Source organism: Loxodonta africana, chromosome 10 (assembly GCF_030014295.1).
Source record: "Loxodonta africana isolate mLoxAfr1 chromosome 10, mLoxAfr1.hap2, whole genome shotgun sequence".
In the NCBI taxonomy this organism is placed as follows: Eukaryota; Metazoa; Chordata; class Mammalia; order Proboscidea; family Elephantidae; genus Loxodonta; species Loxodonta africana.
Window position 1 is genome coordinate 65,873,386 of NC_087351.1, and position 72,089 is coordinate 65,945,474.

General features: G+C 42.1%; 1 protein-coding gene across 2 annotated transcripts; it reads right to left on the reverse strand.

Annotated features, from left to right (window-relative positions):
• Nucleotides 1-21,537: 21,537 nt before the first annotated feature.
• Nucleotides 21,538-28,356, reverse strand: BMP4 (bone morphogenetic protein 4). Of its 2 annotated transcripts, none has more exons than XM_064292495.1 (4): nucleotides 28,229-28,356; nucleotides 24,935-25,059; nucleotides 23,456-23,782; nucleotides 21,538-22,500 (listed from the first exon to the last, which is right to left on the reverse strand). In XM_064292495.1, exons 3-4 carry the CDS (start codon nucleotides 23,637-23,639, stop codon nucleotides 21,644-21,646), a joined length of 1,041 nt encoding a protein of 346 aa, XP_064148565.1. In that variant the 5' UTR covers nucleotides 23,640-23,782; nucleotides 24,935-25,059; nucleotides 28,229-28,356; the 3' UTR covers nucleotides 21,538-21,643. The 2 variants fall into 2 exon arrangements, with proteins under 2 accessions (XP_064148565.1, XP_003408681.1); XM_003408633.4 differs by lacking the exon at nucleotides 28,229-28,356 and adding an exon at nucleotides 25,964-26,509 and having other exon boundaries at nucleotides 23,456-23,835.
• Between the last annotated feature and the right edge of the window lie 43,733 nt (nucleotides 28,357-72,089).

Sequence of the window (72,089 nt, forward strand, 5' to 3'; positions counted from 1 at the left end):
TCTGAGTCCACCCAGAAATGCCTAGGAGGAAAGGCTTGGAGATCTACTTCTGAAAAATCGGCCGCTGAAAACCCCATGGAGCACAGTTCTACTCTGACACACAAGAGGTCATCAGGAGTCAGAATCGAATCCAAGAATAAAATTAGAGGACATCGGAAGACAACCAGGAGCGATGCCCACTCACTACTTTTCAAGAAAGAAAACGCAGAGGTATAAGAGACTTAGGACTTTTGAATGACGGTAGAAAAGAAACTGAGTGAAAGATGCTTTGGTCATCTCTGGGGAATTCACTACTCCAGGGCATAGTTTGATTTCAGAGGCATTTGGAGTTAAGTCCCTTGCTTTATAAATGAGATCCAGGCAAATCTAAGTGCTTATTTTAAAAACATCCTTTCCTAGCTGTTCAAAAGAGAACAAACTTAGGCCCTGTCATAAAATGTGCCTGGAAACTATTAATGTATCAATGGTCTTAAATGGAAACATTTCCTGTAAATACACAGGATCCAACACATGTTAACTGAAAGTAACTTCTTTTTTTTTTTTTTTTTTTCCCCAGAGGATTTCATAGTTTATAACTATCAAGTGGCTACTTTACCTTTGGTAAAATTAAACTCTTTATTTACCAATATGCCTTTACATTCCAAAAACGTCAAAGCTTTATCTAGAATCTTTAGATATTGCTAAATAAAAATTACTATAAGGGCTTCATTTCTCATTACAAGTTTTAAAAGACCCACCAATTTAAGAGTATTTTAGGTGCATTTATCTTCACCCCGTTTTTTTTAATTATCTGGCTTGTGAATTTTTTCCCTCGATGAAAAATCATGTCGCACAAAAGCAATAAATGGGACAAAACAGTAAGTTCTTCAATTTTATAAGAGATAGCCCCGATTAAAGTTTTTTGTTTTTATACTTCTTAAGACTTTTTAATTGAAATTGCAGAAGAATTCCACACCTGTGTGTTTAAATGTTTGCTAAATCCAGCCCAAAATACGGTTGATACAATCCCATTTCTTTGGTGTTACATTTAGGTTTTCCATCTTTGATGATTTTTGCAGGTGTAAGATTTTAAAGCTGGTGGTTACTATGTATGTTTTTTGCTAACTTGGGTAGCTTAATAGAATTTATTTAAGAACATCCATGTAAAGTGTATTTAATTGGCTTTGAAATGTTACAGAACAAAGTCAAGACTCTCACCAGGAATTACAGACGAAGTAGGTTTACTTGGCTTCAGTGAATGTGTCATATTTCTAACTTGATTGGCCACTATTAGAATACTTTATAGTTATTAAAGGGGAAGTTCAAGATACACTACAAACCTTTTTTTGTAATATTCTACATGCAAGAATTATGCCTATAAATAATACAAAGATATTTGAACAAGCTGACAGTTTGTAGAGTCAAATATTAAAATGAAATAGTTTTAATTATTAAACAGGAAAATGTTTCTCTCCCTGTTTACAAATTTAACCAGAAATTACAAACTCAAATACCGCTAAAGGCTAAATTAAAAAAAAACAAACCCAGTGCCATCGAACCGATTCCGACTCATAGCGACCCTATAGGACAGGGTAGAACTGCCTTCATAGAGTTTCCAAGAAGCGCCTGGTGGATTCGAACTGCTGACCCTTTGGTTGGCAGCTGAAAGGCTACATAGATATTGTAAATATGGAGAAGAGGCAAGCGTTTGTCCCACCTTAAAGATGTTCAGATTTTGAATTTTTTAAACATGACGCTGACCAAATAGATCATGTCCATACGCCAAATTTCATCTATGAATTGTCATAATGGCATCTGTTTTAGACTCTAGTAATATTGAGAACTGATGTTTGTCCTGATCCCAAGACACCTTCTGAACTCACATAAAACTTGTCCATACCACTGTTAACGCTCATATCACCATTTTGCCATTATGTATGTGCATGTCAATGTCTTCAAATAGACTGTATATTCCTCTAGAGCAAAGGCAAATTTTATTAGTATACCCACTGCCTAGCATAATGCCAGCACATGGTAGTTACTTAACAATTGTCGAGTGAATGGGTGAGTAAGTGAGTGAGTGAATTTTATGTAAGTTGGATAGAATTTCCAAATTGGCAACTGTTATAGTCTTATGTGTCAATTTGGCTGGCTATAGTACCCAGTTATTGAATCAAACATGAATCTAAGTCTTGCAGTGCAGCTATTTTGTAAATGTGGTCAACATCTAGGAGTCTCCAGGTAGCACAAATGGTTAAATGATCAACTACTGGCTGAAATTTTGGCACTCCAAATCCACCCAGAGGCACCTCAGAAGACAGGCCTGGTGATTTGCTTCTGAAAGATCACAGCCTTGAAAACCCAATGAATCAGTTCTATTCTGCATACGTGGGGTCGCCATGAATCAAAATTGACTCGATGGCAACTAACAACAATGACAGTTAACATCTATGATCACTTGACTTTAAGTAAAGAAGATTACTCTAAGTAATGTGGGTGGGCCTTGTCCAATCAGTTGAAGGCCTTAAGAGCAAAAACTTAGGTTTCCTGGAGAAGAAGGGATTATGCCTCAAGACTGCAGCAACCAATTCTGCCTAAGTTTCAAGGCTGCTAGTCTGCCTTACAGGTTTTAGACTTACCAGCCTCCACAATTGCTTGAGTCAATTCCTTAAAATCTATCTATCTATCTACCTACCTACCTAACTACCTATCTCCAGTTGGTTCTGGTTCTCTGAACAACACTGACTAATGCAGATTTTAGCACTAGGAGTGGAATTGCATGTACTAGTTGCATGTGGAATGGATAGTGGCCCCCACCCCCATAGTTCATGTCTTTCCCAGAACCTCAGATTATGACTTTAATTGAAAATAGTATCTTTGCAGATGTAATTAGTTTTGATGAGATCATAGCAAAGTAGAAATCAAAACCAAACCAGTTGCTGTCAAGTCGATTCTGACTCATAGCGACCATATGGGACAGAGTAGAACTGGCCCATAAGGCTTCCAGTAAGCAGCTGGTGGATTCAAACTGCTGACTTTTTGGTTAGCAGCAGAGCTTTTAAACACTGCATCACCAGGATCAAGAGCAGGGGTGGGTAATCTATGGGATGGGCCCTAAATCCAATATGACTGGTGTCCTTATAAGAATAGAAGAGACACAGACACAGAGACCCCCAGGGAAGAGCCCCATGTGATGACGAAGACAGAGATTTAAATGATGTGTCCTCAAACCAAGGAATACCAAGGATTGCTGGCAACACCAAAAAAAAAAGAAGCTAAGAAAAAGGCCTGGAACAGATCCTCCCCTAAAGCCTTCAGAGATGGCCCTGCCAAGACCTTGATTTCAAACTTCTAGCCTTCAGAACTGCGAGACAATAAATTTCTCTGTTTTAAGCTACCGGTTTGTGGTACTTTGTCACAGCAGCCCTAGGAAATGAATACAGCAGCCATCTAGGTTTTTAGTCTATTCCCCTTTGTGACTAAGAGAGGGATAAAGAAGCAATTTACTAGTTGAACAGTGTAGGACACTTCAGGAAGATTTCCACTGGAGCCAACAATAACCATCAGCCAAATGAAGGGTACAAAGGGAAACCAGGTCCTTTTTTCTGCTCCAAGAGACCAGCTGCTAGGAGAAATGCTACAGTAAAGTCACACTGCTTGTATTAGACATCTAGTTTTGCTATAACAGAAATACTACCAGTGGATGCCCCAACAAGTTTATTCTATCACAAACTAGTAGGCTGGAAGTCTGAATTCAGGGCATCAACTCCAGGAGAAGGGTTTCTCTCTCTGTCTACTCTGGAGGAAGGTCCTTGTTATCAATGTTCCCTTGGTCTTGGAGCTTCTGCACACAGGAACCTTGGGACCAAAGAATGTGCTCTGCTCCCAGTGCTGCTTCCTTGGTGGTATGAGGTCACCAAGTCTCTCTGCTTGCTTCTCTTTTTTATATCTCAAAAGAGATTGTCTTAAAACACAATCTAATTTTGTAGGTTAAGTCCTGCCTCTTAAACATAACTGCCACTAAATCAAACCTATTAATATCGTAGAGATAGGATTTACAACTCATAGGAAAATCATATCAGATGATAAAATGTGGACAATAACACAATATAGGAGTCACGGCCTAGCCAAATTGACACATATCTTGGGGGGACCCAATTTAATCCATGACACTTCTCATGTCGGCCCTGACCCAACGCACCCGGAGCGATGTTTCCTTCAAAAAGGGGTAGGAAGCCATGTCCTCTCCCGCAAAAAAGTCAGCATCCTCTCTGGGCTAATAGGATGGAACGGCCTGGGGCTTAAAGGCCCCACTGTTCCCTACAGATGATGAAGCTGTTCAAGTACACCAAAGCATAAAACTGATGCTACATACCCCAGCCATTGATCTGCAGTTGTTCAATTACCTAGACTCTAGGCCATATTTTCCCAATTTGTTGAGAACTCTATCATGTGGGAAAGAATTAAAAGGTTTACTAAGGTCAATACAAACATAATTTATTGCTTCCCCTCCGTCAACCAAGCTCATCTACTTAGGTCTGTGACTAGTTAGCTAAGTTGGTTATAGCATTGTCCGCTCAGGGGCAAGGTCAAGGTAGCAATTTACAAAATCGGTTACTTTCCATCTGTGGCACAGTCACAGACTACAGCCATAATAAGTCAGTATTATTTTGGTCACAGGAGAAACCCAGAAAAAGAGTCTTAGGGAAAAGAAATGCAGGTCTACAACACTGGTGGGAAACAGCCTCAAAGACCATGCTGATTACAGCAGGTCAGGAATACCTAAGGGACCCAGTTCTCAACCTTTAAGGACTAGCTCAAATATCACTTGCTTTGGAGAGCTTATACGTAGGGCAATTTGTAAGAAATTTAAATATTTCTACATATTAATATTAAATTAGCTGGCTGGTTAGTTCTGTTTTTAAAAAATACATTTATCATTTCACTTAGGCATCTTACCCTGAACTTGGAATGTTTGCATCTCAGGCTGTGGTGACTTCGCCTAATTTCTTCTTTCACCCAGGGGTGTTAATTGTCAGAACCTGTAGGTTTGAACAGCGCTAATTATATAATCCTTCACATGTTCTCCTTCGTGCTGGTTTGGTTTTCTTCCCTCCCCTCATATATATTATCTGTTCTGGTTTTCAGTTCAAGCTTGACTGAATTTAAAAACGAAGATTAAAAAATATACACATATATAGAGTTTTTTTCCTACTACAAATTAGCTCTCTTCATCAAATTAAAGGCAACACTACCGTGTCTCTTCTGGATCTGATCTTTTCCTTCCTTGGGCTATTTTCATTTCACATCTGACACACCCACACTGTCTTCATACACTGCCTTGGTAACCTGGCTTAATTCCCCATCTTGAGGCATTTCAGTAACAGTGTTCAAGAGCATCCTTAAATTTTTACAATCATTAATATTCTAGATTAATTATGTCTGTGCAATACAAAATTTTGCAATAAAATAGTTTCCAAGTAAAGAACTCACTGCCTGTCCCCAGATCAGTTACTTTGTAAGCAGATGACACAAGGCCCTTGTTGAACTATGTCTTTCTATTTCCCTAGTTTAACAGACAAGCTGACATTTTATATTGGAAATGCAATTTAAGGAAGAAAATAATTTGTACACCGAAGAAAGAAGAACAAAGAGCTATCAAGTAATTCAAATAAAATCTGAGCAGAACTGGAAATCAACAATGAATGTTGATGGCTATCATCTCCAGGACCTGAGTAAGTCTCCTTATTTTACAGGTCTGCTACCAAATGTGTTCAGTCTAATGAAACACTTATGAGTGAATGAACTGCTGAGTTCAGCATCTGTTACAAGAAAATTACAGTGTAATATTAAGGATATTCTAAACATCTCCTTTAATTACAAAGACGGATCATTCTCGAAAGTTAAAAAACAATTATTCTAAATTAAATAGGATGATGCTGCCTTGTGCGCTTGATAATGTTCATTAGAACTCTGGAAATGCTGTTCGATGGCTAAGAATTGTGTTAATCCTATGTTCCACACAGCACCTAGAACACAGGTTGATAAGCTAAAAAATGTACGATTATATCAGTTAATAATTTATTCTCATGCTATGTTATATTTTAAAATTACAGGTAATCTTCTAAATTAAAAAACAATGTTTCCACGCTATATGTCATGTACAAACATTGGGTGCAATTTATTTTAACTTTGCAACTTTATATTAACCATATTTCTTTTCTGCCTTTAGTGTTCAAATAATCTTTAAAAAAAAAAAAGCACACAGAGAAGAATCTAACTAGCTAGATACATTAAAACTGTAAACAACTGATAGGCAAGCAGATTTTTGATATCACGATTTAATTATTTTAAGCCAAAATGAGAAATGAGGCTTGAGTAATTCAAATATACGCTTTGAACCCCTGTGTTCCTTTACACCTTGGTAAAAATTATTCCTGGATTGTAAACTACTATACTTGATGGAGCTGTATTTGCTTACTATGTATGCTATAAACAAGTGATATAATTGCATCTATGAACCGAACAATTGATTGTATTCATTAATTGATGAGAATGATGATATTTTACCTACATTAAAACCAGTCGAATCCCAATTTAAGTTTGTATGCTGGCAAAACATCCACCACGTCCCATGTAGACCTGACTCATAGAATGAGAAAGAATTTGCCTGAAACTTTCAAAAGAAATAAAATGAAGGTTTACCTTGAAATGTCAATTATTTCTTCCCAACCAATTCTGACTCTTAGTTTTCTTAAAAAAATAAAAGACCTCATCTTCCAGGACACTGTGCTTTTCTCCCATGAATCTGGACAAGTCTTTGTAAACATTAATTAATTCTCACTGTCCTTGTGACACCCACTTCCCAGTGCAAACTACTAGACTAGGCTGGGTGAGGCATCGGACGCTATGGATGCTGTAATTACATAACAGTTCTCCTTTGCCAGTGTGCCTCCACAGAGCTCACGTGCACACCAATGGACCCTCGTACTGCAGATCAAACAGTGCTAGTCTGCAAAACACTAAGATGAGCATTTTGGCATTCATTCCTTACTGGACCGAGACCGCAGGGCTCTCTCTAAATACGTGACCAGTTTCTTGAACCTTAGCTAATCTTAGCCTGGCCAGTCATGGGAAAGTTTTTGTATTTGAATGTTTTAAACAGCAGGTGCTTGTTACAATTTAAGCCAATAGAACAAAGCTAATAAATTCAAGGTGTAGGAACTAGGTTCTTCCATGTAATTTATGTCAAAGCATCCTATTTAATGCAATTTAATGCAATTACATCATAAGACTCAGTAACCTCTGCTTCTCAAAGAACTTAGGGGACAACTAAGTGAGTTAGTTTAGAAATAAATGTGTCTGTGGGACCACAAGGAAACCGTGGTGGCATGGTGGTTAAGTGCTATGGCTGCTAACCAAAAGGTCGTCAGTTCAAATCCACCAGGCGCTCCTTGGAAACTCTATGGGACAGTTCTACTCTGTCCTCTAGGGTCGCTGTGAGTTGCAATCGACTTGATGGCGGTGGGTTTGGTTTTAGTTTGGTATGGGACCACAGGCTCAGACTTACCTTGAAGGCTGAATGAGACAAGTTTTGTCACCTTGAATTCAGGACATTTAAGTCTTCTCTGTTGGACCTCAGACAAATGAAATCATGTACAGAAACAGTTTGCTCTCCTCAGTGCAGAAACCTCCAATCTCTTTCCTTTGGTCAACTTTTTAACTTTACAGAGAAAGAAGATTGCAGCAAACTTAAAAGTTAATTCACATGATTGCAATTTTTTGTCCAGCTGTGTTTAGTGGGTTATGCACATTTTGCATTGATGTAATTGGAGGGCACATATCCTGTGTTCTGCTCTTTTCATTTAATATTGCCTAATAATAAAAAAAAAAATGTTTTTTTTTTTTTTAATAAACACAAAGGAGCCCTGGTGACGCAGTGGTTAAGAGTTTGGCTTCTAACCAAAAAGGTTGGCAGTTCAAATCCACCAGCCGCTCCTTGGAAACCCTATGGGGCAGTTCTACTCTGACCTATAGGGTCCCTTTGAGTTGGAACCAACTTGACGGCACCTAACAACAACAACAATAACATAAGTCCATGTGTTGTTGTTATTCAGACTATCGCTATTAGAAAGATTGTTTCCAATCTTTTACTATTATAACTAGCTTTGATATTAATTTATTGAAAAAAATACATTTTCCTTCTTTGGATTACCTCTATGAAGTGTAGTCCTTAAAATGTCTAAGGACATAAGCCTACAATAGTTCTTATTAGAAGTTATTTGTATGCGCCAGAAAAAAAAAAATGAGTACATTTTCAACAACATCAGCAACTGATAGGTGTAATTGGATGAGATATTTAGAGTAACCTTTGAGTGGCCTTGTCACCTTTGTGTTGTATTAGTTTGCACTGTAACTGCTAGTAAAACTGTGTAGTTTTTCAAGTGACGATTTAGCATTTGTACTTTCTTTCGCATAAAATAGTATTTCCCAAAATGTGAACCTGTGAAATGCTATGGGTCTCTCTCCTTCTCTTCGAATAAATTTGTACTGCTTGTCTTTTATATACCAGATGCTTCTTATAGGAACAGGATGATCTAACAAGACTGGTAAGGCTCCTGCTCTCATGGAGTCTTCGTTGCAGTGAGGGGATAATACAGAGAGAGAGAGACAGAGAATTTCAGATAACAGTCTATAAAGAAAACAGAACCAAATTTATGGTTGAAAGGAGCGGAAGGAGGGAGCTATTTTAGATTAGCACGTTGGAGAAAGCCTCACTGAGGAGAAGACAGCTGAGCTGAAAACTGAGTAACAGGAAGGCCAGCCTTTTGAAGATCTTGCAGAAAAACCCTTTAGGCAGAAGGGTCAGCAAACATAAAAGCTCTGAGGCAGGAATAAACTTACATGGTGGTTAAAGTTCAGAAAGAAGGCCTATGCAGCTAGAATCTTACCAAGGCAAAAAAGAGGCAGGAAGTCCAGTCAGAGAAACAAGCAAAGGCCAAGTTGTGTAAAGACCTTGTAGGGCTGAAGATCTGTGGGACAAAAGGGGGTGGTGTGGTTCAATAAGTTGAGACATCACTGGATTGACCTAAGTCAAACAGGTTTCTTTATAAACATCCTTTATAAATGTACGTTTATTGTATTAGGCATTTCCCCATTTAAAATTCACAGTTATTTATATTTAATTATGGACATACACCCTGAAATCATTTTCATTGTGAACTATTCTAGGGAAAATAGAAGACTCTTCTTGACTGTCTCCCACCCTGTGAACACTCCCCTCCCCAGAACCATGCTTCTCTTGGAGAAGCCTAGAAACTTGGTAAGTGAGCTGAACTGTGAACTTCGCGACATCTTCAAGTGTTCGAAATGTAAATGTGCACTGTCGATCTCCAAGAGGATAATACAGTTTTCAGTGTTTCCCAGTATATTTGGTCACAGAATTTTTATTTCATAAAGGAGCTCTTGAAACTACTGTTTCAAGGAAAATGCTTTGGGAACCCTTGTCAAGAGCCAGACCCAGACCCTCTGCCGTAGAGTCAATTCCAACTCATAGCGCCCTATAGGATATAGCAGAACTGCCCCATAGGGTTCCCAAGGAGCGGCTGGAGGATTGAAACTGCTGAACTTTTGGTTAACAGCCAAGCTTTTAATCACTGTGCCACCAGGTTCCAGAGCAGATGTGGGTAGTCTATGGCCTGTGGACCAAATCCAGCCCTCCTCCTCTTTTTATAAAACCTGCAGACTAAAGAATAGTTTTTACATTTTTAAATGGTTTTTAAAAATCAAAAGAAGAATAATATTTCAAAACATGTAAAAATTATATGGAATTCAAATTTCAGTGTCCATAAAGTTTTATTGGAACACAGCCACGCCCAGTTGTTTACTATTGTCTATGGCTGCTTTTGAGCTACAATGAAAAAGTTGAGTAGATGTGACAGAGACAGTATGGCCATAAAGCCTAAAATATTTACTATCTGCCCCTTTATGAAAAAAGTTTGCCAATCTCTGTTCTAAAACACCTGTTCAACTGATTTGACTATAAATCTTTATATGGACCTTGCATTCTATCCATAATTTATATATTTTATAAAACCCATTGCCATTGAGTTGATTCCAACTCATAGGGACCCTATAGGACAGGGTAGAACTCCCCGATAACGTTTCCAAGGCTGTAATCTTACAGAAGTAGACTGCCGCATCTTTTTCCTGAGGAGCAGCTGGTGGGTTCAAACTGCTAATCTTCAGGTTAGCAGCCAAGTGCTTAATCACTGTGCCACCAGGGCTCTTCGTACATATTTTATAGTAAATCTTTTTTAAGTACTTGTCACATTTCATGTTCTGCTTTTTTACCTTTTTTGTTCATTTTATTACATTTTGTTATATACTTTTTTAGTTTTCTATCTATTAAACTTATTTACTTTTAGTATTCTCTATTTCTTAAGTAGTTTGAAATGTGTGTTTTCTACAATAGATTGGCTAATAGGCGATTTAATACATAGAAAAAAGAATATGTCATCGTTAACGCTTTAGTATGTTTGGACATTTCTGCAGTTTGAGGTTATGTGTCCATCTAAATTAAATCACTTTTGCATAATATCGTTTCAATCCAGTAACATTTCTCAGTAATTCCTGTACCTGCTCCTGTATTGCCCCTGGCTTGTCAGATGTTAAGTTCTTACAGTTTAAATCTATTTCTGAGCTATCTGCTTATTCTACGCATCTCTATCTCTCTCTCTCTTTTTTTTTTCCTGTCTGTTGATAACCTAATAACCAAGACCATTTTTATACTTTTTATAATATATTGTCATTTTTATAATATATTTTTACATCTGCTAATGTCAGTCTACTATCATTATCTTAAATTCCAGGGATGTTTTCCTTCTTTATTGACCCACCTAAAAATCTTTCAAGTTGTTATTACTATTGTTGTTATTATTGCATTCAATTAATCTAGGGAGCGTTTCCGTTTTTATCATAATTTTCTCACCAAAAGCAAGGCTCATATCTATCCACATATCCATGTCTTTTTTAAAAAAGTAACATCTCCACATTGCAACACAGAGATGCAATCAATTCTTTATAAATGTGTGTTTAAATTTCCATTTAAAATCCTGGGTTATTTATATTCAATTAAGACATACAATCTGAAATCATTTTCATTGTAAACTGTTCTAGGAGCCTCTTCCTGACTGTCTCCCGCCCTGTGAATACGCCCCTCCCTAGAACCATGCTTCTCTTGCAGAAGCCTTGAAACTTGGTAAATGGACTGAACTGCACAGAATAGACCACTGTCCATTGTTCTGCTTGTCATTCTCTGCCTCTGTTTTCCTAAATTTACTTTTTTCTTCAGTTCACCCCGACTTGTCACACAACATCATTAATCTTAGGGAGCTATAGCTAGAATTAGAAATTAGATTCCCCTACAAATGCTCAAAATGTTAACAGTTTTCAAATCAAAATCGGTTTAGTTTCTAGCAGCAAAACTTTTATATTTTTGCAATTGCCTCTTCTTATTGACAGCTTATTAAAGGCCTGTGTCCTTCCCTCAGATCCCTGTGACTGACTAATCTCACAATTTGGAAATAATGGACATGTTAAAAGAACTACCAGTAGGTCCCATGCTAATTAGAACTCCAGAGTGTTCAATCTTCTAAAATGCTGAGAAGTCCCCTTTATTTATGGTGGTGGTCTCTAAGGCGGGTCATATTTGATTAAAATAAACTATAAGAAAGCCCAGGAGAATTGTTAAATGACAACCAAATAAGCAATAACCTACATATAGTGTAAGCCCTCAGAGACCATGATTTAAGTACGTAAATGAGTTTGCGTAGAACAGGACAACCAAGTGGCAAACGTAATATCAAGATAAATTTGTATAACTCCCATGCAGATTCATCAATGTATTAAAAATGTCCCCTTCAGCCAAAGATTGGACAGGCTCATAAAACAAAATGAGACTAAAGGAGCACACCAACCCAGGGGCAAGGACAAGGAGGCAGGAGGGGACAGGAAAGCCAGCAACAGGGAACCCAAGGTCGAGAAGGGAGAGTGTTGACAAGTCGTGGGGTTGTAAACCAATGTCATAAAACAATATGTGTACTGTTTAATGAGAAACTAGTTTGTTCTGTAAACCTTCCTCTAAAGAAATATAAAAAAATTTAAAAATATATATATTAAAAAATATCGTCCCTGATTCATGTGGGTTTTTTATAAATAATAAAGAGCAAGGTCTATAAAGAAAGGAGGAGAAATGTTGGTGGAGTTTGCTGTTTGTTTTTCTTGAAGTTTTCACCTGCATATCTACACCAACTGGTCAAAACATACAAAGAGCTAAACCCTACAACTCTTTGATCCGGAAAAGCTCGTCAATCTCAAGACAGATAATGAGCAAAATAGTCTTAAGTTTTGGGGTTTAGGGGAAAGGGAAGGGTGATTGAACCCACTTAATCACACTTCGGAGTTTTCAGAAACTGTGGGAAAGGGGAATTTCCTTGTTAATGGTCCCCACTCCCTCATTTCCAGCAAAATGGATTGCTTTGCTATGCAAATAACCAGTCTGATCTCAGAGGAAATCAAGACTCAGGATAGTAAAGAAACTCACCTTTTGGAGGTAAATTAATTCTTTTAAGGTACCTTTGAACAAATTACTTCTCCATGCTGTAAAAGTTCTCTTAGTGCCCTAAAATCTCAAAATATCCTGAGATTAGTTTGCTTCTTCCAGGGTCAGGCCTCATAAAGCGTGAGTCCCATTGGAAAAGCATCTTTTGTCTGTTTTTTTTAGTTAAGGTACACAAAAGAAGCATGTAGAAATCACTCAGCAACTGGACATTTGTGTTTGACCCTAACCAACTGGAACCTGAAGGTTGAAAGTGTCAAGGTCAGTTCTGAGCCTAGTAACCTGTTTGAATAGGTTTCAATTTGGTAATGACTGTATTGAGTTTTTTTTTTTTTTTTAGGTATTGAGATAATTCTGCCTCCCTTTCCTACCATCTTCAATTTCCAAAAAAACAGTGCGACAAAACAGGGCAAGAAAATCAGGGACACATACTGAATCCAGTAGGAGATGACTCAACCAGTGGCTTCTGAGTGTATGAGACAGATTCTCTAGCATGTCTCTCCCTCTCCAGGTCACAAAGGACTTTTTTCGGGAAAGAAACATATTCCCATGGTGACCAAATCATGCAGAGCTAAGTCCTTCAATATAAAATGTCAGAGCCTAGTACGCAGGTAATCCACTTTTCAACTTGTACATACAAAGCAGCATTCCGTTTAGAACTGGGACCATGACACTTAAGTCATGCCTTAAGAAATCAGTAAGAATCTTAATTGGAAAATGATGCCCACAGCCTTGATATTAAGCCCAGATTACCTATAAGTGCCGGATGATAGCAATTTCAGTTTTATACCCAGCCTACTTCCACAAAGAAGAGGTGGTAATCCATATTACATATGTACAAACCACACATTTATGGTTTTAAGTATGTTGTTGTTGTTGCTAGCTGCCATCCAGTCAACCCGCTATGCATGGTGACCCCGTGCACAACTAAAGAAAGTGCTGCCTGGTCCTGAGCCATCCCCATGATCGACTGCTGATCAAAGGATTGTGATCCACAGGGTTTTCATTGGCTGATTTTCAGAAGTAGATCGCCAGGCCTTTCTTCCTAGGCTGGCTTAATGTGAAGGGTCCTCTGCAACTTGTCCAGGATTATAGCAACGCACAAGCCTCCACCAACAGACAGAGGGTGGCTATGCATGAGGTGCGTTGGCTGGGAATTGAACCCAGGTCTCCGGCATGGAAGGAGAGAATACCACTGAGTCACCGCTGTCCCCTCTAAACTATGTTATGGTTATAATATTTATCTGAACGTAAAGAAAAACAGAACGCAAAATTAAAAACTACAGGTAAATACATGGACAAAGACTGGAAAGGAACATAGAAAAACTGTTGTCTTAGGATGATGAGATTATAAGCAAGTTTGCTTTTCCATAAAATTTTTTCTTTAATATTGTTTTAACAAAAGGGAGAAACAACAGAAAGATGCACGAGACAGTTGCACCTAAGGAGCTAGAATGAGTTCTTGCAATTTCTCCTTAAATACTTGGGTCTGAGGCTTCTGGAGGTCAGGTTAACACATAGCTCTCACTGACCAATTAAAGAAAGTGAGTTTTCTAATGACACATTTTTCTACTTCTAAATCGTAGTGGAACTAAAGGGAAATTAGGTATAATCTTAACTATATCTGTTGTTCTCCTTGAAATAAAGCAATTCATGAATTTTTTTTGCATAATAATCAAAAGAAGACTAAGGAAAGTTGCAGTACAATTGGAAATTCTCTCTCTGTGTCTCTCATAATGTGTGTATCTTTGGGCTCTTCCCCTGGGCCCTACCTCAAAAACAAACTGCTTAGAAAACCAAATGACAAGGATTAAAAGATTAAATCTGCATGAAACTTGAGGTGAACACAGTCCTACATTTTCTCAACTATGCACAGGAAGAAGTTAGTTGCTGGTAGTTTAGGGACAAAGAAATAAATCTAGGAGTAAGTAATAAAGTTAAACCAGCCTGCTTTGAGCCCTTTAGAACATTCTCTGCTGGCCACAGCTTTGGTTAATAAAACTGAACAAAAAAAGTAATAGCAGTGAAACTAGGTCCTACTTGAACATTGACTACAGCATTCAAGAATTTAGGGTGAGGGGTTTGTTGTTAGTTTTCAGTATGCTTGCTAGAAATCAAGTTGTAAAAAGTCAAGAAAGATCAATGCGATCTTTCCTTCAGAAAATGACAAACCTGAAAGCTGGACTTAAGAAATTCTCATTAGTAACAAAACTCAGCAAATTATTGTTCCATCTTGTCTTCTTTTCCTCAAATTTCACATTTATGAGGTAAACATTATGAATACTATAGTGCTATATTTTCCTACTAGTTTAGAAATTATGATACCAATAATGTAATTTATAACTCCTAAAGCTGCAACAGCATAATATACAGCACTTATATTTTCACTCTGGAGTTTTAAAGAATATTTTGAAGAGAGAGAAAAAGCAGAGACAACTGGAACTTTCTTCGGTTAATACCTGAAGTGACTTATGAATGGTAATTTCAAATGACATTCTCAGCGAAAAAATATTTTAATTTCTTTTTCTGGTTTTGACTTAAAATTGTTGCACACCTTAAGCTTTGGATTTCTTTTTCAAATCAGCTGTTTTCTTTATTTTTGTGTTTTTACGATACAGCAACCCAAAATGTTTCCTAAAACCTGGCCACTTTCCTCTGCTGGTGAGCATTGCAACTCTGAACTGTTTATTTATTCTGCCATCGGTTGCTGGATGCGTAGGGAAATGGGACCCGTGCATTTCCACAGAGGCCACGTTTCTAACCACTCTGAATTTACTTCCAGTTGTAGTTTTCAGAACTGTGCTGGTTTATCTCACACGACAGAAAAAAAAAAAAAAAAACTTTTTTTTTTTTTTTTTTTTTTGGTACTCCTCAATAATTCTGCATCAATTCTAATTTGGCAGTTGACCAGTTATCCCAAATTCCTCTCTTGTTAGGTGCCACTGAGTTGTTTCTGACTTACAGTGACCCTACAAACAACAGAACCAACATTGTCTGGTCGTGCCGTACTCACAATCCTTGCTATGTTTGAGCCCGTTGTTGCAGCCACTGTGTCAGTCCATCTCATTGGGGGTCTTCCTTTTCTTCCCCTCTACTTTACCAAACATGATGTCCTTCTCCAGGGACTGATCGCTCCTGACATGTCCAAAGTATGTGAGACATAGTCTCACCATCTTTGCTTCTAAGGAGCATTCTGGTTGTACTTCTTCCAAGACACATTTGTTCATTCTTTTGGCAGTCCATGGTGTATTCAATATTCTTCTCCAACACCACAATTCAAAGGCATCTATTTTTCTTCAGTCTTCCTTATTCATCATCCAGCTTTCACATGCATATGAGGTGATTAAAAATACCCTGGCTTGGGTCAGGCATACCTTAGTCTTCAAGGTGACATCTTTGCTTTTTAACACTTTAAAAAGGTCTTTTGCAGAGCCCTGGTGACATGGTGGTTAAGCGATACAGCTGCTAACCAAAATGTTGGCAGTTCAAATCCACCAGCCGCTCCTTGAAAACCCTGTGGGGCAGTTCTACTGTGTCCTTTAGAGTCGCTGTGAGTTGGACTTGACTCGATGGCAACGGGTTTTTGCAGCAGATTTGCCCAATGCAATAAATATATCATTTGATTACTTGACTGCTGCTTCCATGGGCTTTGATTGTAGATCCAAGTAAAATGAAATCCTTGACAATTTCAATCTTTTCTCCACTTATCACGGTGTTGCTCATTGGTCCAGTTGTGAGGATTTTTTGTTTTCTTTACGTTGAGGTGTAATCCATACTGAAAGCTGTAGTCTTTGATCTTCATCAGCAAGTGCTTCAAGTCCTCTTCACTTTTAGCAAGCAACATTGTGTCATCTGCATATCGCATGAATCCTGATGCCGCGTTCTTCTTCATATAGTCCAGCTTCTCAGATTATTTCCTCAGCATACAGATTGAATAAGTATGGTGAAAGGATACAACCCTGACGCACACATTTTCTGATATTAAACCACTCAATATCACCTTGTTCTGTTGGAACAACTGCCTCTTGGTCTATGTACAGGTTTCACATGAGCAAAATGAAGTGTTCTGGAATTCCCATACTCTGACATGTCATCCATAGTTTGCTATGACCCACACAGTTGAATGGCTTTGCATAGTCAATAGAACACAGGTAAACATCTTTTTTATATTCTCTGCTTTCAGCAAAGACATGAACAATGATATCCTTCGTTCCACATCTTCTTCTGAATCCAGCTTGGATTTCTGGCAGTCCCTTGCAGATGAACTGCTGCAACCATTTTTGAATTATCTGCAGCAAAATTTTAATTGTGTGTGTTATTAATGACATTGTTCCATAATTTCCACATTCAGTTTGATCCCCTTTCTTTGGGATGGGCACAAATATGGATCTCTTCCAGTCTGTTGACCAGGTAGTTGTCTTCCAAATTTCTTGGCATAGATGAGTGAACACTTCCAGCATTGTATCTGTTTGTTGAAACACCTCAGTTGGTATTCTGTCAATTCCTGGAACCTAGTTTTTCGCAGCGTGGGCTTCTTGCTTCAATACCATAGGTTCTTTGTCATATGCTACCTCCTGAAATAGTTGAATGTCAACCAGTTCTTTTTGGTACACTGACTCTGTGTGTTCCTTTCATCTTCTTTTGATGTTTCCAGTATTTTAGCCATAGAATCTTTCAATATTGCAACTTGAGGCTTGAATATTTTCTTCAGTTCTTTCAGCTTGAGAAATGCCAAACGTGTTCTTCCCTTCTGGTTTTCTAACTCAAGGTCTTTGCACATTTCATTGTAATACTTTGTCTTCTCGAGCCGCCCTTTGAAATTTTCTGTTCAGCTCTCCTACATGATCATTTCTTCCTTTTGTTTTAGCTACTCTCCATTCAAAAGCAAGTTTCAGCGTCTCTTCTGACATTCATTTTGGTCTTTTCTTTCTTTCTTGACTTTTTAAGGACCTTTTGCATTCTTCATGTATGATGTCTTGATGTCATCCCACAACACGCCTGGTCTTCAATCATTAGTGTTCAATGCATCAAATCTGTTCTTGAGATGGCCTCTAAATTCAGGTGAGATACAAATAACATTGATTCTCAGGTAATGTGTAAGGTTACCAAAGCTGCTAGCATTATTCTTTTCCATTTTAAAAAGTGAAAGTGTGAATATTTTATGCAATTTTCTGTATTGAAGCAAGAGCATCACTGGGATCAAACAGTTTGGTGTTCTGAGCCTCAAATAAGTTTTATTCTTCTAGATTCATTTTAGGGATCATCATTTTGAGCTCCTAGCTTTGGAGGAGTGCAACACTGTGTGCCCCTGGGCGGGAGGGCCGAGATCAGCTGAGGTGCTGTCGCTGTGTATTATGGCCTTGGCCTCTCATTTCTGAAAGAAATCTGTCCACTTCACACTGGAACCCACTCGTCCTCATGGCTCCAAAACTTCCCACCCCACCCCCTGCGGTTGCTGAGAGCAGGCGTGGCAGCTCAGCTGAGGCGGAGAGAGTGGGGGGACTCTGAGGTAGCGGCTTGTCGTTCCCGGCCTGTGTGTATGCCCAACGCTCGGGCCAGTGGGTCTGTTCCCCACTCGGTCCCGCCGTTCATTCAATCTCTCCAGTATGCGGGCCCACTCCGGGCTCCGTGAAAGAAGATCCTAGTTCCCTAATTCCCGCTCTCCACCCCCCACAGAAAACCCCAAAGGTCTCGACCCCTCTTACACCCTCCACCCTGGTGAACTTTCTCCCCAGACTGCACGATTCTTCGCAGCCATTTGACCCCATTTCACGTTAAATATGCCGAGTCACAACCCTAGGGACCAGCGTGCGCTAATCACATCCGTCTGTCTTTGCAGGGCTTCACCTGAGCTCTGGGTCCTCAAGGACGCAGGAGCTGGGCGAGTCGTCAGCTCGGGTGGAGGGGTCTGAAATCTGGCATCTGGCTGGGGAAGGGACTGAGGGGAGGCTGCCCGCGGTGCAGCTCCAGCGCGCGGCCGCCAGGTGCACTGTCCCCAGCAGTCCCCGGCGGGGAGAACGCCCTCTGGTGCCCCCGCCGCCGCGGGGCCTCGGCGCTCCGGGAGCGCGCGGGGGCGGAGCCTGTCAGGCAGGATCTTGACGCGGGTCCAAGGCCGGGTGATTATTGGGGTCTGCCAGCGCCGCCGCTGCCCTGAGCCCTCTCAGCGTGGCGCTGCCCGGCGGCAAGGGGGTGCTGGAATGAAGTTACGGGCAAGACAGAAAACAAAGTCAGCAGGTCACCTGGCAGGTTCTGGGCGAATTATGCAACGAAAGCAGGGGAATGTTTGATGCTTCCCTCCCCCCTCTCCCCCGCCCCCCTTTTTTCTTTCTCTTAAGCTCCTAGGAAGCCGGTTCCAGTTTAAGGGTTGGGCAGGGATCGACAAAGCTGCTCCTCTGATGTGGTTACGACTTTACTGAACTCCTCAAGGGCGATTCTCCCTCCCCATCTTTCTTTAAGTAATGGGAACATTACTCTGAAAATATATACATATATATATATTAAGGGAAAAAAGCAGGTTTGATCCAAAAGCAAAGCTAAGAATCGACCTACAGTTTCCATAAAGCACTGGGCTGAGCATTAGGCGAAAATAGAAACTTCTGAAACCTAAGTTAAATAATCTCCATACGCGTTCAATTTTTTATCTCCCCAGGCCTCAGGACTATGCCTTCAATTGGAATTTAAAGAGTTAAAGCTGGCCATAGCTGGTTGTTTTTTATGCTAACATTTGTGGCATTGGGACTATTCTGTTAACTAGGTATATGCAATTCACAGAATTTCACGGTAAATTCCCCAGACCAAATATTTGGCTGAACAAATAAACAACATTATCCATCCCTGAAAATAAGCCAGTAGAAGGAGGGGGAGGGGAGAGCGGTTGCTAGAAAGTGACCTGAGCTAGGCAGCCACCGGGCTGAGGACTGGGCCCTTGCTGTGTGATTTCCCCCAAGTGCTAGAGATGTTAGGGTTCCCTTTTAGTGACTAGGACATTTCAGAAAGTTGATGGAGATCGGACAAAACAAAACAAGGCCGCCTGAGGGGGACCCATAATGGGCTCCCCCTAAATGATTTATTCGAGCTCCATACCATTAATCAAAGGGGCAGCAACCTGGGGGGCTGGGGGCGGGGGGAAGGAACCTTCTTTGCAGGGAGTTTTTGGAGAACTGTGGAGTCTTGCTGCCTTTGCCTGGGGCTCTGATCTCCTCTCTCCACCTGCGCTCTCCGGGGAGCTGGGGCTTTGGCAACCTCCCCACTTCTATTTTTATTGGTTTCCACTAAGCTGCTCCTTTTGGAGGATTGTAGGACTTCAGTAATTAAAAACAAAAATGAATCTTGCTTCACCCATTCCTTCCCCACCCCACCCCCAGCAACACATGCAAGAGTGTCTGTACACAAATGCAGGGTGTGTGCACACATCATACACAGAAAAACAAATGCCAGGAATGTGTACCAGTCATATTCTTTGGGTGCACACACACATACACATACACACACACCACCACCACCACTCAGGTCTATACCTTCATGACGGAGAAATACACTCCTATCAGCTCTCCCTACACAGACTGCATAAAGACACCGCTTTTGCCCTAAACCCATCCAAGAAGAAGCAGGGGGAAGAAAATGCACTCAAAAGAAATGAGCCTGAGCAGACTAAGATTCCAGGGCTTAATTTGGTTGCTGGTGGTGGATAAGAAAAAGCAAAGGCCTCTCCTTTGGTCCTCTCAATTCCTACATTCATCTCATTCCAGAAGGCCATCTCTCTGCCTTGCTGGCAGCCCTTAGCTGAGGGAGACACCCAAGGACATCAGCATCATCCTTTTCACTCTGGCCAAAAAATGAGCTTTTTCCTTGAAGTAACACTGGCTCAGGACATCAGATCCACCAGGTGTATCACTTTCTGCCCAGCTATAGGGAAGGTGGGGGGCTAGGGGAGTGCAACACAGAAAGGCCAAGACTGTGGCCATTTGACTCAAGGCATTCTGTATAGAACTTTTACAGTACCTACTTAGAAATTCTAACCCCGCAAAGCTAACCCCATTGCTCCCCACCATCCACACTCAGCCTAATCTGTTGGAATTTTGAACCTGATGAAAGCTTTCATGTGGGGAAAGGCGGACAAAGGGAAAAAAAATCAAGAAAAGCTAGAGAAGAATTCTATCATGTGACATATTAAAATAATGGTCACCAAACTTTTTGAAGGTTGGGCACATTATTTGTCTCACTGGGTAAAACCCACTTACCAAAAAACTCCTGTTTATAAAAAACATGCATGTTAGTTTGTGAGTGTATAAATTATTTTCTTTTGAAAAGACGACACAGATGCCTGTAATGACTGGAGACATCCTGGGGTGTCATAAAGGTAGAAGGGGGGACCATTTCCTTGAGTTATTTCTCCATCACACTTGGCTACTACATACCTCTAACAGGTGAGCAAAAACAAAGGATGTACAAGGAGCCCCAAACTGAGTCTTTAATCTGACCTACTCCTTTTATCCCGCTGTTTCTCCAAGGCATGTGTCATCCAGATGGGAGAAGATGCTGCATCCTTGTTAATATTAAATAGAAATGGAAAACAATTCATGCTTGGCAATTACCATCTCTCTCTGCCATCAGTTTACTTCCTGTTCCTCCAATTTAACCACCTCAAGTTACCACCCTCTGACTTCCATCCAGCCCCCAAGCCCAGCTCAAAATAAAATCTCAATCAAAAGAGATGAGGCAGAAGGAAAAGAGAAAGGACCAAAGAGAAAAAGAACATAGTTTACCTTTAAAATAATGACTCATTTTATTTTTTTTCTTTTAATACGTAGTTATAAATATATTTTGTCAAAATATATGATCAATATGGTCAAAACATTTGCACGTAAAGTCATAAATAAGGTCAAGGTGAATGTTTAGGTCTTTTTTTTTTTTTTTTTTTTTAAAGATAAAAGTCCAGCTATAAGGAAGCAGTCTGTGTAGTGTGTGTCAGTGGATGGGAATGTCTGTGTGTGTGTGTGTGTGTGCGTGCGCACGCACGCATGTGTCCCCAAGGACTGCCTGATCTCAGCGGCACCCACATCCCTCTACCACCATCTCCTGATAATTTTTCAGTACCACCTTGTCATACTCATCCAGGTACAGCATGGAGATGGCACTCAATTCGGTGGGCACACAACAGGCTTTGGGGATGCTGGAATTGACAGAGTTGACCAGGGTCTGCACAATGGCGTGGTTGGTTGAGTTGAGGTGGTCAGCCAGTGGAAAGGGACAGTCCCCATGGCAGTAGAAGGCTTGGTAGCCTGGTGGGGCCACAATCCAATCATTCCAGCCCACGTCACTGAAGTCCACATAGAGCGAATGGCGCCGGCAGTTCTTATTCTTCTTCCGGGCCCGCTGTGGGTGATGCTTAGGGCTCCGCTTGACCCTCCTGCGACGGGTCAAGGCATGGCCCCGGCCATCATGGCCAAAGGTGACTAGGAGGGGCCGGAGTTGGGCCCAATTCCCACTCCCTTGAGGTAACGATCGGCTAATCCTGACATGCTGGCCCTGGTGGGTCCGTGTCTGATAGAGGTGAGTCACCTCGATGGCCAGCCCATAGTTTGGCTGCTTCTCCCGGGTCCAGCGAAGGACCGCAGGGCTCACATCAAAGGTTTCCCACCGTGTCACATTGTGGTGGACCAGTCTTGTGTCCAGTAGTCGTGTGATGAGGTGCCCAGGCACCACTTCTGCCGGGGGCTTCATAACCTCATAAATGTTTATACGGTGGAAGCCCTGCTCCCAGTCAGGGCCCTGGTCCACCTGCTCCCGGAAGAGCCGAAGCTCTGCAGAGGAGATCACCTCGTTCTCTGGGATGCTGCTGAGGTTAAAGAGAAAACGAAAAGCAGAGTTTTCGCTGTTCCCTGGGATGTTCTCCAGATGTTCTAGACACAGTTAGGGAGGGAAAGAAAAAGAAAGGAGCATATGAACTTTTCTGCAAAGATGGAAAACTCAAGAAATAGCTAAGAGTTGGATGATGAGTGGTGAATTCTGCTTAGTATTGGAAGTCTATTTTGGAGAAATAACTAATTTGAAGGAGCAAATAAATGAAGCACCTAGCAAACCCGCAAAACTCAACTAGTGTTCGGCAAGCACCAAAGACAGAAAGTATCTCACAACCTCATTTATGTCTAATAATTTCCATGTGTCAACTCCTTACTCCACCATCACTGGACTCCCCTTTTAAAAACCTCTTGGCTTTGTGTACACAGTTTTCTTTACAAATGGTTTTAAAGAAAAAAAGGGGCCAACAGAGCAGAGCAGGAGGAAACATGCACACAACCACCCTCTCCCTCTTCTTCCACTTTTGAGTATGTTACTAAACATTTCCCTAGCGATCTTAGAAACACAGAGCATGCCTTGTTGATCATGTTACAGAGGGGAAAATAAATTCCAACACAGTAATGATGCTGGTGGATTAATAACTTAGATTTACTTTGGAAAAGAAACATCCGCTAGGAAACATTCAGATCGGATTACAAGGCCCCTATTGAATAAACTTGACAAACACACAGCTGTAATATTAAATTCGGTAGGTGCTTTGAAAAAAACGGGCAGAAAACCTGGCAGAAAAGGCTTTGATATAGCAAAAACACACGGTTGGGGCGAGCCCACATCTGAGTGGTGTCATTCCCCTTCCTCTGAGCCCCTCCCCCTCTGTCTCCAAAAAATACATTCAGCAGCAGTTCTAGAAATTCACTGAGGGTAGGCAGCTCTGTTCCCCAGCCTTCAGGATTGGGGGCTTTGATATAACAGGAACCGTCCTCCTCCAGCGTTTCCACTGGCCTCTAGCCAGCCCCACTAACCCTCCCTTGCCTAGATCCCCAAGCAGGGACTGACCTTCGTGGTGGAAGCTCCTCACGGTGTTGGCCCGGCTAGCGGGGCGCTCAGGGTACTCCAGACCAATGCTGTGGATCTGCTCTTCCTCCTCCTCCTCCCCAGACTGGAGCCGGTAAAGATCCCGCATGTAATCGGGGATGACGGCGCTCTTACTAGGCTGCGGCCGGCGGCGCAGCCCAAACATCTGCAGAAGTGTCGCCTCGAAGTCCCGCAGGAGCTCATGGCTCTGCCCTGAGCGGCGTCCTCCCGCGTGGCCCTGAATCTCGGCGACTTTTTTCTTCCCCGTCTCAGGTATCAAACTAGCATGGCTCGCGCCTCCTAGCAGGACTTGGCATAATAAAACGACCATCAGCATTCGGTTACCAGGAATCATGGTGTCTCTGGGGAGGGGGTAGGGGTAGAAGGTTAAAGAATAAACACCAATAAATAGAGAGAAACAGAGGTGTCTCGGTATATGCACATAGGTCTAGAAACGGAGGGTCAAGATGTAAAACAGGTCAGAAAGATCAAGTTTGTGTCTTCTCCCTCATACACACCCCCCCTTACCACCAGCTGCAGCCATGCACGGCCTGAAAGTAGGAATTGCCCTGTAATTACTTGGTCTAACTTGTTTACAGTCAAATAACCCCAAATCAGATAGCCTCCATCCTGTTAATCTTTTTTTGTCCCAACTGCTATCTGAGCCATGATCTCAGCTTGGCTTCTCCAAGGATAAACAGTTAACATTGAGGGGGTAAAAACGAGTGGGGGAGGGAGAATTAAAATGCCATCGCTCTCGACTTCAGACCTTCAGCCTCTCCCCCTCTTCCTCCAACGCCCCCCCCCCCTTCTTTCTCCGCCCTCCGAGCCCAACTTCCACAGCTTCCAGCTGGTTCAGAGAGGGAGGGAAAGCAGAGAAGCAGAGGCAGGGTGAAGACACAGGGTGGCAGGGTCCAGAGACCAAGGAGGTGGTCTGGGGGTTGCCAGGTGGCTTGACGGTTTATTTTATTGTGGCCGATGAGTATAAAATGCCCAGCAAAAAGCATCTGATCGCGCCCGCACTCTCACTCCCTGGGATTGGGGGGCAGGGAAGGAGGGCGATTCCCGAACGACCTCTGTGAGTTTTATCAAACGGCTGGGAACGCGCCACGGGGGCACTGGACGCTCCCCAGGCAAGTGGGGACCGGGAAGTCCAAAAGGTACAACCACAGGCTGCCGGGTTTTCATCTCTTTAGTTCCATCGAGCTCCGCTTTCTTGCAACGTACCCGATCTGAGAGGGCGAGAGGGGGCAAGCGACCGGTGCGCTTCCGCGCGCCAGGCTGCCGGGCCAAGAAGGGAGCGACAGGGAGGCCAGAAAGTGGAGCCTGGCCGCTGAAAGGTAGGTCCGACGGGAGGGACAGATGGCAAGCGTGAGTGGGGAGGGCAGAGTGAATTCCCGAGCATGAGTGGGGAGAGCAGAGTGAGTCCTGGGAGGGGGGAAGGAAGAGGTGTCTACTCACTGACAGAAAACAAGGCATATAATAACAGTCCATGATTCTTGACAGCCAATCTTGAACAGGCTTGCTGGAAAGGCTCAGATGAGCTGCGGCAGTGCGTTGCTCGGGATGGCACTACGGAATGGCTCCTAAAATGAATATTTGAATATAATGAGTCTCCGGCGCAGACAGGCTCTGTTTTTCTTCCAGCCCCTCCGAGTCACGTGAACGCAGAGGCCCCGCCCCGCGCCCAGAGGAGTCCGCCCTCCCCGGAGCCGGCGGCTAAAGGGCCCGCGCGCCCTCCCTCTCGGTCCCGCCCTCTTCTGGTGAGGCCAACCTCGGCCGCCCGCCTGAGCCTCAGCGGTCCGGGAGGAACTCCCGGCGGCGCTCGGCGGAGCCCTCGGCTGGTCACCAGCGCCAGCGCGCTCCTCCGGCCGCGAACGCCTTGGACGCGGAGCGCGGAGGTCATGGTTCTCGCCTCTACCTGCCGCGCACAGTGCGCCCTGCCGTGCCACTGCGACCGTGACCTGAAGCCAGAGGCTCTGGGGCGCCCTATAGGGTCTGCGCCTTCCAGCGCGAGCCCAGCTCAAGTGGGTCTGGAGCTGGGGCGGCTGAGTCTTGGCCGCCCGAATACTCACCACCAAGAGGCACTTGAAAAGGAGAACTCTGTGAAACCCTCCACACACATGCACACACGCATCCCGCCACTTCCTCCCTGGGGTCTTTGTGAGGACAAATAATGCTCCCAGGGACAGCCAGTCACTCCCTGGCAAACGCCTGAGAGTGTTCAGACGAGCAGGGCAGTCGCTTTAGCACCCAGCCAAAAGCTGCTGACCCTGTCACGCCCAGGAGGGGGACAGAGTTTAGGAGGTGATCGGGGTGGAAAAGTGGAGAGGGAGGCGCCGCTAGGCTATTTTCTCCGGTTACTTTACGAAGAGAATCCCCGAACCGCTGAGGACCTCACGCCCCCTCCCACCCCCCTGGTGAAGCAAATCCCCTAAGAAACCCATCGGCAGAGCGGTTCAAGGCGGAGGGGCGGAGGCTGGGGCTCACCGTTCAGGGTGGATTCAAAAAGAGGCGTCACCACCGACAGGGCGCATCACATTTTTCAGGTCTTAATGTCACTGAGGTTTTACAACTCCCGACCCAGCGCAGAAAGGAAATCCCACCACGTTCCCAGAAGTCTAGAAAACCGTGAACAGCTTTCGGCCTGCGCTCGACCTCAGCCTCTGCGTCTGAGTCTCTCTCTCTCTCTGGCTTGGCTCATTTTTTAAACCACCACTCCTCCCCCCCACCACTTCCTTCCCCCATCCCCTTCCTCCTTTGCACCAGCTGCAGAGTCACAGCAAATATTCCTTCAAGAATTTTACCAACCCACCGCTTAAGGAACTACTGAGATGTCCTGACTCCGACCGAAGATGCTGCACGCGTGGGTCACTCAGCGCAATGGACAGTTCGAAAACCCTTATCCGGTGCAACTCTGCGGTCACAGCGGGCTCAGGCACCGGGTTGCCCCAATGGCCCAAGCCCCATGACTCACGCCCCAAAGCCCCGGACCTAAGAGCCCCCTTCCCGCTCCAACCTACTCCCCCAGCCTCCCTTTTCTGAGGCTGTTCTCAGTTCCTGCTTTTGGTCCCTTCAGAGTGCGAGGGCTCCGGCTGCCCTCTTCCTTCTCCTCCACACACTTGGTTTTCTTTGAGGGGACACTGACGGAAAGCCTTTGGGTAAGAGAAGAACAGGGTAGAGCAGCTCGGCCCTCACCCCGGGCCGCAGCGGCCCGCACCGCCCCAAGCTGCAGGTCGGGGTGCAGAGGCCTCGGGCGCCCCTGCGCGACCGCCCGCGCCCAGTGTTTGGCGCGCCGCTTTTGAGTGGCCTTCGGCTTTCCCACTCCCGCGCCACCCTGGGGCGGACTGCGAAAGGGCTGGGGATGGCAACCTTTTTTTGTTTTTTAGACGTCTCCCTTTAAAAGCCCCGTGGGGGAGCTCTAGAAATGGAAAAAGCAGATAGAGACGGACAGGTCCCCGAGGGGCAAACGGACAATGGAAGGGGCAGGCGCCCGGGATCTCGAGACAATTTTCAGCTTCTTGGAATCTCCCAGGGCGGCGGAATCTCCCAGGGCTGCGGTGGGGAGCGCGTGTTGTACTAAAAACCAGAAGATGTAGGAAGAAGGAGGCAATGTGTCAATTTCGGAATTAGCAGGATTTGTCTCCAATCACTTAAAAAAAAAAAGGAAATCTTTTAAATTTGAAAGATAAAGGCCGAAAAGACATCTTTTCACCTGAACCTTTTCTTGGGGTGCGGGGGGAGGGGGGAGGCATGCTGCAACTGCTGACGGGTGTCCTTCACCTCCCTGCCAGAGTCTTTTCCCAACACCGAAGTTTGTTCAGAGGTCATCTCAGTTTACCGAACATGTGCCTTTTTGGGTTTTAAACTCTCATAAAGCATTAGGCCCACAAACCGAGGTCCTCGCAAACCATCCACCGAAGCGGTCCCAGGCATCTGAACTTCCGCGGGGAAGGGTCCGCAAGAGCTCAGGAGTCCCGGGACTCTTTCCCGTGGACTCCGGGCAAGGAAGGCCATGTAGAGTCGTGCGTCTGTTGCACGTCCGGCCAGAGACTGCCCATAGGACAGAAAACCGCAAGAAGACGCGTCCTCAGAGTTCCTGGCATCTCGGCCATCGTCCCTACAGACCCTACACTGTGAAATGATAGAGGGGAGGCTCCCTGCACGCCGCAAACTCCTGAGAAGAACTCGTGGAGGAGGCGCGTCTTGCAGCGGCAGTTCGCAAGCTCTCCTGGATGCCTGGCCGACACCCCCACCTCGCAGCCCCTCGGGCGGCACGCACGCTCCAGAGGGCAGAAGGTCTGCGCGCCCCACAGCAGAACCAGCCCTGGCTAGGGATTCTGTTTCCATCTTTCCGCCCCTCATCTTCTTCAAACCTCAGAGCCGGCGCCCACTTTCCTCCCGCGGCCCTTCCCGTCGGGGGAACGCAACCGCCCAGCCAACCGGCAACGCGTTCTGTTCAAGACCCTGCAGTCTTTCCCAAGCCCCTACTAAGGGCTTTTCTTCTTCCCTTCTCTCTTCCCCCGCGCCGCCCAAAGGTAGAAATCGCCCGGAGCCGCCCGACGGAGAAGGTGGCTTGGGTTGTGGCAGTGGTAGATACATCTTACAGCACCAGCACCCCCACTTCTAGTATCACCATTGAAAAGAATTAGGCCACCTTTTGCCTCGGCCACAGCCTGTACCTCCCTCTCCTCCGCCCAAAGATGCGCCTCGGCCCCCTCTGCCCGGCGCTCCTCGCCAGGCAGCCTTGCTCACCATAGGTCCGTGCAGCAGCGGGCTCGCCAGCAGCAGCTCCTGGGGACCTCTGCACAGCTGCAGTGAACCTGGACGAGGGCCGGAGACTGGGGCGCTGCAGGCTCGAGACGGCTCGGACGGGAAGCCCATCAAGGAGAGAGGCGAGATACTCAGCCCGGAGCAGCAGCGGCGTCTCAGTCTCCCGTCCCTCGGCTCGGATGCCAAACTCACCTAGCTTCCGGGCTGCTTCCCTTCCTCCCTCCTTCCTTCTCTGCTCACTCACATCTTCCCCTTCCTCCTCTTTCCCTCTCCCTCTCTCTTTTCTTTCTTTCTTTCCTCCTCCTCTTCCCCCGCAGCCCCTCCCTCCTTCCCTCCTCCCTCGCTCGCCTCCCTTTCTGGGGATGGGAGCCCCGCCCACATCCTCCCATCTAGCCGCCCGGCCTCGCCTTCCAGGCCGGGGTCCCGGAAGCCCGGGCAGCGCCTGAGTCCGCAGCTGCCGCCGGGGCTGAGATGCCGCTGCCTCCAGCCCCGGGAAGCGGCCGGGGCTCACCTGGGGACCACGTGCAGAGGTACTAGAAAGCATGCACCGACTAGTCGCCGTGCCTTCCAAAAATACCCATGGGAGTCTGGGCTTCCCTGAGTTTAGAGTAACTGCTGCCCAAACTGATGATTAAAACACTGAGTAATCACCATTTACCCCGAGTAATTAGAGATAATGAAACACCTCTAAAATCAGGTTATGGAGAAAGGAGCTGTTGGATTGGTTTAAAGGGTGGCCTTCCATAAATTGTTAAAGAATTTCCAAACGCTGAGAAACAGGCTATGCTCAGAGCGCTGTGCCTGAAAGAAGTACCTCTTAAGCTATTAAAAAAGATGGCTTTCTTCCAAAACATTTTTTAAGTGCTTCTTGTAGAGAGCCTTGGAGATGACCCTAAGAAAAAGACAGCCCTAATAAACCGGCTAGCTTTCCCCTCCCCCTAGACCTAACTTTTGAGGGCAGAGGTAGCTTGGAGACAGGTTGTGACCATTTTATTGTTGTTGTTGTTTTACAGGTAGAAAAGACTGCTTATAGCTCAGAAGGCTTCTTAAGAACTGCCACTGCAGTTATTTTTGTTGTTGTTGATTGAATTTTTGTTTATTTGTGGCACTCCTAGGAGTCCTTTAAGGTAACAACTACAGAAGCAACAAGAAAAGATGCCCTTTGGTCTGTTTTTAAAGGAAGAAGGGGGATGAGAGGCCTTTCATATAAGAAAGTGCTAGTAATCATATTAGCGGGGAGGTGGAATGTGGTGGCTTGAAAACCTTCCCAAACAGGAACTAATTTCACACACAGCCTCTGATGGGCTGTGAGGGAGATAATCAGCATCATCTCTGTGTTTTACAAACAAGGAAGGGGAAGGACAGCAAGGTTAAAGGGACTTGCCCAAAGCCTTGGAGTAAATCACAGCCTTTGCTTTGGAGTCCTGGGCTAATGCTGCAGGGCTGAGTCAAGGGTCACAGGCCTGAGCTCCAGGTAGCCAGGGGAGTCCTGGAGGATTGAGCATGTCTTGTCCTGGATGTCTCTTGCTGGGATAGACATTACACTTCACTGTCTCAGGATAGCATTTAGGTCTTTGCTTAAATAAATATTGGCCCTGGGTAGCTCACCTATAAAAACTTCACATTATACACACTTTCAATACTGAGAAAAACAGGAACTACTTCCTGTGTGGGCACGCAGGTTACACAGGGTGGAAAGTGCTCCAGATCAGAGAAACAACTGTTCAGAGCAGGGCCATAGCAACCTGCCATCTTTTCCCAGTTAGTGCTGATGCGGCCTTTCCCCCCAACAATTCATCAAACAACAGAAACAAGCTGTATGGCTGTGGGCATGTCATTTCATTCCTACAGACTTCAACTTTCTCATGTGCAGAATGAAAGAGTTAGGCCAGATAATCTTCATCCTTCCTTCCAATTTGAAAATTATTAGATTATTTTATTGTAGTTTTATTAAACATCTGCCTTCTTTCATTTTAAATCACTCCTGAGCCCACCTCTTCTAAGAACTTCTAATTAAACAGGGCAGGGCAATAACTCCACCCCAGAAGGATGACTGACAATATACCTCCAGCTTCCAACATAATCAAAATTACAATTAATTATTAATAATAACAACACAAAATTAAAACTCCATTAAATAGTTACCTAACGTCCATCCTGCGGCATTAGGCAGTATACTCCTTCAACTTACTTTCTGCCTGGAGTAAGGACAGATTAAATGTTTACTGAGCCCGCTAAATCAATCACTGTACTTTTAATCATTAACAAAATGTGTTTCTTAATCTTTAAACTCCAAGACAGCAGTGATATTCTGTTTAAATCAGGGCTTTATTGTATTTTGAAGCACCGTGTAGTTGGTGGTGATTTTTGTTTGTTTTTTGTTTAATCTCAAAGGTTTTTGATGATAAATGTTATCCCATTTTTGCTGAAGCCCAGAAAGTGGAGTGGTCATTGGCCAGCCTATGATTCTGTGAAACTCATAGCCCAGGAGTCTCCAATTAAGCCCCTGACATACCTACATTAGACCCTAATCTTTAGATGTGTGGTGGGGAGAACTTGGCTTCAGTTCTCTTGGACAGCTTTATTTTTATCCCCATGTTTTAGATGGGTGCAAACCAACTAGTATCAACTCCTTTTACCCACTCTTCAGCTCCTTTCTTCTTCTTCTAGCTGGTGCCGAAGGGGGGAAATATTTGTTGGTTAGAAAACTAAATCAATCACGGCCCAGTGATCAGAGTTGGTGAGGGGAATTGGTCCAGTTCTTTTCCCCATCTCAAGCCTACCTGTGAATGTTGGTGTTTTTCTAGAACACAATACGGACGGACCAAGTGAAACTGCCCACTTACAACGTGAGGAGAAACCCACCACAATCCAGGAGCCACTGTTGCTGTTCTGCTGACTGAAGGTGTTCGTTTGTTGGGTTTTTCCTGGAGAGCATCAAGAAAGAGTAATTGGACAATAAGCCCTTGGCATAGCCCTTCTCAAGGTATGTTCCAAGACCAAAGGCTTCAGAACAAGTGTAGGGGTGCTGATAAAATGCGGATTTCCTGGCTGTGCCCAGATCTGGACCTAGAACTCTGCTTATTTCACAAGGTGGTGATTCTGAGCACACTGAAGCTTGAGAACCACTGTTTTCAAAGTTCTTTCACATATTTACAAGGCTGACAAAGGAAAAAAAAAGGCTGATAGATACCATAAAAAAGTTCACGTCAAGAAATTATTAAACAGGCAAGGATACTCTTGGCTTGTGTTTTATAAACAGTTAAATGCGGCAATTACAGTATTAACTATTCCCAAAGCATAGCAAATAGGTCTGTGTAAGTGAGAAGATTCCTAGCCCTGTGGCTGTAGTAGTCCTTGTTCTAGGTTATCCTGACAACCAAATCAGGTCGTCAAGCACTCTTCGCTAACTGTCTGCTGAAGCCATGGAGGCGTACTTTGAAGGAATTCCCAGCATCATTGCTATCATTTGAGAAACAGTAAACTAGATAAATGTTTGCTGAACTGCAAAGGGATCTGTGAAGCTTGCCAGTATCACTAGTTTTTCTCTTACTAATATTTACCATTTGTTCCGTATTTGCTCTCTAGCCCTCAGAACCAACACTTATAAAATTCTGTTCTATAGATGAGAATCTGAATATCAGAGAGGTTACATAAGTTGCCCAAAGTCATAGTCTAGTAAGTGGTAGAACCAAAAATTCAGATTGGTCACTCTGTTTTTTTCCCCAAATTCAGTGAGCAGGGCCTGTAGGGGAACAGATGACATGGTAACATCTTCTGATTAAAGAAGACTTGCACTTGAGTCATTCCTGAGGCCAAGGCACCAGCTGCTGCTCCATCCTTGCAGCATGTTGTTACAGGGAATTTCAGGGTATCTTCCCAAATTCTTTGTTTATTTTTTCCCAAATTCTTAAGAGACAGTACAAAATCAAGCTTGTTTGCTTCTGATCTTATTACATAACCTGCCTTAATGTGGGATTTTATGTGGCCTTCCCAAGAAAAGGCTATGATCTTCAGAAAGAAGCTACTTATCTCTGCTGGGTTTGTTTCCTCACTGTAGAATGTGAGAGTTGAACAGTTTAATCACAGGTCTTTTTCAGGCCCCAGGATCAAGAGGCAATATATCCTAATAGTTAAAATCATGGTCCAATTGCCTAACCCTTCAGTGTCTCAGTTTCCTCTTTTATAATCTGAGAATAATACACTGTATTTCATAATGTTCTTCTAGGCATTAAATGAGTTAATGTGATAAAATCGCAGGCATGTAAGTGCTCAAAAAATATAAGCTATTATTATTATTATTTCTTACAAAGGCAACGGTTAAATAAGCAAAGTAGAAGGTAGAGAGCCACTCTGTTTTGAGTTTCATTTTTAAAGCTAGTAATAAATATTTTTTAAAGAAGTTATGCTTCGCATTTATTTTGTAATCCCTGGTGCTGCATACGTCTCAGGTATTTATTGAATACGAGACATTGTTTACATGATTCAGCATTCACTGAGTTAACACTCATTATGATTTGTCTGTATGGACCTAACCCAGGTACATATCTCTGTCAAGATAACTAATAAAAGTCAAAGTGGACACTTGCACCTACTGAGAGCAAGGAAATAAGAGACGAGATGACATGTCCAAAGCATTTTCCTTCTCTAATTTTTCTGATCCCTAAAACTCTGACTTTAAAGACTTTTTCATCTATCTTCTTGCTAAAACATAGACCAGTTTCATTTTTCCTCATTTGAAGAAGAAATTTAAACCCAAATGCACAAGTTGTTACCCCTCCAGATGTTTGAGACTGTTGTCAGTTATTGATATACCTCACTCAAAGCTGAGTAACACTGGGATCTATTATTGTTCTCATGAAGAAAATAAAATGTAATACTATTTCCATTCTCTATGCCTTCAATTGTCTTGCTACTACCTGGAATATGGTTTTTTTTTTTTTTTTAATCCTTCAAAACAGAGCATCAAAAGTAGACAGGGAACTCTGATGGAGACCCCCAGCTATATCAGAAATATGAAAAGACTACTTTTGCATCCTTAACATGTTTAACATGTGGGTGGCCGATGGGGCATGGATATGGAAATTCCTTCTTTTCTAGGAAAGGGTTATCACAAGGAGGAATGAGATTGACACACAATAAAGGATATTTGGCTTCCCCCTGTTTTAGGCTTCCCCACCTTAAAAAAAGAAAAGTCACCTGCTCCCATGTACTTGTACAGCAGGGTGGCTGTTTGGAAATAAATTCTTATAGAATGTGTCAGGAAGATTAAAACGTTGAAGTTGTCTTTGTTCTCATTGTCTCTCTCTTTCTCTCCTTGGTGTGCCTGGACAAGAATGCAGTGTTGCTGAGGGATGAGTTTTGGAAGCAGGAGCAGAGTTCTACACGGACATCTGACTGGACCAAATGAGTTATTGTGGTCTCCCAATCAAGTGTCCTCTGGGTAATACCATCTCGCATATTTCCAAAATGTCTTGGTTATTCTTGTCTTTTTGCCTTTCCTTGTGAATTTCAGGGTCAAATTGTCAAATTCTTCAAATTTTGTGTATATTTTTATTGGACTTGTGTTGAATTTATAGTTAAAATTGGGGAGAATTGCCATGAGTTTTCTTACCCATGAACATGGTATATCTCTCAGTTATTTAAAAGTTCTGTAATGTTTTATAATTTTCTCCATACAGGCCTTTTATATCTTCATTTAGATTTGTTCCTGGTACTTAGGAATTTTTGTTGCTAATAAAAATGCTGTTTTATTAAAAATTACATATTGTTATTTGTTGTTGATGTTTAGGAAAGCAGTACGTTTTTATATGTAAAAAAAAAAACTCATGCTAAAAACTTTCTAGTCTTTTGCAAAGAAAGCTTTGTCCAAAGGGGTATATGATACACAAAATTTTCATTGTATAAATACAACTTGGGTGTTTTTGCAAATTGTCCAAGTATTTCATAACCCGGGGGGGGTATCCCTTTTCACCAACATCCTCTTCAAGAATAAATGTATATCATCTGTAATCCTCTCATTCTGTATCTTCAGGGATTATGTACAAATTTAACAAACACTCAAAATTTTCTGTTGATGTTCACTTTGTGAAAATTCACCAAATTGAACACTTGAGATTTGTGCACTTTTCTCTTTGTGTTATATTTCAATAAAATGTTTACTAAAATATGCTTTTGAAATGACTTTTCATTTTAAGTTTTAGTTCTCCCCCCCCCCTCCCCCTTTGGCCATCAGTTGAAAACCACTGGCAAGAGACAGTGTTTCTAGTCAACTTCAGTAACCAAGGCAACCTGCAGGACAGAGCTGGGAAAGGTGTACATCTGTGGTTCAGAGGAGGCCACAGCACCTAGGAAACCAACCTATGACTTCAGGGCATCCACTGTGGGGCCTCCAGAAGAAAGAGCAGCTATACCAACAAAGGCCTGGCCTCTGGGGACCTACATAGACCAAGGTAAAGGGCGAGACCCCTGCCACCACCCTCCCCCCCACCCCCCCGCCCGGGCACTGAGAGGACGGAACTGCTGGGCGGGGAACAGAAGCTCCTGGAGCATCTGCCCTTTGTACTCAAGCTCTTCCCCTCCTTGGATTCTCTTGCTCAGAGGCTCTGACTGGGCATTGCAAAGCATCAGTTGGGGGGCGGGGGGCGGGGGGCAGTGTCACCAGATGAGTATTTCTTTGGGACAGAAACGCAGGAAGCCCAAACAGGAGGTAACAGCTTTAGAAAGCTCCACCCCCAGACTCCAGGAAACCTGGGTTTGGAGAATGGGCTGGAGAAAGGATGGTGATCGAGGAAATGGAGCCTGGAAGAAGCGCCTCTCTTGGTGGCTCGCCAAAGCTCAGTCCAATCCGGACGCACGCGAGGAGATGGATAAGTGATTGTGGCCAGGCTTTGGCCCCTCTCGGGGCCTGCGTCCTCAGGGCCAGACTCAGAGATCGCACAGACTCAATTTCAAGGAGTCGGAGAAATCGGAGAGAGGTGATGAGAGGCTGAGCTGCGAGTAAAGAAAGTGCATGTAGGAGGTGGTCTCGCGGAGGGGGGAGTACTGCGCCCGCTCGCCGAGCAGCTGAGACGCACCCTCGAAGCAGATGGAGAGGGAGGTGCTGACAGCGGAAAATTCTGAGCTGCGCTTTCCCTCCCTGGACTGCAGGTGCGCAAGCAGGCCGGGAAACCAGGCTTGTCAGCCCGAAAGCCTCCCACCTTCGCCCGGTCAGTTGAGAGGGGCATTTTTCCAGCTCCTTTTCCCCATCTCCTCCTTGCTCAGACGCAGGATTGGACATCCCCCAGTATCTCTAGCGTAAAGACACGTCGGCGTGCATCCCAGATGCCCGGGGGTGCACCGACGGAGCATGGTGGGGTGTGAGGATGGGAGCTTGCGCCCTCTCCTTGGGTACTCTCAGAGGCGACGCCCCAGTCAACTGCCACGTGTGGCAGCGCAGGGTCGGGTGGAGGGGTCGTCCCGACAGCACCGCACAGCCCAGCTCAGGGAGCAGAGGGTCACGCCGCCCCTTCCCGCGCACTTCTTGCGACCGCCCAGCGCTGCTGGCCCTAAGCAGCCGCAGCCCCGGCAACCCGCTGGCCTCCGGCCCCCGTTATTTTTAGCTCGGTGGCTGCACCTTCGTACCTGCAAGCCCTCGCCCCGCTCGCAGACTGGTTTTGCAGGATATGTGCCCCAGCTGGCCAACCCGACCCGCACTTGAATAAACAGCCAGCGCGCTGGGCTACCCAGGCGAGCCACCTGCACAAAATTTCCTTTCAGCCTTGGGACAGGAGAGACGCTGAATGCTCCCACCTCCTTTTTCATCTCCCACTACTTTGAAACTCCAACTCATCCCTGGAGACACACACACACACACGCGCGCGCGCACACACACACACGCACACACACACACACACACACACACACACACATCGAAAGCTATGGGAGGTCCTAACATGAGCCTTCTCTGACTGAGGCCAGGCAGCTCCTGGGACAAATTTGCCCCTGCTGCCAGGCTCCCCGCGAAGATGGAAGGCTCTTGCTGTTTCTTCCCTGTAACTTGAGGGGTTTGGGGGCAACAGGGTACAGGAGCCCCAGTTATACAGCAGAAAGTTAAATTTGGGTCGTATCTGTCAAGCGCTTCCTTTCCTAGCTAGCCGCCTCCTCCACTACCGCTTCCACCTTAGGACAGATTGTCCCCGTGTATGGTTTTTCCCATCGGTTAAGAGGAGTGTGTTGTGTTTCCCTGGGTGTACAGGCTCCTGGGATCTGCTATTTCTACTTGTCAAGCTCATCAGTGGTACCTGCAAGTTTTTGCAATACTAAAACCAAAAAAAAAAAAAAAAAAAACCCACTGCCTTCGAGTTGATTCCGACTCACAGTGACCCTATAGGACAGAGTAGAACTGCCCCATAGAGCTTCCAAGGAGCACCTGGTGGATTTGAACTGCCAACCTCTTGGTTAGCCTAATAGGACAGAGTAGAACTGCCCCATAGAGTTTCCAAGGAGCAAGAGACAAAATCAATTGTTAGGGTCTCAGCAGAATAAAAATCGGAATTCTTGGGCAAAAGTTTCATAAACCAGCCTGCCATTCCTTTGTGCTGAATAAAGGAAACTCTTTGTTAGGTTTTATTTTTAACTGGCTTGAGAGAAGGTTGTTTTGCAATGATGGTGAGACTCAGTCCCCCTCTTCCTCCCCCCCACCCCTTCCAATATCTGAAGGCCCTTCCAGCATCCTCACACCTTCTCCTGACCTCCTCCAGGTCATTTCCTACATGTCAGGGTGTCAGCTACAGGTATGGGGTAAAAACAGGCCCCGGGTTCACACTAAAATGTGCTGTGGCACTCCTGTATCTGACTGGTTCTTTACCTAGAAGCTGAGGAGTCTGGATACTCTACTTTTATTTCCCCAGCCTTAGCTGGAATCCAGGAAGAAAAAAAATGGTGACAGAAACTGGGAGACTAAGAGACTGTGAGGGTCTTAAGGGGAAAGTGAATGTTGAGTTTCTTTGTTGTATTTAAATTAAATGCTAATCTCTTTTGAATTAGAGATTCTTAGAACTGCTTTGTGACCTCCTAAGGATTCCTGCATGGATTTTAGGGGATCTGTGAAAACGCTGAAATTTATGTGTACAATTTTGGGTGTAAGTATAAAAGTGCTTGGGGATGGCATAACGTTACCAAAATTTTAAAGGAATTCAGAACCCAGAAAAGGTTAAAAAAAAAACCTTCTCTAGAATACCAGCAGTCCATGTGCTAAATCTTTCCTATTAGGCTATGTCTCCAGGTTGTACACACACAACCCTTCATTCAGTGGTACATAGCTTTCACACTCTGCACCAAAACGTCCTTCACTCTTCACTGAGACACCAGAAATGTTGCTCAGTTTAGAGGCAGCACATGCAGGGAAATGGCACTGGCTCTGCACAACAGTGACCTGGGGCCTAAGTCCCTGCTCTGCCCCATGCTAACTGTACCCACCACTCACCTACCTACGACTGTTATGACTCCTAATGTGAGGATCAAACACAAATTCATGTGTGTGAGGATCAAACACAAATTAGCGTGTGTGAGGATCAAACAGAAATTAGTGTATGTGAAACTACAGATGGTAAAATACATGGCTAGTGGCATTTATGATAATAAATGCTGATGAATTTCCACACCCGAGTTATAATTAAATGATTATGTAAATAATGATGATTATGTAAACATATGCATATTTCCTTCTTTGTTGAAGAATCATAGACTTAAAAGGGAAATCAAAATACTTTGGATTCCTGCCCATTATTGGACATACTCATGTTTTTTAAATCCCATTTAATCCTTGAAAAAAACCTATGGCTTACATGCATACTTATTCCGCCCCCCCTCCTTTTTTTTTAAACATTTGAGGAACAGAGGAATAGAGAGGTTAAGTAAATTGCCAAGGCCAACTAGCTAACAAACACCAGGCTTCAATACCAGTTTTATCTAAGGCTAAACTTTCTGCTTTGGGAGGGGTAGGGGAGGGAGGATAGGCTTTACTGAGATTTAGTTAAGTTTAACTGCAAATTCTGGATAGGGTACTTGCTAACTAGTGATCTTGCACAAATTATTTCACCAAATAGCACTCTGTTTCTGCATTGGTTAGCTGAAGATAGTAGTATTTATCTGATAGGTTACTAGGGGGTTTAGCTGAGATCACATATAAAGTATCTCACTCATAACAGGCAGTTAGCTAAATGGCTCACTTTCCTTACCTGCCACCACGCACAGCTCTATTCTTCACCATCCTTTAGCTTCCTCTGACCTTCAGTCACATAGTCAATCTTGGGCTTTAAACATCACTCCAGTCATTTTAACTTGGTTGGTTTCTCATGCTCATTTTCTCTGACTGCAATAAACTAGTTTGAAAACAATTCTTTTATTTATTCTCCATTAAGAGCCCAGTACCTCTCAATGTATGTCTTTATCTAAATTAGATCACTTGTATTTGGAGTTTAATAACTGTGTTGAGGGGTTATCTATTTCGCTACTGAAGTACATACAGAAAATGTATTATGGCTCATTCATTCATTAACAACTATTCTCTTAGAAAAACCACCAGCTGCCAAGCACTATTCTTGGCACTGAAACCCAGTCATGATGAAGAAAATAACACTGTGCTCCTGGACCTTACATCTTACCAGTATTTATGAAATGATTACGAGCACTTTATTGCTTTATTGAAAGTGTACTGTAGAATCTTCCACGGGGCCCTGGTGGCACAGTGGTTAAAAGCTTGGCTGCTGATCAAAAGTTTGGCAATTCAAATCCACCAGCCTCTCCTTGAAAACCCTGTGGGGCAGTTCTACTCTGTCCTATAGGGTCGCTATGAGCCAGAATTGACTCGACGGTAACGGGTTTGGTTTTTTGTAGAATCTTCCAATCTTCCTGAATTTCTTTGTGAATATTTATTTTCATAAACCCCTGATAAAATGAGTTTCTAAAAATTCCCTTTCCTTGTTATTCTTATCTTTAAGGCATATTCTGCGCGAAAGTATGAGTTTTTAATAGAGCCAGCTACAATTGGGATGTTCAGTCTTACCGTATATTCTTTGGGGAAAAACTGGCTTTCACTTCCTTTTCATTTCCTCCACAGTCCAAGTTCACTAACATCTTAAAGAAATTTATATGCATAGTTCCTTATTAGTGGCATCTAAGGTCTTCAACTAATTAGGCAGCCTTAGAGGGGAAAGATAGAGGGCAGTGGTGGCTCAGGAGTAGAATTCCCTCCTTCCATGCTGGAGACCCAGGTTTGATTCTCAGCCAATGTACCCCATGAGCAGCCACCACTGTCTGTCAGTGGAAGCTTGCATCTTGCTATGATGCTGAACAGGTTTCAGCAGAGCTTCCAGACTAGATGGCCTAGGAGAAAAGCCAGGTGATCTACTTCCAAAAATCAGTCAATGAAAACTCTATAGATCACGATGGTCTGATCCCCAACTGATTATGGGGATGACACTAGACTGGGCAGCGTTTCATTCAATTGTTCATGGGGTCATCATGAGTCTGGGCTGGCTCTGTGGTAGCTAAGGACAGCGACAGGAGGGAAAGAGCACCTCTCTGGTCCACCCCTGCAATCTCTCCTCCACTCCCACAACCCATCCCAGTAGCCCTTGTACTAAGAACTATCATATTCAACAAACATGAATATCACAAAAGGTTAAATGTCTCACTCAAGGTGAATTAGCAAGAACATAGCTCGTATTTGTCTTTGCCACCAAGCTATGGAGCTTTTGAAGATAAATTAATTTTGCTGTTCCCTGAGTCATGGGTACATTACAAAATCTACTACAAGCTCCAGTCCACTTTCCTTTTACTCTTTCTTATGTTTTTAGCATTGGCATAGAGATTTGTTCAACAGATAGTTCTCCTGTTTTCTTTTTCTTAGCATAAAATCTGTAATACCGAACTGTATGCTACATAGCTTGTGAAAGTTCCAGAGAGCAGGCAGACACCTGTTCTTGACCTTTAATTATGTTTTAATTATGTCTTGAGAGCCAGTATCACAGAAAATGAGTTGTTGGAGGTTGAGGCTTCAAAACCAAACAAAATTAGGGGTCAGGATAGGAGCTTTGCTCAAAAAATTATTAACGATGGTCTGTTTCCGTACATGCCTCACATTGCTGGGCTGGAGCAATAGGTAAAATACCTTCTTAGTAACATTTGGTACTTCTTCAACTTAAACAAGGAGGAGTCGACTACATAATTTTTAAAAATGCAGTAGTACAGGGTGGTATGATTTAAAAGTATACACTTGAAGTCAGATAGCCTGATTTTAGGCAAAGCTAAAAGCAGTTCATACTGTTTGTATGAACTTGGATATGTGACTTTATTTCTGAGGACTTCCATTTTCTTCATGAGTTATATGGGTTACATCATATCTAAACTTTATGTGTCAGCCTGCTTTTCTATAAAGGGCCAGATAGTAAGTACCTGTCATATCTTCTTCTCTCTTTTTTTTTTTCACAGTTGTTTAAAGATATAAACAGGTCATAGACTTAGTTTGCTGAGCCCTTTAGGAAAGCCTCTGTTTATTCTAAAATCCTATAGTTCTCAATTCTCTATGACTTCATGTGGCAAATTGTCTCTTATGATATTAGTTCATTTAGCAGTTTTTTATTGAACATTTATTTACATGCACTAGACACTGTTCTAGATATTAGGGACATTGCCGTGAAAATTCTGTCCTCATGGATCTTATAGTCTAGTAGGAGAGGCAAAATGAATTTTAATAGGGTGGTCAGGGAATGCTTCACAGAAAAGGTAACATTTGAGCAGAGACCTGGAGATGAGAAAGCCAGCTACAGGAATATCTGGGGAAACCATTTTCCAGTCAAAAGGAAGAGCAGCATAAACCCTGAGGTAGATATGGGTCTAGTTTGTTCAGGAAACACCAAGGAGGCAAGTGTGGCTGGAGTGGAGTGAGCAGAGGGAAGGAGAATATTAGCAGATGAGTCAGAGAGGTGAGGGAGGTGAGATGTTAAATGGTGTGTGGTCACGTGAGCCGTGGTGAGTCCCAGGGCTGGGACTAGGATGAGGCAAGCAAGGCACCTGGGGCACAAAATTTAAAGAGGCACTCACTCTCAGGGTTGTGCAAATGAAGGGTCAGCACCTCAGACTAAGTGCCTCCTTAAATTTTGCACCTCAGTGGCCCTGCTTGCCTCACTGTAGTAGCAGACTTGGTAAGGGCTTTGGCTCTAATTAGTTGTGAGATAGGAAGCTTCCAGAGGATTTTAAGCAGAAGAGTAGTATGATCAATCTTACATTTTACCAGGATCACTCTGGTTGCTGTGTTGAGGGCAAACCAAAACCAAAACCAAACCCACTGCCGTCGAGTCCATTACGACTCATAGCAACCGTATAGGACAGAGTAGAACTGCCCCATAGAGTTTCCAAGGAGTGCCTGGCAGATTTAACTGCCAACCTTTTGGTTAACAGCTATAGTAATTAACCACTACACCATGATAGAATAAAGGAGACCAATTAGAAGACTATTGAAATAACTTACAGTGTAAAATGGTGAAAGTGTTCTTACCTGGTAAATGGTTGGGCCTCCCCAAAAAGCTGTCAGGTATATGACCAAGGGACTTTGGGTAACCTCTTCTTTTTTTCACTCAGTATTCTTCGGCGGTAACCCACCTGCCAGCCTGTGTGCTAGGTGCTGGGATTCAGTGATGAACAAGAAATGGCCTCTGCCTCAAAGAATTAATAGTTTCTTCTTTCCTTCCTTTCTCCCTTCCTTCCTTCTTTTTTATATGTGAAATTTTGCAAGAAAACCCTGCCTTGAGACTTCTTTTCTTAGAAATTTACCACACTTACTTTGTTGAGGTTCTCCGGTCCAGGCACTCCATACTCATTCAGAAAACAAACAAACAAACCCATTGCTGTTGAGTGGATTCCAACTCATAGGTGACACATTCAGAGTAGTATATAAATGGTAGTAGGAAACCAGCTATGATTCATTGTGAATTCTCATGGGAATACCACATCTGCTGTCCAAACATAGGGACAGGAACTTTTTAGGCCCAGCAGGTTAGAGATCCTCACATTCAATCCTCTTATTTTACAGATGATAAGACTGAGATCCAGAGAGAGAAACCCACAATCTCACATTTACTTAGTGGTGGAGCGTGGCAGGTTGCATTTTTCAAAGGCGGCTGCAACAATATCTTGCATCCCACATCCCCTTGAATGTGCCTTTGACACTCCTCCCATTGAGAAAACAGGGCCTATATTCCCTCCCTTTGAATCGGGGTGCACTGGTTTCCTATTGCTGTTGTAAAAAATTACCACAAACTCAGTGGCTTAAAATAACACAAATTTATTCTCTTATAGTTCTGGAGGTCAAAGTCCAAAATGGGTCTTAGTAGGTATCTTAGGCTGGGTTCTCTAGAGAAGCAAAACCAATAAAGCATATAAATATATATAGATAGAGATTTATATTAAGGAAATGGCTTACGTAGTTGTAGAGGCTGGAACATCACAAGTCCATGGGTCAGGCAGGAGGCTTCTCCTGATTCATGTAGTGGCAGGGCCTGGTGAACCCAGGACAGGCAAATCAGATAGCAGGGCCCTGGCTCACAGGGTAAGAAGACTGACAAATCCCAAGATTGGCAGGCAAGATGGCAGGTAAGCTGTTAGTTCAAGTCCCAAGAAAAGGAGGTCAGGCGAACAGGAGCCAACTACAGGATCCAGAGCTACCAAAAGTCTATCTACAAGCCTTGCAAGAAAATCCAAATATATTGGATGTAGGCCACACCCCCAAGGAAACTCCCTTTCAACTCATTGGCTGCTCACAGCAGATCCCATCATACAGGTGATCACATTATATCAAATCTCATCACGGAGGTGATCACATCATTATATGACTAACAAACTACATCCTAACTGCCAAACCACTGAGAATCATGGCCCAGCCAAGTTGACACACAACCTTAATGATCACAGTAGACTAAAATCAAGGTGTCGGCTGGTTTTTTTTTTTTTTTTTTTTTTTTTTTTTGGAGGCTCTAAGAGAGAATCTGTTTCCTTTCCTTTTCCAGTTTCTAAAGGCTGCTCCATTCCTTGGTTCATGGCCTGCAACACTCCAATCTCTGCTTTCTCATCACATCTCCTTCTTTGAGTCTGCTGGCCCTCCAGCCTCCCTATTATAGTTACCTTTGTGATAGCATTAGGTCCACCTGTATAGTTGACGTTTGCAAAGTCCCTTTTGCCAGGTAAGGTAACATATTCACAGGTTTCAGGGATTAGAACGTTGATCTCTTTGGGAAGCCACTGTTCTGCCTATCACACTGGGTAGGCTTATGACTACAGTAGAATTGATGCTACATCACTTTCAAGGGTAGGTCATAAAAGTGATACTGCTTTCAACTGGTTGTCTTGGATCACTCGCTCCAAGAACCCAGCTGCTATTGTCATCCTGTGATGAGGCCCAAACTAACCCAAGCGGAGAGGCCATGTATAGGTGCTCTGGTTGGCAGCCGGTTGTGGCCTGAGCTGACAGCCAGCACCAAACATCACCCATGTGGGTGAAGATGCCTCTAGATAATTTCAACCCCAGCTACCTCATCACTTTGAGCCTTCAAGCCTTCCCAGCTAAGACCCCAGACATCAGAGAAGAAAGAGAAGTATTCCCACTATAAAAAAAAAACTATGCTCTGTCCAAATTCCTGATTCACAGAAAATGTAAGCGATAACAATAAAATGATTGTTTCAACATTTTGTTGTTTCAAACAACAAAGTTTTAGGGTGATTTGTTATGCAGCAAAAATAACTGATACAAAGAGCTTGAGCAGAACCTAGGTCTTTAGTTGCTCAGTCCCAGAACTTTTTGCATCTGAAAAATTACCTCTCAGTCAAGCAAGCAAGCCAGCCAGTAAGAATCAGTTATTGAGCACCTACTAGGAGTAATACCCTTTGAGAAATGCAAAAGTCTCTAAGACTTGCTTTCATCTTCAGAGTACACTCCTTAATCTGGTGGGAAAGACACACAGAAAGCATCTATCAGGAACGGTGTTAGATAACTGGTGTAACAGCTAGGGAGAGATAACCAATGTCTCAGAACAATTTGTGTATGCACTGTTGAATGGGAGTCTAATTTGTTGTGTAAACTTTCACCTAAAACACAATAAAATATTTTTTTAAAAAAAGGGGCGAGGGAGAGTGAGATCTTGAAGGCTGGTTATGGCACAAGAAAAGGAGAGAAGCCAGAGTCCTAGGACTTTTCTGAGGATTAATCGCCAAGACTTGTCAGGTGAGGGATGTGCAGGAAGAGGACTTGAGAGGATTCTGTTGTTTTGAGCTATTAATGCAAACAGGAAATCTAGGAGGAGAGCCATGTTTGAGGAGACTTTAAGGTACATAAAATCAGAGTCTGGTCATCAATGGGGCTAATCTCTGTTCCTAAAAGCATTTTCACCACGAAATAATGCTTAGCTCCCAATGATGGAACAGTTAGAGTACTGAGATTACCTTATGAGGCTCGCTACCACAATGATGGAAGTAGCTTAAACAAAATGAAATTGCATTATAATATGGAAATACTGAAATTTACTCAACAGAGTTCAGCACAGGCAAGATGAAAGGGCCTTCCCCGAAACAATTCCAAAGCTACCAGCCTGCTAATTTTTCTGTGCCCATTAATGCTGGTGGTAAGCAGTAATACAGACACAGCCATACTACTCACAAGATATAACTCCCTGATGGGTGGGTTGGTAAACCTATGGGTCCTTTGGTGGGGAAGAGAGAACTCCTACCATTGGGAGTCAGAATGCAGCATTCATTTCTTTTATCCAGAAGGACAAAAACACATCTGAATGCCCAATTCCACTCTGCTCAGTATACCAGATTTGTTGGCCTATTGCTACTCTGTCATATAGGCTAGTGGCAGCCTAGTCTACGAGCTACAAAATGCTTACTTGGGCCAGGTGCTGGTCCAGCTTTTATAAGTATACTTAATTCATTTTGTTTTCATAAGAACCCCAAGAAGTAAACATTATTTCTGTTTTAAAAATGAAGAAATTGAGGCACAGATACTTTAAATACCTTGCCTTAGGTCATACAGCTAATAAGTAGTAACCCTGGGATTCAAACCCAAACAGTCCAACTAGAGAGCTCATCCTCTTAACTGCTACATTGCACTGCCTTGAGCTTCTCAGAGTTACAGTTTTTTACCTGTAAAAGGGAGCTAACACTCCTTCCCTCACAGGCTTGCCCTACGTGAGTGTCTTTCCAGCTTTCCCATTTATTAGGCTATGTAACCTTGGGTAAATACTTAACCTTTCTGAGCCTTGGTTTCTTTATTTAAAAAAATGGGTATGTCCTTATGAGAAAAACATGAGATAATGCGTACTAAGTCCAGTGCCATAAAGCAAGGGCTTAATACCCAAAACCAAACCCATTGCCATCAAGTCGATTCTGACTCATAGTGACCCTACAGGACAGAGTAGAACTGCCCCACTGAGTTTCCAAGGAGCACCTGGTGGATTCAAACTGCTGACCTCTTGGTTAGCAGCCATAGCACTTAACCACTACACCACCAGGGTTTCCAAGGGCTTAATAATAATGATTAATATTGTTATTGCTTATGTTGTAGCACAACTTCAGGGTTCTTAATTTGAGCCTAATTCCCTGACAAGTCTCCTGCTGAAATTGCTGTTATTTTGTCTGATTTTTACTGTTCTCCTACTTTCCCACCCAGGAAACAGCTGCACATTTGGGCAAAGGGACATAGAAAGCATTGGTAGATAATCACGTTGCCACCACAGATGTCCCTGCCTTGGCTGAGGACAGAGGACAGCAGCCAATATTCACAGAGGACTGCAGATGTTCTCCTTTAACTTGGATCAGAGGGGCCATTATAGGCACAGGGTGGGGTATTGCAGAATTTTCTGCTTAGAAGGGAATATTGCAGAATATGCACGCATTCATTCAACACTTGCTGAATACCTACTCTGTGTTGAGTTGCCTTGGAAATATAAATATGAATGAGACACACTCCTTGTCCTCTTGGGCCTCAAAATATAGATGAAGAGACAAAAGACATATAATTAACCATAATACAGCATGGGGAGTTCTATAGCAGGGTTTGATCTTAGAAAGAGAAATTTATCAGTGAGAAGGTTCGGAGGGAGATAAGGAGGCTTCTTGGAGGAATTTGTATTTTATCAGGACTTAAAAAAAATGAAAGAAATTCAATAAGCAGAGACGGGGTAGGGCAAAGGTCACTCCAGGTGGAGGAAATGATGTGAAGGTAGCTGTGGAGTAGGGCAAGTGAGAGGCCTAATTAGAGTGGGTGTGTGGCAGGTACTGCTGATCGGCAGACCCACCTCAATCTACAACCCCGCTTCCCCCAGTCATTTTCTGCCATGTGACACCCTTCTGTCTTGTGAGTAATAAGCAGAAGATTGCTGGGTTGGATTCTGGGAAAGCATTTGTTCTACCTATAAAAAAAGAGACAGGCTCAATGAGCATGCATTTTCCTTCCATTTTTGCCCTTTGCTGTTTCTCCTTTCCCCAACTTGGAATGTGGATGAGCTGCCTGAGGTACATCTTCAGGTCATGAGGTGATAATTAGAAGGTCAAAGGCTATATGATGGGATGGAGGAGCAGAAAGACAGGAGGAGCTTGGTCCAGCATTGAGTACCTGCACTAGCCTTGGACTGAGGAGCACCTGACTGCTTACTGTGTGAGAACAATAGCTATTTTAGCCAGTGTATGTTGGATGTTACTTGCAGCCAAAGGCATTCCTGATTGATAGTGTGGGTAATAGAGAATTCTGGGATGTAAACCCAGAAAAATGAGTGAGATCCATATTGTGAAGGACCGTAAAGTCCCTGCAGAGAATGTATTGTTCCTTAGTTAGTACGCAGTGGGGAACCAGTGAAGCTTGTGAGTAGTAACAGAATTGGAGATGTGCTTTAGGAAGATTTATTCATTAACAAAAAAGAAAGCACCAGGAGTCAATGAAACTGTTTAAGAAATAATACTAATGGATTCTGTACCAAGGAAGGTTTCCACTATTATAATCTCTATCACAAATAAAAAAACTTAAGTACATCTATGGTATTTAATACATACAATGGACATGAAAGTATATTTATATAAAACTATGTTTTTTTATGTTATATTATTAATTGGTAATATACAATTTAAAGAAAGTAGCGTTTTGCTCTGTGAAGGCAGCATTAAAACCAGTGCTCCAAACCTCATTTCCAACCAGCTTGTGACCCTCTAGTTCTTTCGTATTTAAAAATTGAGGAGTTACCACCCGAGAGCAGGTAGCAGTAGACAGAGTAGCTATAGACAGTGAAGGGAGGGAGGGATGTAGGAAACATTTCACAGGAAGAATTGACAAGTCTTGACAATTGTTTAGATGTGGCAGGACCAAGGAGCAGGATGGATGAGGGGTGACTCCAAGTTGAAGCCTATGTTGCTGGGAGTTTCAGGAGAGAGGAGAAGAGCACAGGGGGAGCAAGTTTGAGGGCAGTGTGGTGGGAGACAGTGGGTTCCTCAGGCCACTGACTGTTGGAAATGGACACTCTGAGAGCTGCCTACATCAGGTGGGATGACTCCAGCCTGCAAGTAAAAGAGGAACTCTGACTGAGACTGATGCCCGTAGGGTATTCCTGGGTTAACTCTACTCCCTCCTACCCCTTCCGCCACCTCTGCTTGCTCCATATCCAACCCTCTCTTCATGTTATGTACTTATATATGTTATGGTAAACTCTGCCAGGAGCCTGGTCAGGGGAAGGAGTTTTGCAACAGCTGTTAACTGAATGATTGGCAATTTAAACCCACCCAGCTGCTCTGTGGAAGAAAAGGCCCGGCGATCTGCTTCCGTAAAGATTCCAAAAAAAAAAAAAAACCCAAACCCGTTGATATCGAGTAGATTCCAATTCATAGCGACCCTACTGGACAGAGTAGAACTACCCCATAGGGTTTCCAAGGAGTGCCTAGTGGATTCAAACTGCTGGCCTTTTGGTTAGCAGCCATAGCTCTTAGCCACTAGCCACCAGGGTTTCCTCTGTAAAGATTACAGCCAAGAAAATTCTATGGGGCAGTTCTGCTCTGTAACACAGGGGTCGCCATGAGTCAGAGGGCGACTTGAGAGCAGCTAACAACAACAAAGTCTGCATTAGTGTAGTCCGATAAAAAAGAACGTCAGGTAAACTAACAATTGCAATGTTAGTGAAACAGGGATATGCTAGGGCAATGAAACTAAGTGAAGAGGTGGAAGCATGTCTGGGAAGACTTCACAGCACAGAGCACCTGGTCTGAATGCCAAGGGGACAAGAAACATCCCATACAGAGAAGGCAGCATGGAAAGGAGGTGTCACAAAGCCTGGTGCATTCTGTCATCATGCTGCTATGGTTACAGTGAGGGAGGGGTACACGCAGGTGAGTAGAAGCCCTAAATGTAACTTGTAATTTACTTGCACAATTTACTTAACTTCTCTGAGCCTCCCTTTGCTGCTCTGTAGCACGGGGATAATCTCCTGGGATTGTTGTGAGGATTAAATGAGTTAATGAATGTAAAGTGCTTAACACAATACCAGGCACAGTAAATGCTCAATAAACATTAGCTCTTGCTGTTATCCAGCAGGTCACAGGCCAAGATTAGATGGATGTTTTAGAAAGACTCCAGTAGTGTGCACCAGTAGGTGGTATCAGACAAGAAGCTAGGAGCAAATTGCAATAGTCTAGGTCATGGATGATGAAGCCCAGAGTAGAAAGTGACGGTGGGCAGCCCTGGTGGAAGATCAGAGCATAAATCTTCAGTAAGTCTAAACACCACTTCTTAAGAGTAGAAGAAGTAACCTCAGGTTAGTTTAAATTTCTAAGCTGACATGGCAACTTATAAATCCAAATGTTGTAAAACAACAATAGCAAGAAACTATTAGTAAGGTGAGAAATTGTTTAAATAGTTTATGGAATTAACCCTGAAGATGTTAACATTTTCCTTAATTCTGGAAAGCTTCAATGAATGCAACATATCTAGCCAGCACTTTTCGCCAGATTCTATCACGCCACGGCCGTTCTCAGGGAGGCTGGGTAGTTGGTCATGCATAGCAAGTGTTTGTTGAGTACTTCCTATGTGCAAAGCATTACTAAAAGCGTCACAATTCTTAGCACAAGATCCAAGTTTTTCTAAAAGATTGTTCTGTGCGGGGCAGAGGTGGGGGAGAATGAATAAAATAGCTTGCGTAATTTTTTATTTGAAGGTATAAAAGCAACTAAATTTACAAACATCTACTGATTCTCTTAAAACAGTGTAAAATCTGAAACAAAACACTACAAAAAGTCCATTTTTTTCTCAGAATTTATACAGTTTCCAAAATTTCACCCAACATAGTTCTGTGGTACTGAGTGACTTCCCTGCTGAGGCATTTTGGGAAGGAAAAAAAAAGACTCCTTAGCTGTTTACTTCTGGGTGGTTTGTTCTCATGGATACATCAGAATTCAAACATTCACCAGGGCTTCCTAGATAGTTAGCTTAATCTGATGTTGGGTGGTATGTTAAATAAAATCATTGTATAGCTATGAGTACCTTTTACGTATAACCTACAATGTGTCTCATAACTTGGTATTAACCTTTATGATAACCCCGAAATACAGGCATTACCCTCATTTTAATAGAAGAAAAGAATGAGTGCTCAGGTTAGATGAATCTGTGAGTGGCAAAGCTGGGATTCAAACTTGGTTTCGTTGACTCCATAGCTGGAGTTCTTTCCACTTCACCAATGGCTTCTCAAACTACCTGATGGCTGACCTGAGTCTTCAAACAGACATACTGTTTGATATGCTTTTTGAATTATTTTCTTGTTTTTTTTTCCCCCTTAACTTTTTTTCTTCTGGATTATAAAAGTAATAAATACTCATTGGAGAAAATTTGGAGAAAACAGGAAGGTACAAGTAAACATTATACCTATATTTATAATTCTACCTATAAAGTTATTTGAGAATAATTTCTATGTTAGGTTGCCAAATTGAAACTCCACTGTTCTGGTTTGAAAAGCAATGTCTTTTCTTATGTGTTGAATTTAAAAGGGAATCCAAAGGTACAGACTTAGAATTGCCAAAATTTAGGTACATATAATGAATAAGTAAGCAATCTGGTGAGTAGAGGGTTTCTTTTTTTCTAAATGAGGGCAAGAGGTGAATAGGACATAGAACCAGATTCTCCTACAGGACCAGAAAGATGCCCTTCTATAGCCACCCTCCTAGTCATCGGAACACAGGCTCACAAAACTTGGAGACTCTTGTGTGTTACGTGCAAGTTTCAACAAGCAGACCCCAGTCCATTACCACAGCTTTCTACCAGCGGTTGGGGAAGGCCTCAGTGTTATTGGTTACAACCAAAGGGTGTAACAGCTATCATCTTCTCGTTGCAACATAAAAGAGGGGAGAAAAAAATCAGGCAGCTTAGCCCTAAAGAGAAATGAAGTCCTGATACATGTTAGAACATGGATGAACCTTAAAAAACATTATGCTGAGTGAAATAAGTCAGTCACAAAAGGACAAATATTGAATGATCCCACTTATATGAAAAAGGGAAGTGTATAGAGACCAAAGCTTATTAGTGTTATCAGGGGTGAGAGGTTTCAGACTAAGACAGACTAGGAAGGAAGCCTGGCAATCTACTTCCAAAAATCAGCCAATAGAAACTCTATGGATCATAGCAGTCCAATCAGCAACCAATCATGTGGTTGGCATAAAACCAGGGAGCATTTTGTTCCCTGGAGCATGGGGTTGCTAACAACAGCAGCAATAACAGGGGTGGAAGGAAGAGGGAAAGTGGGAGTCATTTCCCAGGGGGCACTGAATTTCTGTTAATGGTGATAGAATAATTAGAAAAGGATAGTGGTAATGGTTGTACAACGTGATGAATGTAACCAATATCACTCAGTTACACACGTAAAAATTGTTGAATTGGCAGATGTTTTGTTTATATACATACATATATATACACATATATATCTCACAAAAAAAAAGGAAAAGAAGAAAAAGTCAGGCAGCATAGGAAAAGGACCAAAAGAGTAGCTGCCAGGAGTGTCCAGGGCCCCAATACACCCTGTGGCGATCTTATATTTTGCTGCTATTTTATTCTGAGATCAACCATCTGAAGCGGTAGGTAATCACCCTGCTTTCTTTCAGTGAGACTCTTGTAACATTTGCCTTCCCTCTCAGATTTTGAGGCAACTGTGCCTGTCCTCACATTCTACAGTAAGTTATAAGCTTCTGGCCCCTGGGAGGCATATTTTTGCCTGGCTTGAAGAGTGTTTTTTAAAGTTGGCATCAACACTTGAAAACTGGGAAATTTCACACAAAAATCACAATTTCTTGCTTCTCTTGTAGAATCAGATCTGGCAATCCTGGGGCAGAATTCTTATGTGGCAACAGTTGGCTGGAGTGACAGCCCCCTTGATACATGGGGAAATGCCCTTCAGTGGCCACAGCTCCTCTGCTCCTCACTGCCCGGGACGCTGGGGCCACAGGTCACTCACTGTGTTTCCCAGCTTTGACACACCTGTGGTTCTCAAGGTAGGGAAATGTTTTTCTGGGCTCCTATCTGCCTCAGGTGGAACAATAAAAAAACTGGAGGCAGCTGTGCATTTCTGGAAAAACCCAGCCTGGTTCATGTGTTAGAGGTCTGCCTGGTTCTTTGTAGGCACCTATGTTTGCTGATTTTGAAGGTCTCCATCTTAGGATCCTTTGCTCTATCACAGATTCAAGCTGCAAGGACCAGCTCTGGGTCCTAATTCCCACGCTGCCCCAAAATGGTGGTGTGACCTTGACCAAGTCACTCCACACTCTGACCTTAGTTCCCTCATCTGTAAAGTGAAGCAGTTGGTCTCATCCCTTCAGTTCTGAAATTCTGTGACCTCTTATTTCTAAAGAGCTTCCTTAGTCCAAATACGACCAGTCTGTCTTCTCTCTCTGGCCTCATTTTGGGGAAAGTCCCCCAGCATTAGGCAGGCAATTCAGTTCCAAACCAGTAACCTGGATTAAAGAAAGAGAAAGAGCACTTAGAGTGGGAAGAGAGAAGAGGGAAAGGGCAACCTAAGGAGCCCTGGTGGTGAAATGGTTAACACCCAGCTGCTAGCAGAAAGGCTGGCTGTTGGAAAGGACCTAGTGGCTCCGAGGGATAAAGACCTGGTGATCTGCTTCCCTAAAAATTACAGCCTAGGACACTCTATGGGTAGTTATACTCTGTCCCAGGGGGTTGCTATGAGCCTAAATCGACCTGAGGACACCTGACAACAACGACAAGGAGAAACTCAACCCAGCAACAAGGAATGAGAAAAGAGAAGAGAGGGCTGAAAAGTTCACATTTAAAACCCACAATTTTGGAATCTTTATACTCTAAAAAAATTATGTTAAATTTTAAAAAGTAATGTATACTTAAAATAGAAAACTAGCACATTCTGAAAGCCAAAAATTAAAGGAAAAACCCAACTATAATTCTTCCATCCCTGAGTGAAGCAGTTTGCACTTGTCTACTAACCGAACAGGTGTGTGGTTCGAATTCAACCACTTAAGCTCAGCATATGGTCTTCCTTATTTTTTTTATTCTTGGTATTCTTTTTATAGTTAAGATTATATACAAACCTCATTTGATTTGAAATAAAAAGAGTAAAATATCATACGACTGTCTCACTAAAATTAAAACAAAGTATACTGAGATAGTTTGATTTATTTATGTCTGTTTTTTTTTTTTTTTTTTTATCTACAGCACTTTAGCTAAAAAAAAAGAAGAAGAATAAAATCTTTCACACTTCCCATTACCTTTTCAATTTATCCGTATAAGTTTAGGGGGGTTTGACACCATTATTCTGACATCCTGGCTTTACTGTGAAAGGGTTTAAAAGAGTACCAATTTACAGAGTTCTCTACAGGGTCGTTATGAGTCAGAATCAACTCAATGGTAACGGTTTATTAAAGAAATAACTTGCTGCATCTGACTTAGTCCTTAACAGCATTTTCCTTTTTTTTTTTTCTTTTTCAGAGAAAGCTTACCTTTGGGAGGGGTTGGGATGCATTTCAGAGGCCAAGAATTCCTTATGTTTATCATTCCATTTTATTCAAGAGTTATAAACTGTTGGTGAGAAAGTCCTCTTAAAATTAGTGATTCTACCAGTTTTTGCAACATAGTCTCGGAACAATTACAATTCATTTTTAGATAACCTCTTTTTGAAGGGCAGAAGAAAGGTAAGAAGATGTGATTAAAGATGTTTGTAAGAGACAAAGAAGAACTTCATTGCTCAGAGAAGCTGGGAAAGAGCATATCTCTAACTTTTCTTGCCATTAAGTGTACTCTGAGAACGAATACACCCCATACAAAGCCCAGAGGGAGAGAGGCGGCTGCCTCTGCAGAAGCCAGGCCGCTTATTTGCAGTTCAGCTTACCTGATTGGCAGAAGACCCCAATCTTATCAGAATTAACTACCTGCCTTATTCTATTTCTGCTTTGTTGATACCCAAGCTTGCCTTTTTGTTTTTAAACTGAGAATGTCTAAAGCCTGAGGCATGCTTCTGGGTGTTCTCAAGACTTAAATGCCATTGCTTAAAGAGTTAAAGATCTCAGTGGCTTCAGTAAAAGGTTGATAAGGTAATCACCCATTGGAGATGCTCCCCTTGCCCTTTACCAAAACAAGGTCTGAGAAACATGGAATGTAGTTAGTAGCTCAGGGAAACTCTACCGTGCAAAGCCAAAGATTATCGTTAGGTTTTTAAGGTTGGAGAAAGTTCTCATTGTAATAACTTATCTTTGGGAACAAGAGTTTATTTTTCATTTATCAAAAGCTTAACATTTTTCCTCTTTGGATAAATGCTTTGAGGGATACACTATACCCAGGAAAACACATACTAGAAACATATTTTTGTTTATTAGTTCAGGTTAAAAATCCTCCCTGGAGATAAAAAAAAAAAAAAAATTTCCAGGGTGAGGAGAATCCCATTTGAACTGGCTGTCCACAGGCTTGAAGGATTTGGCCTCATTTTTTTATAGTCCCAGTAATTGCTTTAGCCCTCAGCAGGGGAAAGTTGTCCCAAAAAAGTGTTTTCAAATAAAAGCAAAAAGACCCTCCACAATATCAGTTCTGCTGTCAGAAGGAACCCAATTCTACATTTCAGTGGAAGCCATTTGAAGTTTAGTATTTGGAAACTCAATGTAGAAAAAAGCAATTCAATAGGGTTGTACTGAGGACAATTAAATTTTGTGTCAGTTATACTTACCAGGAGGAGGAAGAGAAGAAGAGAAGGAATACCCTTTTTAGTAAATGTGGTCAGAAAGTTACTCTTAAACACATTCGGATACCTGTAAAATAAAAAATTTATCTCTTAAAGTCCTAAATTACACTCTCCTACTAAGGTCTCTGATTACAATCAGGTTCACATGATGCTTTCTTGGTAGACCTTGATCTCTTAATAAAAGATGGCTACTTTCTCCTTCAGAATTAGGCATGCTGAATCTTTTTGAAGTTTATGGTTCTTACATTTTAAATGAAAAACTTTTGTTCTGGTGAAATTCACGATATGTTATGGAAATGCTGGTGGGAGGCAAAAGCCCTCTGCAGAAACATTCGAAAATGAAACACTCCTACCGCATAATCCCTTCCTCTGTGGCACAAGGTTTTCAAATAACTGAGAGAGAAAAAAAGAAAAATGCACATGAAATCTTGCCTACATGAAGCAGGTATGTGCATAGTAATCTCTTTGCTGCAAAGTGCTGACATCTGACACCGCTTCGAGCCCTGAGTGCAGCTGGTGTTGGACTCTGAGTTCTCCCCACATTGTTCTTGGCCTCTCACTACTCTCCTTCTGGCCCAGCGCCCTGTGCCTTACCTGCCTCTCCCACAACAGAGACTGCAAGCAGAGCAGAGGCTAAACCGGCACCCTTGTCAGGGCTCAATCAGTGTTCAATAACAGTAATCAGAAAGCACTTCATCAATGACTTCCAAAGAAGCCACTTGCCGAGTTGGCGGCAATTTTCTGTTGGCATGTAACTAGCTTCTCTGAGTTTGTAAATAGCCATAATTAATTAAATCCCAACCACAGTGCCTTGGGAGATCCCCTTTCGCGAGGGAACAGCACGAAAGATGTTGTTGTGGATTCTGTGGTGTGGTAGCTATGGAAGCATCAGGGTGTGGTGAGAGATTAGGCTGCGGCAAAGCCATCGAGCGTTGCCAGATAGAATTATCCTTTGATGTACACTGGGGTCTACGTAAATTGTTTTCTTTCCTTTGATACACTTAAAATTAAGATCCCGTGTTAATCCCTAATTAATTCCAAGATCAAGCTTCTATTTTAGCTCCTTGAATGAGTGATGTTGGAATGCTTTTAGAGATGTGCAGCCAGAATAAAATATTTTCCAATTACATTAAATACCTCGTGGGCATGGTTATTAGGCATTGCTATATGAAATGTGGGGTTTTAAATCAGAATGTTATGAATTTAAATCAGAAACCATTTTAAGTCAGAAATGAAGCACTCATAATAATAATGCTTCTTGTTTAAGTGGTTATCCAAAAAGAAAAAAAGGAGGCTAGAAACTGCTACCAAAAATTAAAATACAACTTAATAAGAAAAGACAGAATTGTGAGTTGTGAAATTTCAAAAGATTAAGTATAAACACTCAGTCTAGAAGAAGAGGTAAGATGCCCACCAGTTGGAAAACATGAAGATAAGGGGAGAGAGAAGGAAACCTGCCCTTGACCAGAGCTTTTTCTAACTACAATCTGCAAAGAAAATCAGCCTCCATTCACTTGGGGCTTCTTACAGGCCCTGCCAGAGGGTCAAAGGACAGCTGACCTGGGCTGAATTCAGCCAAAACTATGAGGTTAGTTGGGACTTGATGAGTCACCCTTTTAGGCCACCCAGCAATCTAGCACTAGGTGTTTATATCTGAGCCCCAGAAGAAGGGTAATTATTTATAGTAAGAAAATAAACCCCTCCTGGTGGTTTTTTAGCCATCCATGGGGAAGATTATGGGGTAGAAGAACATACTAGTGATGACCAAATGATATCTGAGATTCTGAAACCATGTCTCACAAATTTGAAAACCAGTCATGATTTTAAGTATTTCATCCTTTATATTCACACAGCCTTCAGTATGGATTGCACCTCAACATAAAGAAAACAAAAATCCTCACAACTGGACCAATGAGGAACATCATGATAAACGCAGAAAAGATTGAAGTTGTCAAGGATTTCATTTTACTTGGATCCACAATCAACAGCCATGGAAGCAGCAGTCAAGAAATCAAAAGATGCATTGCATTGGGTAAATCTGCCATAAAGAACCTCTTTAAGGTGTTGAAGAACAAAGATATCACCTTGAAGACTAAGGTGCACCTGACCCAAGCCATGGTGTTTTCAATCGCCTCATATGCATGTGAAAGCCAGACAATGAATAAGGAAGACCGAAGAATTGATGCCTTTGAATTGTGGTGTTGGCAAGGAATATTGAATATACCATGGACTGCCAAAAGAACGAACAAATCTGTCTTGGAAGAAGTGCAGCCAGAATGCTCCTTAGAGGCAAGGATGGCGAGACTATGTCTTACATACTTTGGACATGTTGCCAGGAGGGATCGGTCTTTGGAGAAGGACATAATGCTTGGCAAAGTACAGGGTCACCGGAAAAGAGGAAGACCCTCAACAAGGTGGATTGACACAGTGGCTACAACAATGGGCTCAAGCATGACAACGATTGTGAGGATGGCACAGGACCAGAGAGTGTTTCATTCTGTTGTGCATTGGGTCGCTATGAGTCAGAACCAACTCGACAGCACCTAACAACAACAACATATTCACAAATACAGAATGTTTGTCAGGCCTGAGTCTGAGATTTTGCTTCTAAAAAAAGCCACCATTCTTACAGGAACCAAACTTCCAATTCAGCCTTTCTACCCTGTCCTAGGAGCCCTGGTGGTGCAGTGGTTAAGCACCTGGATGCTAACCAAAAGGGTGGAGACTGGAATCCACCAAGCTGCCCAAGGGAGAAAGATGTGGTAGTCTGCTCCCGTAAAGATTACAGCCTTGGAAGCCGTATGGGGCAGTTCTACTCTGTCTTACAGGGTTGCTATGAGTCAGAATCGACTCAGTGGCAATGGGGTTAATCTGTCTTAGTTACCTAGTACTGCTGTAACACAAATACCACAACTGGGTGGCTTTAAAGCACAGAAATTTGTTTTCTCACAGTTCTGGAAGTTTAGTGTCCAAATCAGGGTCTCAACCATATTGATTCCTTCTGGGAGCTTCTCCTGTAGTTTCTGGTTCCTGCTGAGATCCCTGGCATTCCTTTGCTTGTAGACAATCCTCACATGCCATCTGTCTTCTCCTGTGTGTGTGCATATCTCTGTCAAATCTACTGTTTTGATAACTCGGAAATGATTAGATTTAGAATCCATCCTACTTGAGTATGATCTAATTAGCATGACAAAGAAAGCCCTATTTCCAAATAGGATTATATCTACAGGTATAGAGATTAGGATTCCAACATGTGATTTTGGGGGGAGGAGGCACAATTTAATCCATAACATACCATGTCTCAAGAAAAGAGTGAACTTCTTTTTCTGTTTACTCTCATTTGTCCCGGAAGTTGGGTGAAATCAGGTAATTTCCTACTTCTCTCTCCCACCTCTAATTAAGGGTCTGAATCCCACATGATAACAACTTGAAGGGTGCTTTGCCATTATCAGTGAGTGGTGTGGGGATACCTTCTTCTTCTCAACTCAGGCAACAACCTCAGGGCTCATTCTTCTGCATTAGTTCTGATGGGGCCCTTGCTCTAACCAATGCCAAGCTCATTGCTGTTGAGTTGTTTCTGACTCATAGTGACTCTACAGGACAGAGTCGAAATGCCCCATAGGGTTTCCAAGGAGCAGCTGGTGGATTCAAACTGCTGACCTTTTGATTAGCGGCCAGATGCTTAACCACTGTGCATTTGCTCTACTAGTTGCTAAATATTTTTAATATTACCTGGTGCAAAAATTTACTTTTATGAGACTCCTGTCACCTAGTGAAAACAGCTGTGGTTTAGTGAAACATATATTTGGTTTGGCTTCATCACGAGATCTGGGTTTGAGTGTCAGCTCTGCCCAGATAAAAGGCGATACTATGTGTGAACACCCGAAGCAAGGGAGTAGGCCATCTGCTCATTTCAGTACAATCATGTAGGATGGCTCACTCTTAAAAACACATCTGCTTTATTATTAAATATGGAAGACACATCGGAGCCTCACAGATGAGGACAATCAGTCTGCAGCTAGACTTTTGAGGTTGACTGACCAAAGCCATTAAGGTATCATTGGTCTCACTGATTAAATGCCGAACTGTAGAGTAGACCTATTTAGCCTTAAAAAGTACCCACAGGTCCTTAAAAAATCATTACTCAAGGTGCGACTCATTATGGGTCACCTATTACTGATTTGTCTGCCAAGTGCAGATTCTTAGACTCTGCCTGGTGAGTCAGAATCTCTAAAAGGTGTAGGGTTTATTTCATACACTTTGCAGACCGATTTTGACAGGCAAATGTAAATATGAGAAGCACTTACCTTAGGGCTAAACACTGAAAACCATACGGTACTGATGATGTCATATACAGGACAGCCTCTTTCTGGATACTTTCACTAGGAGTTATTGCTCAAATGCTCTATCAATGCAGCTTCTGAAATGATTAATTATAGAGAAATGTATGTGTGTGTTTGAGAGCATGTATATTTGAATATGTGTGTGCTTGAGTATTTGAAACTGTGTTTGTGTGTGTGTGTGCACATGTTCACAATGCAGGACAAATGTAACTCTCCATTCCCTCTGGACTCAAGGCACCACCACTAATTGTATCTGGTTTCCCTGACTTTGCTCAGGCTTCCACACAACAAAGCTACACATAATCTTGTCGAATTTAACGAACTTTTGACTGGGGAATCATGGTAGAGTCTGCTGAAAAGTTTCCTTTAGCTCACACTAATTTGCACAAGTAAAGCTGTGCTAGTTGTGTTAGCTGTGCTCGCTGTAGCTTTATAGAACACTTCTCAGGGATCTTTGAGCTTGATACAGATTGGAGGTCAGGATTCCTACGAAGTTGCTGGCAGCCAGTCCACAGTTCCTGATGGATTATTTGCACCCTGGACCTTGATGGCAATGGTTTGTTTTTTTGGTATCAATGTGCTCAATGTGTTACCGCCTTCCAACCACAACAATTTGCTTGCGGTGCTGAGTGCCTTTCATTCAAATACAGAAACATCATAAACATGGGATAGTCCTGTTTCTGCATGACAAAAACAGTAAACCCTCAGCTTTTTTCTTGCTCTCTTAGTCTTTTGTCTCCTAGGTGGGCTCAGTCTTTGCATTTCAATTCAGTTCAATTCAATCAACAAACATTTATTCAGTTCCAGACACCATCCTAGGTACTGTTTGCATTTGCTGGCCAGGCTGGGGACAGGGTAAGGTAAAGGGAGAAAAGATGAACAAGACTTTATTTCTACTCTCAAAGAGTTTTCAACCATGGACATCATGAAGAAGTTACACAAACAACCATGTTGTTGTTTTCAGGTGCCATCAAGTTGGTTCCAACTCAAAGTGACCCTACGTACAACAGAAGGAAACACTTGTGCTATCCTCACCATCATTGCTATGTTTGAGTCCATAGCTGCAGCCACTGCATGAATCCATCTTGTTGAGGGTCTTCCTCTTTTTCACTGACCCACTATTTTACCAAGCATGATGTCCTTCTCCAGAGTCTGGTCCCTCCTGATGACATGTCCAAAATATGTGAGATGAAGTCTCACCATCTTCCCTTCAGAGGAGCATTCTGGCTGTACTTCTTCCTAGGCAGGTTTGTTCGCTCTTATGGCAGTCCACGGTATACAGAGTATCCTTTGGTAACGCCATAATTCAAATGAATCAATTCTTCTTCAGTCTTCCTTACTCTTTGTCCAGCTTTCGCATGCATATGAGGGGATTGAAAATACCATGCCTTGGGCCAGGTGCACCTTGGTGCTCAAGGTGACATCTTTGCTTTTTAACACTTTAAAGATTTGCTCAGTATAAACGACTATACTCAAAATGTAATGAATGCTAAACAAGAAGTTTATCCAAGGTCAGAAAGAAGGATTATTCTGTTGGGAAGTTCAGGAAAAGTACACTTGATCAGGAGGAGTAAACATTTTTGTGCCTTATTTCCATGGGACTTCAACTATGGCATGCATGTTTTTACTACTGTGATAGTTGCTGGACAAATAATTGTAATGTCTAAAAATGTATTTGAACATACCACACACACACACACACACTCCCTACCTTCTGTTTTACTTTTTCTGCCTACAGAAACGTTTCTTCTATCCAGTTTAGCATACTTTTCATTTTTCTTCAATATTTCTACTGCTTGGTGACAGTACAGATTAAAAAAATATTTCATTTTACTTTTAACTTCAATATTTAATAAATAACCACAGAAGGGCCAACTTGAAGAACACATCTGTAAACTGGGTTTTTCCTCCATGCAGTTGGTGTTTCGTCCCAAAGGCCCACTGAAGAAGATACATGGCTATGGATTTTTAAAGCTAGACCTACACTCATGAAGATACTATAAACGTGTGTTTCAGTGGATCTGCTTAAATATGGCTGCTGCACCAACTCCTGCTAAACCTTTCTTTCTTGGACACTCTTAATAACCTAAATTTCTGCTCAAGGGAAGCAAAAGCTCCTCGGATCCTTTCAGACCTTCGTGTTTTTCAGACACTCAGAAGTACAAAGTTAACAACCAGGTATTGAGTACTCACAGTGGTAAGTAGCACACCATGGGCACTGAGAGTCTTAGGAGGCAAAACAGGAGTACAGTCTCGGCTTTGCCACTTACCAGCCGTGTGTGCCTGTCTAATCTCTCTGCACCTCAGTTTCCACCTCTGTGAAATAGAGATAAGACTATCTCCCTGACAGGGGTTTTGTGAGAATTAAATAATGTTTGTAAAATACTTAGCATAGCACCTGCACATAGTAAGCAAGCCATAAACCTGTTGCCGTCAAGTCGATTCCTACTCATAGTGATCCTATAGGACAGAGTAGAAATGCCCCATAGAATTTCCAAGGAGCAGCTGGTGGACTTGAACTGCCAAACTTTTGGTTAGCAGCTGAACTCTTAACCACCGCCGCCACCAAGGCTCCCCGCAAGCCATAGTTACGATTTTTACTATTTGATCATAATGGGGGAAAGCACAGAATGGGATACTTTGAGGGTTGGAGGAAAAAATGAAGAGCTCAAAATCGAGTGCTCTACTAGAAACTGTGCCATATCCTTTGACTTTGTTTCCCCATGTAGCCCAGAAGTGTGGTCTACTGCATTTATTGAAGCAGAACAATCGGGAGAAAAGCTGGAAAGTTACGCTAGGCACAACTTCACAAGGGCCCCAGATACCCTCCTTGCTCTGCTCCCCCACCCCGGTGCCCCAACCCACACCCACAACTCCACCTTTGCTTGGACTTCACTCCCACACTGCATGAGCATGTCTTTCTCTGAGGAGCCTGAGGGCCTGGCTCCTGGTTTCGTTTCACTGGTGGGCTATGCCAACTTCTCTCATGCCACTTGCACTTCAGCATCACACTAATGTGTTTTTAATTTTCCCTGAGGCTTCCTCTTTGACCCATGGGTTATTTACAAGTGTGCTGTCTAATTTCCAAATATTTGGAGATCTTCCAGATATCTTTCTGTTAAAGATTTTTAGTTTTATTCCCTTACAATCTAAGAATGTATTTTGCATGATTTTTATTCTTTCAGCTTCATTAAGATTTGGTTTATGGCTCAGGATATGGTCTATTTTGGGCTTGAGAAGACTATGTACTTTGCTGCTGTTGGGCAGAGGGGTCTGTAAATATCACTAAGTTGCTTGGTGGTGCTGTTTAGGTCACCTATATCCTTATTTATTTTTTTCCTACTTCTATCACTTATTGAGAGAGGGGTGTTAAAGTCTCCAATTATGATTATATATTTTTCTATTTCTTCATTTACTTCTGTCAGTTTTTTGAAGCTCTGTTGTTAGGTGCATATACTTTTAGGATTGTTATATCTTCTTGGAAAGTTGACTCCTTTATCATCTTTTATCATATTCCTCTTTATCCCTGATAATGTGTTATTCTGAAGCCTGCCTTGTCTGAAAGTAATACAACTTGCCTATATACATCATCAGGGACCACCAATTGCTAGAAAAAAAACATGTTTGGTAAAGTAGAGCATCAGCGAAGATGAGAAAAATCCTCAAAGCGGTGGACTGATACAATAGCCACAACATACGGACTCAAACACGCCATCACTCACGAAGATGGCACAGGACCCAGCAATATTCCCTTCTGTGCATAAGGTTACCAGGAATCGGAGCCAACTCAAAGAGCAGACCTGTCCCGTAGGGTTTCCAAGGAGCAGCTGTTGGATTTGAACTGCTGATCTTTTGGTTAGGAGCCCGAGCTCTTAACCACTTTGCCACCAGGGTTCCATCAATGGCAACTGACAACAACAGTAATAAGCTTTCATTTGGTTAGTGTCTTTGTGTTATCTCTTTCCCCATCTTTTACTTTTAATCTCTTTAAATCTTTATATTTAAAGTGGATTTCTTATTTTATCCTATCTGACGATCTCTGTCTTTTAACCGGTGTGTTTAGATTATAAGAGCCCTGGTGGCACAGTGGTTAAGCACTCAGCTGATAATCAAAAGGTTGGCAGTTCAAACCCACCAGCCACTCTGCCGGAGAAAGATGTGGCAGTTTGCTTCTGTAAAGATTAAAGAAAAACTAAACCGGTCGCCGTTGAGTTGATGGGGCAGTTCTACTCTGTCCTCTAGGGTTGCTATGAGTCAGAATTGACTCAATGGCAGTGGCTTTGGTTTTTTGGGTTTTTTTTTTTTTTTTTGGTTTATTCATTTTTAAAGTGATTATTGGTTGTTGTTGGATTAAATTTTACTGTCTTGCTGTGTTCTATCTGTTGCATTTGTTCTTGTTTTCTATTTCCTCCTTTTCTGCCTTCTCTGAATTTAGTTGAGCATTCTTATGATATACATTATGGTGCAAACAGTTAATGCATTCATCGAGTAACCGAAAGGTTGGAGATTTGAGTCCACCCAGAGGCGCCTCAGAAGAAAGGCCTGGGGGTCTACTTCTGAAAAATCAGCTACTGAAAACCCAATGAGGCAGTTTTACTCTGACACACGTAGGGTTGCCATGAGTTGAAATTGAGTTGACTGCAACTTTATTATTATTATTTATTATTTATCTTTCTCTTTTTTAACTTTTAAAAAATGGTTGCCCTAGGGTTCTAATGTACTTTTCAGTGACAAAAAATTTGATCACTTTGTATTTCCTAAGAATGAGTGGGAAGAGGGCTGTGATTTTATTTCCTTCCAAGAAGAACTTTGAGATGTTTTGGTTAAAATAGCTAGAATTTAAATAGAATGTTAAAGTATGGGAGGAAATGTCCATTTAAACAGAATTTTTAAATTCACATTTCACTTGTAATTAACAAACTGAAGTCACACACTTTTTTTTAAGATTGAATCTGAGTGAATAAGAATACCGTTCAATATTTTTATGCAATAAAAATCGTACAAAGAGGAAAATTCATTGAAGTTGTAAGTTGTCCAACTTAATTTTTCAGAAAAAGAAGTAGCCAGAAATGATAGAATTTTTCCCTTCTATAGTGGGTGCTCTCATTTTTGTTTTAGGGCCACAATTCCCTTGGAGAATCTGATAAACCATGCCCCAGAAAACATGCACATTCATCTACACACCAAACTTTGCATATAATTCCAGGGAATTTGCTGACTCCCTCAAGTGTCTCCAAATCTCAGGTCAGGAATGCCTACCCTAGAATAAGTAGTGAATGCTGTCAACAAGTATTTTGATGTAACCCTATATCTTGGTATGCAGGTCAAATAGCAGAAGTATCAGGTTTGATCTGAGCTTCTGAAGTAGGGAAATGGAAACTCTTGTCCTCGGCTTATTGTTTCCGAGCCCAAGTCCAGGTCACACTCAGGCCCAGTTCTTAGATTTGTCACTTACCTAGTCTCTGTGCCTTAGTGTGACAACATCGTAGCCTCTACAACAACCAAGGGAAGTGCAGATGGCCAGCATACCTGGAATGTGTTTACCTACTTTTTTACTGTTAGATAGTGCTATTCCATGTACAATAACTGCCAACCGCTTACATTGTAGCTACAAACACCAAGACAAATTTGTTTATGAGCAAATTCTCATACTAATATAAAAATATCTCATACAATCTCTACTTGAGTAGAGAGAGATAGATAGGTTCCAGTAATACTTGCTTGTATTTCTAAAAAGAACAGTCTTCCATTTATATTTTTAAAAGTCAGCATCACGAAACATTTAAATGCCAATGAATCCCAAAGAATCCACCAACTACTCCTCTCTTACTCTTCTGCCAGGTTCTAAAATCTCCTTTCAATTATGATACTCTTCTGGGCCAATCAAAAGAGAGTTATTTGACTCCCCTTAGTAAAAAATGTATAAGCATTGACTTCATTCACTCCTTCAGTAATGTCTTGTATTTAGTTTTTTCCTTTCATGTACTTGTTAATAATTCAGTTAACTACACATCTTCAAAGTATTCAATTCATCTGTCAAAGTATATGAGGCCCTGGTGGTGCAGTGGTTAAGAGCTCAGGCTGCTAACCAAAAGGTCACCAGCTCAAATCCACCAGCTGCTCCTTGGAAACCCTATGGGGCAGTTCTACTCTGTCATGTAGGGTTGCTATGAGTTGGCACTGACTCGACCGCAACAGATTTGGTCGTTTTTGGCTGGCCAAAGTATGTATCCTTAGATTCTTTGGACAGGAAGAATCAGGCCTACCGCACCATTTAAAGTAAGAATGAATTTCCCCTCAAAAGTAAAGGGATATTTCAACTCACAATCTTGTCTTCTGTGCTATCAGGGACTCACATCTCACTCTGCTGGATGGCTTGTAGCTAACTGACTTGCATAGGAACAGAGGCCTATAGGCTTTGTGATTCCCACTTTCCTTCCAATTGACAATGTTATATTGAGCTATTTTAAAATAGAAATGATGGATGATATTTTCAACCTTATTAGTATGTTTACTTTCAAAATAGTAAAAATAATGCAGTGTTTGCATTTAACTAAGTTGAATGAAACGATCATAAAGGAGGCTGGTTCACCTGTGGCCAGGAAGCCCACTCTGTTAGGGGAAAAATTGCCTTGAATTTAGTAGCGTCATTACTGTGAGACTCACCATATGACTCTTCACGTTCGTACCTCCTTCTTCAGCAAATTGGAACTTTATCATTTTTAAAACTTGTATATCCTTGGACAAAATGTGCTATATAAGTATTACCTGCATTTTGCACAAAGGTGCATGGAAGGAAGTGATATTTACGATTTAAAAAACCAACTTTTTTCAAAAACTAAATTTCCTAAGTAAAAATAATTTGAGAAAATTCCATTTCCCAGAATATATTAGAGGAGCCTCAAAGAAAAACAAAGGTATCCCACTTTTGTATGTTTGAGTCATTTCAGGGCTCCTTGAAATAGAATGTCAGGACGTTGGCATTTCTAAGGGAACATTCTCAGGTACTCCAAGCAGATAGTTTTAATTCCTCTTCATTCTTTGTAACAGTTTATACTGTGTGAAAGATAAGCTTCTCTTTCACCATCAACTTTCTTTTCCGCTTGATAAACAATGATACTTTTTCATGTGTCCCCAAAGAAGGCAAAATTAACTTAGATTAATTTCAGTGACTTCCTTACTTATACACCAACCTCATTAACACTATCATCAAGAATACCACCCATCAGAGCTCATCAATTTACCTCTATCTCCTCCTCTGACTTAGGCATCTTCTCTCTAAACAGTAGCCCTTTTTCAATTGTTTGGCAACACTAGGAAGACCTGAGTTTTCCCTTGGCGATAAGAAGAAGAAAAAAAAAACTTTCCTGGTATGATTCTGTTGTTCTGAATAAAATCAGAGCCAGAAGCAAATAAAAATTTAAAAATCAATGCATGAATTTCCCCTTCTTGTACATTCTCTAGATCTCACCATGAAGTGAGGTGTTGCACAAAGTGTCTGGCTTTCCAAGTTTTCCCAAATTATATGCTGTTGTGTTACAGTGAAACCTGTAAGAGCTGGAACTTGATGGGGCTGCCTTGTTTTTCTGGGTCTCCCAAGTTTTCCACCTTTGACAGGGTACAGTCTTCAACTCAACAACACCTAACAACAACAACAACCATAGTTCGTTTATCCATTCATCTGTTGATGGGCACTTAGGTTGTTTCCGTCTTCTTGCTATTGTGAATAATGCTGCAGTGAACATGGGTATGCATACATCTATTCGTGTGACAGCTCTTATTTCTCTAGAATATATTCCTAGGAGTGGGATTGCTGGATCATATGGTATTTCTGTTTCTAGCTTTTTAAGGAAGTGCCATATTGTTTTCCAAAATGGTTGTACCATTTTGCATTCCCACCAGCAGTGCATAAGAATTCTAATATCCCTGTAGCCTCTCCAACATTTGTTATCTTCTGTTTTTTTGATTTGTGCCAGTAATGTGGGGGGTGAGATGGTATCTTGTTGTGGTTTTGATTTGCATTTCCCTAATGGCTAGTGACTGTGAGCATTTCTTCATGTGTCTATTAGCCGCCTGAATGTCTTCTTTGGTAAAGGGTCTATATCCTTTGCCCATTTTTTAATTGGATTATTTGTCTTTTTGTTGTAGAGGTGTTGGATTTTCCTGTAGATTTTAGAGATTGGAAACCCTGGTGGCACACTGGTTAAGTGTTCCGGCTGCTAACCAAAAGGTTGACAGCTCAAATCCACCAGGCACTCCTTGGAAACTCTATAGGGCAGTTCTACTCTGTCCTATAGGGTCACTATGAGTCAAAATCAATTCGATGGCAACGGGTTTGGTTTTTTTTTTTTTTTTTTGCTAGTTTTAGTGGAAAATATTTTAGTTTTCCTTCTTTGACAGGTTTCTATCTTACACAGGTTCCAGCTTTCACAGGTTTTAATGTATAAGAGCTTTTTTCAATTGGGTACCTAATACACAAAGCAGGTCACTCAGGAAGGGTTAGCCACTTCCACTCCAAGATTTGGGCAGTGATATTAACCACTGACAAATAGGCAGTGTTTGCCACTCATTACCCAAACCATGAGAAATGAGTACGCCCACTGACAATCACTTGTCTAACACTTCTGCCAATTGCGGCAAGTACAAAGAAAGTTATCCTTTACCTAAAGAGCTACCACAAATTCCCTCACTTCTGACATATTCAAGAAACAGGAGTGAACAGAACACTAGGGGGAGGGAAAAAAAGAAAAGACATATCTAGAGAGACAGTCTTTAAAGAAAGAATAAGATCCTCAGTAGATGTGAAAGAATTCTTTGTAGATGACAGTGAAGAACAAAGGTCAGAATGGGAAAATTTGGCCATTTTCAACCCTCTTACAATTTTGGGGGGGTTGTTCATCTTCTTTGTCTTAACTTGTACAAATGCCTCATAAATTTAAAAAAAGTTTAAAATTGTTATCAAATTTGTCTATCTTTTCTTCTGTGGCTGCTAGACTGTGTCCCACTTAGAAAAGCTGGCCTCATTTCATTCATTTCATGGTTACAAGTAAATTCACCTGCATATTATCCTACTAGTTTTATTGTTTCATTTTTTAATATTTCAATATTTGATCCATTTTAAATCATTTTTGTGAAAGTTGTAAGGTATGGAAAACATAACTTTCTTAATGTGCTTTTGTCTCAATGCAAATTCCATACAGTTTCCATTTGGGTCAATCAATCAGTGACTATTTACTGAAGAACTAATATGTGTCAAGCCAGTGAGGGATCCAAAAGAAACAGAACATGGTAGTTGATTTCAAAGAACCTAACGCTACAGTTGGAGGAAACAAGACTAATACCCTGAGAGACTTTGACAACCAGACAGCATATAATTAAGTGCTAAACACTGTGGTACTGCCTAGAATTGCTGTGGGAACTCAGAAGAACAAGAGACCCACCTGCGCTAGAGCTGTCAGGGAAGAATTTATGATTCTCACTACTTGAAAAAGCCACCACCCCTCTTACTGTTAACCTGCCCACACCCTTCCAGGTAAGTGGAGATCAATGAACAATACCTTAGTACATTGCTTCTAGAAGTCCGTTACTGCTGGTGGGAGGAAAAGTTGGTTTAATCTTTGGGCGTGGGGAAGGAGTGGTTATTTGGCAATAAGTTTCAAAAGCTTTATGTCTTTACATAGCTTTCAATCAAACCATTCTACTTTCAGGAATTTCCATTTTATTTTATTTTCAACAAAACATATATTGCTTACTATGTGGCAGGTACTGTTTTAAGTGCTTTAAAAATATGAGCTCATGTAATCTTCATAACAATCCCAAGAGATTGGTACTATTATTTTCATTTTACAGTGAGGAAAATGAGACACAGAAAGGTTAAGTAACTTGCCCAGTCACCAGCTAATACATGGCAGAACCAGCATTTAAACCCATGCTGTTTGACTCCAGAGTCTTTTCAGTTAATTTTTTTTTATACACTATGTATAGGAGCCCTAATGGCAAAGTGGTTAAAAGCTACAGCTGCTAACCAAAAGGTCGGCACTTCAAATCCACCAGCCACTCCTTGGAAACCCAATGGGACAGTTCTACTCTGTCCTATAGGATCGTTATGAGTCGGGATTGACTCGACGGCAATGGGTTTGGTTTTTGGTTTGATTTTGCCTAACCGTTTATCATGGATGCACCCAAAGATTTAGCTACAAGGCTGTTCATTCAACACAAATGCATCATGTGTGCCTACTGTGTGCCAAGCACAGCCTCTGCTCCTGTGAAACTAGCTTACTTGGGCAATGTTTCTCAAATTAAAGCTAAAAATTTTTCTGTGGGTCATGAGATAAATTTAATGGATTACAACAATAACTTCTTAAATATGATATAGAATAGACATTGCCAGAAGGTCAGTTCTGTTTCATGAGAAATTTCTCCACTTATGATTGTACTTGCGTGTATGTACAAGTGGGTGTTGGGTCACAAAGTAATATGTACCTCTTAAAAAAAAAAATTAAAAAAAATTTTTTTTTAATGTGAGTGAGCTGCACAAAAAGTTTGAAAGTCACTAGTTGTCTTAGTTATCTAGTGCTGCTATAACAGAAATACCAGAAGTGCCACGTACTTCTGACTCTAAAGCCCTGTCTTGACGCTGCAAATACCACAGAAATAACAAACAGAAATTTTTTTTCTCAGTTTTAGGAAGCTAGAAGTCTGAATTCAGAGTGCTGGCTCTAGAGCAATGCTTCCATTCTCCGTCAGCTCAGGAGGAAGATCTTTGCCTCTTTTGAGCTTCTGCTCCTCAGCGATCTTCATGTGGCTTGGCATTTCTTTTCCCCTGGGTATAGGAAGTTCTCAGTGCAGGTGCCCCGGGTCCAAAGGACACACTCCACTCCTGGCTGTTCTTTCTTGGTGGTAGTCAGGTCCCTCTTTCTCTGCTAGTTTCTCTCTCCTTTTGTCTCTTGTAATAAGCATGACTCAAGCAAGGGGTGGTTTCAGTTAGGCGGTGAAGGGTGGTGTCTCAAGTAAAAAAAAAAAAAAATTTTTTTTTTTTTAAAAGGTAGTACTTAAAAGGTAAGACTCAAGATACGCCCCACCCCAATCTTGCCTCATAGAATTTACAACACATAAAATGGAGGATAGTTACGTAAGATTAAAAAATGGAGGATGACGTCATCATTACATAACTGACAAACTGCTGGGAATCATGGCCTAGCTAAGTTGACACATATTTTGGCAGGACACAGTGCAATCCATGACACTAACACAAAAACCAAACCCATTCCCATTGAGCTAATTCCAACTCACAGTGACCGTACAGGACAGAGTAGAACTGCCCCATAGAGGAGCCATTGTGGTGCAGTGGTGAAGTGCTCAGCTGCTAACTGAAAGGGTGACAGTTCAAACCCACCAGCCACTCCATGGGAGAAAGATGTGGCAGTTTGCTTCTGTAAAGATTTATCAAACAAAAAAAAACCAAACCCAGTGCTGTTGAGTCGATTTCAACTCATAGCAACCCTATAGGGCATAGTAGAACTGCCCATAGAGTTTCCAAGGAGCACCCGGTGGATTTGAACTGCCAACCCTTTGGTTAGCAGCTGTAGCACTTAAACACTACGCCACCAGGGTTTCCAAAGATTTATAGCCTTGGAAATTCTGGGGGTGTTGAGGGGCAGTTCTCTGTCCTAAAGCGTGGCTATGAGTTGGAATGACTCAGTGGCAATGGGTTTGGTTTGGTTTGGTTGACCTAGCAAAAAAGACAAGTATTAAATAAGTAATTATACTTGCATCAAGTCGTTTTTAAAAATAATTTTTAAATATTTATCAAAAAAAATAGAAGATTAGTCGAATAAATTATGGTACAGAGATATGTTTGAATTCTATCCAGAAACTAAAATCGTATTCTATATAAGTACTTGGTGACATAGAAACATGTGCAAAATATATAGATAAGGGAGAATGTAAGGTTAAAAATGTGTAATATAGCATTTTTGTAAGGAAAAATTGTATAATATTCACATAGAGAAATGACTAGTAATGGTAGTCACCAAGATGTTCCTAGTCATGGGAGCTATGCCAAAAATATTTTCTTCTTTTTGTTCCTCTGCATTTTCTGCAATGAGCAAAATTAGTTTTTAAAGATATATTTTTGTATAAAATAAGGTATATTCTTATATATATGTGATTATATAATAAAGGATTAGTATCAAACATATATAAAGAATTCTTTAAAACAGCAACAAAAAGAAGAAGGACAAGCTACTCAACAAAAGAATGGGCAAAACATAAAAACAGATCATGCATGGAAGAAGAATTGTTTTTGCCAAATAAACACATCGAGTGATGCTAAACACACCGGTAATCAGGGAGATGCAAATTAAAACAAGGAGATAAAATCATATTTTAATTGGTTTTGCAAACTTCTAACCCTGCCCTATTGTAATAACTTTAAGAAAATCCAATATTTGACAATGTGGAGTCTCAGAATGGAAATAAATGAGTATTCCCTATATAGAGCAATAGGTTCACTCTAAATATCAAACTTGATCAAGGTTCTTAATATGTGGTTTTATTTCTGTCTCAACTTGCAAGGGTCAGAGCAACTAAAAAACTGAATTCTAAGTACCAGAGGGACTGAAACAGTGGCATCGGTTAGTGGCACTACAATATCATTAAGTAAATCATCAAAGGTAGTACAAAGCCATCCCAAAGAGGTATAAAATTTTTAAGAGAAATGGGAAAATGGTGTTTATAAACAATAACTGGTACTTTGTAAGTGTTCTCTCTATACGCATACATATATATACTATGGTAACTCCTTAACATACATAATCTCATTTAATTTCCACAAGAACTTTCTGAGTTGTAGTTACTACTTTTGCCCCATTTTTACTATAAGAAAACTGAGGCTACAAGAGGTTAAGTAACCTGTCCTACAGACAGGTTAGTGGAGGAAACAGAATTTGAATCCAGATCTCAAACAGCTCCACAGTTTGTAATCTCAACCTCTTGTATAGTTTCAAGTGTATTGAAATCTGGTGGTCTATCATGCTGGTGCTAATTAGAATGTAGTTTTTGAAATCAGGAGCTTTCAAAGAAGGGTCTGAGGGTTACTGGTGCTGATATAAGTTCTCTTAAGTTTCCAAGTACAGTTTCTTAGAGCACCCATTTATGCTTATGACTGGAATTTTTCTGGTGTAAATATAAATATCATCAAAAATAGTGTGCTTTCAGCTGATATTTAACAAAGGCCCAAAGTCT

What these genes read in the sequence shown, in the direction of transcription:
- BMP4 (XM_003408633.4), bottom strand. Translation starts at nt 23,828, where the DNA reads ATGATTCCTGGTAACCGAATGCTGATGGTCGTTTTATTATGCCAAGTC. An exon ending in GAGGAGCTTCCACCACGAAG is followed by an intron (nt 22,501 to 23,455) that starts GTCAGTCCCTGC and finishes AACTGTGTCTAG; the next exon opens with AACATCTGGAGAACATCCCA.